This window comes from Balearica regulorum, chromosome 4 (assembly GCF_011004875.1).
Source record: "Balearica regulorum gibbericeps isolate bBalReg1 chromosome 4, bBalReg1.pri, whole genome shotgun sequence".
In the NCBI taxonomy this organism is placed as follows: domain Eukaryota; kingdom Metazoa; phylum Chordata; class Aves; order Gruiformes; family Gruidae; genus Balearica; species Balearica regulorum.
Genome location: NC_046187.1, coordinates 81,877,805 through 81,928,340, shown reverse-complemented (window position 1 = coordinate 81,928,340; position 50,536 = coordinate 81,877,805). Strand labels below are relative to the sequence as shown.

General features: G+C 66.2%; 3 protein-coding genes across 4 annotated transcripts; 2 read left to right on the top strand and 1 right to left on the bottom strand.

Moving 5' to 3' along the window:
• The first annotated feature begins 2,499 nt into the window (after positions 1 to 2,499).
• ATP6V1B1 (ATPase H+ transporting V1 subunit B1) lies at positions 2,500 to 22,747 on the top strand. Its single transcript, XM_075752948.1, has 14 exons — positions 2,500 to 2,615; positions 11,710 to 11,765; positions 13,723 to 13,821; positions 15,221 to 15,314; positions 17,570 to 17,647; positions 18,022 to 18,161; positions 19,061 to 19,162; positions 19,353 to 19,450; positions 20,269 to 20,392; positions 20,574 to 20,724; positions 21,181 to 21,263; positions 21,476 to 21,580; positions 22,138 to 22,267; positions 22,379 to 22,747. Exons 1-14 carry the CDS (start codon positions 2,516 to 2,518, stop codon positions 22,543 to 22,545), a joined length of 1,527 nt encoding a protein of 508 aa, XP_075609063.1. The 5' UTR covers positions 2,500 to 2,515; the 3' UTR covers positions 22,546 to 22,747.
• Positions 22,748 to 23,269: 522 nt separating this feature from the next.
• On the top strand, positions 23,270 to 30,811 carry LOC142601832 (shootin-1-like). 2 transcript variants are annotated; one of them, XM_075752945.1, is made up of 16 exons: positions 23,270 to 23,367; positions 24,771 to 24,850; positions 25,144 to 25,204; positions 25,498 to 25,592; positions 25,767 to 25,893; positions 26,619 to 26,716; positions 26,990 to 27,071; positions 27,368 to 27,462; positions 27,766 to 27,912; positions 28,356 to 28,509; positions 28,644 to 28,767; positions 29,164 to 29,213; positions 29,610 to 29,719; positions 29,875 to 29,934; positions 30,128 to 30,320; positions 30,516 to 30,811. In XM_075752945.1, exons 1-16 carry the CDS (start codon positions 23,331 to 23,333, stop codon positions 30,659 to 30,661), a joined length of 1,659 nt encoding a protein of 552 aa, XP_075609060.1. In that variant the 5' UTR covers positions 23,270 to 23,330; the 3' UTR covers positions 30,662 to 30,811. The 2 variants fall into 2 exon arrangements, with proteins under 2 accessions (XP_075609060.1, XP_075609059.1); XM_075752944.1 differs by having other exon boundaries at positions 25,141 to 25,204.
• A 4,066-nt stretch (positions 30,812 to 34,877) lies between these two features.
• On the bottom strand, positions 34,878 to 41,079 carry TEX261 (testis expressed 261). Its single transcript, XM_075752878.1, has 6 exons — positions 40,919 to 41,079; positions 40,069 to 40,148; positions 39,409 to 39,562; positions 37,788 to 37,855; positions 36,601 to 36,703; positions 34,878 to 36,208 (listed from the first exon to the last, which is right to left on the bottom strand). Exons 1-6 carry the CDS (start codon positions 40,986 to 40,988, stop codon positions 36,093 to 36,095), a joined length of 591 nt encoding a protein of 196 aa, XP_075608993.1. The 5' UTR covers positions 40,989 to 41,079; the 3' UTR covers positions 34,878 to 36,092.
• Positions 41,080 to 50,536: the final 9,457 nt, after the last annotated feature.

The window sequence follows — 50,536 nt, the reverse complement described above, 5'->3', positions numbered from 1 at the left end:
AGGTGATTTTTATTTTTCCTTTAAATCGAGTGTTTCTATGAAATAGCATTTATTGGTCACCTCACATCTGGAGCACTTTACGGGAGCGAGCCCTTAGGTCTCGTGCTGCTCTGCGAGCTCAGGAGGGGTCGGTCCTCCCCAGCTGCAGGTAGGGAAACTGAGGCAGGGTTTGCCCAGGGATGCAGACAGCAGGGACAGAGTTCGGTTCACGGTGACGAGCTCCCCTCTCCCATCCCGGCTCAGACCACAGCTCGCTGCCAACACCTCCGTACCTCTCCCTACACGTGGTATTTGCCGGATCCTCCTGGTGCCCTGGGGTGCTCAAACCCCAACACCCCGATGACGTGTTTGACTGAGGCTTTGGATCTTGACAGGACAAAGACCTTCTCCCTTCCCCTCGTCACTTAATTTATATTTATATTGCCGTTCTTCATCCTCCCCCGGTCTGCAAACGTGGTATTTAAAGACATCGAGCCGAGGCGGGCAGAGCGGGCAGCGGGGAAGCCGAGATGGGGGATCCTGCCTGCAAACCTCCCCCGGGACTTGTTCTGCTTCGGTTTTTCCCTCTTCCCCCCGGGAGCGGCTGAACCGTGGGAATTTTCCGAGGTTATCGGACCCCGGTTCCTCCCATGCTGGGCTCACTGGGAGGAACCTTGGTCCGGTTTAACGGAAAAGTGACCTCCTTGCACCTTCACGGGTAGAGGAGGTTTTGGGGTGTTTCAGAGAAAGCAAGATCCAGTTGCATTTTCAAAAAAGGCCCCAAAGCCTGAGAGTTTTGGGGTGTCCCCAGTGTGTTTGCCCAGCTCGGGGCATCTACACGGGTCTCCTGCGTCCTCCTCCCGCTGCCGGAGGGGAGAGGTGGGAAGCGAGGCAGGGAGGCCAGGGGCTGCCCTGCAATGAAACGGCAAGCCTCCTCTGCAAATTTAAACCTCAATGCTGCTTTCACAAATCTGATCCAAAGCTGCTGCTTCTCCAAAGTCTCTTCTCCCAAAGCAAATATCCCCAGCGAAGCTGTCCCGGGGGGTTGAGAAGGTCCCGCGGGGAAGCCAGCTCGCCCCCAGCCCGCCCCGCTCTGCTCGCCTCCAGCAGCTCCTCCTGACCTGTGCAATTGGGGAAAAAAAAAAAAAAAAAAGTGGAAAAAAAAAAAAGTACTGGATGTAAAACTTTAACGAATAATGTGATTTCTTATGGTTTCTAATGGTTAATAAAAGTTACGTCCTGCCTCCTGCCTGCCTCCTCCTCCATTGCCTTCGGGGGCTGTGGCTGAGCCGCTCCCCAGTACCAGCAACCTTTAGTGGGTGGCGTTGCAGGGAGGTGGTGGGAAGCCCGGCCTTGCCTGCTCTTCCGACCCCTGTGCATCGCCAGAGCCCCCTCCGCGCGTGCACACTTGGGGATATCGCCACTACACCCCAGCAGCCCCCCATGCCCCCCCTTCCCCAGCAGGCACAGGGCCGCCCTGTGCACAGGCCCCATCCCAGATGCCGCAAAACCACCCATCGCACCCGACACCCCCCCGCCCTGATCCCAGCCCTGCTCTGCCTCTGCACCCACACCCAGAGCCTGCAGTGGGGGGGGTGCAGACCCCTCACCCCTACCTGTCCCCATAACCCCAGCCTTACCCCAGCCCTCCCCCCAACACATCCCCACCCTTATCCCTGCTCCTAATGCTGCCCCAAACGCCACCTTTATCCAATCTCCATCCCTATCCCATCCCCATCCCCATCCCCATCCCATCCCCATCCCCATCCCCATCTCATCCCATCCCCATCCCATCCCATCCCCATCCCACCCCACCCCATTCCCATTCCATCCCATCCCCACCCCACCCCATCCCCATCCCATCCCATCCCCATCCCCATCCCCATCCCATCCCTGTCCCATTCCCATCCCCATCCCTATCCCATCCCCATCGCATCCCCATCGCATCCCCGTCCCATCCCCATCCCATTCTATTCCCATCCCATCCCTATCCCATTCCCCTCCCCATCCCATCCCATCCCATCCCATCCCATCCCATCCCATCCCCATCCCCATCCCATTCCCATCCCCATTCCATCCCATCCCCATCCCCATCCCCATCCCACCCCATCCCATCCCCATCCCCATCCCCATCCCTATCCCATCCCCACCCCATCCCCATCCCCATCCCATCCCACCCTATCCCATCCCATCCCATCCCATCCCCATCCCATCCCCATCCCCATCCCCATCCCCATCCCCATCCCCATCCCCATTCCCACCCCCCCCGTCCCCTTCCCGCTCACCCCCCCCCGTACCCCCGTACCCGGCTCCGCCGCCCGGCTGAGGGGCTGGGGGGGGGGGGGGGGTGCCGGGGGGGCCGCTCCCGCCGCTCCCTCACGCTGTTTACAGCCAACACGGCGCTGGGGCGGCTCCCGGGGCTGTCGGTGCTGCGGGCGGGGCGGCCCCGGCGGGACGGGACCGGCTCGGGCCGGTGCGGGGGGGTACAAAGCCCGGGGCGCTTCGCCCGGCCCCAGCCCCGGTTCCAGCCCCGGCCATGGCCGCCACGAAGGTGCAGGCAGCGGCGGCGGCCCTGCCCGCCGCCCGGGAGCACGCCCTGGCCGTCACCCGCGACTACAGCAGCAGCCCCAGGCTGAGTGAGTGCCGGGGGACACGGGGGGGGACACACGGAACGGCACGGCCCCCCCTCTGCCTCCGGGCCGGGGGGTACGATGGGTGCGGGATCCATCCTGCCCTGCTCCCTGCCCGCACGCAGGGGTCCTGCCTTCGCTGCCGAGACCCTGGGAGGGGCTGAGTGGGTCTCTCGGGGGGGGGCACGGGGACTGTCGTGGGTCTGGGGGTCTGTCACCCCCTCCTGGGGTCTGCAGCTGCAGGGGCTGCCAAAGGTGTCACGGTCCCCCGGGGCCCCCCAGGGCCGTGGGGTGCGCGCTGGGCTGCGGCCGATCCTGCAGCGGTGCTGGGCTGCACCGGGTGCCCTCCAGGCGATGGAGCCCCTGCTGACCCGCCATGGGGGGCAAATGGCGTTGACAGTGCTGAGACCCGGCAGCGAGAGACCGCCCGCCCCCGTGGCGGCTCCGAGTCCTCTCTGGGGGTCCACGTCCCCAGTGTGACCCTCTCCCCCGCCCCGAAAGGGTGCAGCGCTCCTGCGTGCGGGCGCAGGCCCTACCAGGGTGCCCCTGGGGTCAGCCATGCGTGGGGGGAGCTGCGGGCGCAGCCTGGGCACGCGGCCGTGCAGGAGGCACCGCGTCCCACCTGGAGCCCCTGAGGATGGCCGCGGCCATCGAGGGGACGTCTGTGTGTCCGTACCACCAGGACTGTGCGCTGCGCCGTGCAGGTCTCCCCTGCGCTGCACCCATGGGTGCCGGCAGCTCTCTCCATCCCCGTGCGCCCCGCTCACAGCAGCCCGCGGGTCCTGCGGCTGCTGGCTCAACGCTGGCACCCTCAGCCCCCCCACCCCAGGCTGCACCCCCATCCCCCCCTGCCCTCAGGGAGCCGGGCGTCACACCAGCCCCACATCGAGGGGTCACCCGCGGCACCCGCGGCACGGCAGGCACTGAGGCGTCAAGGACGTTTGTGCGACCTTTGTGCCTTCGCTCTGGGTCAGGAGGGCCGGAGGGAGCTTTGTTGTCACCTCCCTCGTCCCCGAGCCGGGTGGCTCCGGGCTGGCACGGTCCCGGCTGCACCTTCCCGGCACAGCCGAGCGCGGCCGGCTCTGCCCAGCCGCCCGCCCGTGTTTGCTGTCAACACGGAGCAGGGAGCAGCCACCCACGGGTGACTTCTGCCCGGCTCACGCTGGGTGACAGCCAGTCCTTGGCCCCAGGGGGGGCACTGGGTGGGCAGGGAGGGGGCCGCAGGGAGCCCGGGCTGTTTCTCGTGGCGTTAGGGACAGGTCCTACCCTCCCGCTGGGCTCCCTGGCCGGATCCTGCAGGCACAGGCTCTGGCCGCTGCGGCCGCTTCTTTGTGCACCCATGGGAGACAGTTTGCTGGGCTGGGAGAGCAGCCGCCCCCGTCGCCTGCCTGGAGGGTCCCGGCCTGGCGCGGTGCCCGCAGCCCCCAACCAGCCTCTGCGCAGCCGCTCTGCCCCAGCCCGGAGGGGACAGGGCAGGGACCGAGGGCTGGCGCGGCAGGCTCCGGCGGGCACCCGTGGGGTGCTGGGTCGTCCTCCCCCGGTGCGGCGTGGGGCCGAGCTCCCACGGGGTGTCTGTGGGCTCTCCCCTCCCTGGAGCTCAGCTGGACCCCTCTCGCTCCAACATCCTGGCTCGGGGCTCCGGGGCTCTTCCTGGCTTTTCAAGGCAAACCCGCTTGTTTCCAAGTTTCTTCCTGCCCGCCGTGACCGCAGCCAAGTACTTTTATTTTAGAGGAAGCCGTGGTTTGCCCCCGCATCGCTTGGCCCCGGGAGCTGCACGGGCAGTCCCAGCTTTGCCAGGCTGGCTCTGCAAAGCCAGACGCTCCGGCAGCCACATCCAGGCTGGGACAAAGTCCTGCCCTGGGTGTCCTGTCGCCACTGTAGGTCAGAGGGAGTTGGGAGAGGTGCACAGGACCGGAACCCAGGGCAGCTGAGTGGCTGGATGGTACCACGCCACGTGGGTGCAGCGTGGCAGGTCTGGGTGGGACGGGTGGCTGCACGCCGTGGGTATCGCCCGGGATGCCAGGCCCCTGTGCCAGGGAGGTCTCTGGCGTGTGCCACCGCGCCGGCTTCCCACCCTGCGTGCCCCACGGCGATGCCACAGCCTGGCCCTAGCCCCACGGCTGGGTGCCCGCCTGCACGGGGTGCCCGGGGTCCCGGCAGCGTGGGATCCCAGCTGCACAGGAGCAGCTACGTGATCCCCAACTACAGCCTGGCACCCCGACCCCGGCCCAGCACCCGGAGCTGGGGGAAGCCGGGGGGGCCGAGCAGGACCACGGGCAAGCAGGGCTGGCTGGCAGGAGCAGGCAGAGAGCTGCCTGCACTGCTCTGCTGGGGCCGGCTCTCCTGAGAGGCGGGAGAGGTATTAGCAGCTGCTTCCCAGCGCTGCGAATCCATTAGCACAAGTGAGTAGAAGAAGCACTTATCACCTCCTGGCCTTTGGCTTGACCCATCTTTACGAAAAACAGCGCAGCGAACCATGCCGCTGCCCGCACGTGGGCTCGGCGGCTGCTTGCGCAGAGTGGGGTGCCCCACGCCCTGCCCCACAGCGTGCTTTAAACTCAGCGAGCTTGGTGGGACACATCCCATCTCCTCTGCGGCGTCCCGACAGCCCCCTTAGCCATGACGCTCATCTCCTGCTGGGACTCGGCGCTGGGTCTGGGCACGGTGGCAGCGCTGGGCCGGCCGCAGACTGAGGACGGTGCCTTTGGGAGCTGTGGCCGGTGGGGTTTGGAACGTGGCATTGCCCGCTGGGGACGTGGGAAGCAGGAGGAGAGGGACCAGGGAGATCCCCGAGTCCTGGGCACCCCGACACATCTCTCCTTGGGTGCTGCTGCTGGGCAGGAGCTGGGTGCTGAGCCTCGTGGGGTCCCATCAGGCTGTGCCCTCAGCCTGGGTCCCCCCAGCCTCCGGGGAGGAGCGAGGGGCTCGCGGGGCTCAGCAGGACAGAGGAGCATTGAATTGTCTGGTCTCTTTGGTTTCTCTGCCCCTGCTGTTCCCTGCCTTGCCCGGCAACGTGGATTCAGTTCCAGACCTGAGATTGCTCCCTGGGGTTGCGACCCTGAGTCGCAGCTCGGCAGAGCCTCGGTGGAGGAGTCCAAATTTAGCTCCCCGAGAGCCTTGTGAAGGGTTTCCCGGACCCCGTGGGCTGCGGCAGAGCCTGGGGCTGCGCGGTGGGGACCGGGGAGGGAGGGGATGGTGGCATCGCAGGGCGGCACCACACAGAAATTGGATTTTTCTGTGTATACACACACACGTCCCTGGGCAGAGGGAGGTTCCTGGTGATGGAGAGCTCGCTGCTCCCGTGGCCCTCTTCCCATCTCATCGCTAACCGGCTCCACCGGCATCTCGCCCCCTCCCCGGCGCTGCCGCCGCAGCATCCCAGCGGTGCAGACGGGCAGGTCCTGGATGACCTGGAGAAGACGCCAGGATCCCCTTGCCCTCTGCGCCGGAGCTGCCGGGCCACTCGGAAGCGGAGCTGGGCAGATGTCCTTGGCGTGGCTGCGGGAGGTGGCAGCTGCCATGGGTTTGCGGGGGTGGCCAAGGGGCTGGCGGGTTCCTGGGGGCTGCGGCCCACATCCTACCGCTGGCCCAGCCTGGGGAGGATGGCTGGGTCTGTTCCCTGTGCTCCAGCCCTGGCTGCAGGAGCTGTGCATCCTCCCCCCACCCACCCACCCCAGCACCCCACGGTCCATCCTGCCGGGGTGGGATCCCCCAGCCCCCCTCTCCATCACTTCTCCTGTCCCCTTGGGGCCATCTCCTCCCCGCAGCCTCTCCAAACTCCTCAGCCCAGCCGGTGCCTGCATCGCCCGCCCGGGGCCGGGGTCCGGCAGCCCCGCTCCTCGCTGCCTGCCCCCCCTCCCCATCCCTGTTTTGTCTGATAGAAAATGCGACAGCAAGCCCAGCAATTTATTTTTTTTTCTTTTTTTTTTCTTTTTTCCCTTGGGTTGGCTTGTTTGGTTCACGCTCGGCTGGTCCTGCCATTCTTTGCCTTTCCTCACATGACGTGCAGGTGTGTATGGGAACCCTCGGCCGCCGGGCCCTAATTAGTGGCATAGAGTGTGACCCCCCGCTGCGCCTTTCACCGGCTCCGCCGGGCTGGGACAGGCCGGTGGGTTTGACAGCGGCACAAAGTGACACATGGCACAATGGGCAGGTTGCGGAGGGGGAGAGCGGTCACTTAGGGACTATCCGAAAAGTCCCAGGACGGCCCCGGGATTCTGCGTTTGCCACCCGGTGCAGGATGAGGCCGCCGGGCGATGTCGGCTCCTGCCGTGCCCCGGCGGGGACCGGTCACCACCACGGCTCCGGGGACGGGGACGGGGAGCGCCGAGCGGGGTTTTGAGCTCAAAGTTGCCATCGGGGCCGGATTCCTGCCCCGTGCCGGGAGCTGGGCTGCGGCACCTCAAGTGTCGGCACGGCCCAGCGTTTTGGTTAAAACCCAGGTAACGCACGTGATGAAACGGTGCGTGGCATCTAGGGGGATGCAGGATGCATCCGGACCGGTCCGGAGCAGCCCAGGGCCACCCAGACCCCTCTGCCCCACGGGGTGTCTGCTGCCCGTTGGGGACCCCCACCCACGTGTGAGCTGGGGGATGCCCGAGACCCGTCCCGGTGCCGTGGGGTGGCTCAGGACCGGCTCAGGACCTCCTGAGCCGCCCGGGCTGGAGAGGAGAGGTTTGGGTTTCCAGTCTGTGCTGCAGCCCGGTTCCCCTTCGGCCCCTGCGCGGAGCCGGAGACGGGAAAGGGTGTCGGAGGCTCCGACGGCGGCGTGCAAACCCCGGGCCTGTAATTTGGGGCGGGGGGACGTACGAAGCATCGCCCCTTGCACACCCTGACCTAGAAGCCGAGGTGACCGTCCCCGAGCAGGCGCCAAATTTCTCCAAGATCAACCCGGGAGAAGGCGCTGGCCTCGGCCGGGGCCGTGTCCGTCCCCCCGGGGCCGTGTCCCGGGCCCCCCCGGCGCACTTTGGAGCCGAGCCCTAAGGCGGGTGTGGGGCAGGGGGAGCCGGCGGCCCTGGCCGGGCAGGGGCAGGGGGCTGGGGAGGGCAGGGCGGCGGAGGGGCAGCAATTAGCGGCGGGTGTAGCGGGGTCGGGTCCCCTTTGTCACCGGGTCCCCCCGCCCGGCCGATGCGGTGGTTAGTAGTGCGTGAGTGTCAGGGCTAACGGAGATCGCATCTGACAGGAGCTGTGAATTTGGGGCTGGGGGGGGGGGCAGGGACCAGGTTGAAAGGCTTTTCTTTCCTCCCGGCCCCTCTTCCCCCCCCCCCCCCGGCCCACCCACCCCGCCGCCCCCCCCCCCTCTTCTTCATAACAGCTCAACGCCTTAATTATCCGAATTAGTGCTTTCCGGTAGCAGGGGCTCCCCCTCCTCCGCCCCGTCCCTCTCCTCCTCCTCCTCCTCCTCCTCCTCCTCCTCCTCCTCCTCCTCCTCCTCCTCGGTCTCCCCACCCCCGCGCCCATTTGGTGGGCTGTCACTCGGCGTTACTGTCGTGATTTCCTTCTCTGTCGCGATAGAGCCCTTTGCACGGCAGAGATGGGGACGGAGCAGCGCAAGGAGTGCTGCTGGCCCCGGCGTGGCCGGGTTTGGGGCAGGCAGGGGCTGGGGGGGCGAAGCCCCGGGGCTCCCCCGTTTGTGAAGCCGGGAGCTGCGAGTTGCTTTGTAGAAAATGAGAATTTTCTGCAGAAAATTCCGTTGCGTGAGATGAATGTTTTCATGGTATCGGCTGGGGCGCTGCCCTGCCTGGGCAGGGAGAGGGAAGCCCCCCAGGATGGCTGGCCGGGCGAAGCCCCCTGAGGTTTGTGAGGGGCTTTTCGGTGGAAGTGGCGAGGAGCAGAGAGGGCCGTGGATGTCACCTCCCTGTTCCTTTCTCCACGAGCGAGTCTGGATGGCCGTCTGTCCGTCCTCCGGAGGCCCAATCTCCAGAAAGCCTTTGCTCGGTGGGAAGGTGGCCGAGCACCGGACCCTCTGTCTCTGGAGATCTTCAAACCCACCCTGGGAGCAGCTCCGGGTGCCCCTGCGTGAGCAGGGCTTGGACCAGAAGATCTCCAGAGGTCCCTGCCCACCCCCACCATGCCGTGACTCCGAGCCCGGATTGTTGTCACCGGAGTTAGAGGTGACGTTGCAGGGCTGCGTGGCCAAGCCCAGACCTTTGGGTTACGTTTCTCCCTCCGTGCTGGAGATGCCGATGGTGTTGCCACCACCCCACGACCCACCCCAAAGCGAAGTCGCGAAGGGGGAGGTGAGGGGATCTGGGGACAGCAGCGGGCAGCTCCTTTGCAAACAGCCTGGTGCGGTCAGAGAGGAGCATGTGGGAAAGCCAGCGCTGAGCCCCTGCGCTGCCGGGGACCCCCGCGAGTCTGGACTGGGGAGCCTTCCCTGCCTCAGTTTCCCCATGAGGAAATGGGAGGAAGAGTGCTTCCCTCCCTGAGTGATGGCTGGAGGGCAAATACCTGTATATGCGTTATTTAAAGATGGCTGGATGGATGCATGGCTGGATGGATGGAGGGAAGGATGCGTGGAGGGAAGGATGCATGGAGGGATGGATGGATGGATGGAGGGAAGGATGGATGGAGGGATGGATGTAGAGCTGGATAGATAGATGGAGGGATGGAGGGATGGATGGATGGAAGGATGGATGGATGGATGCAGAGCTGGCTGGCTGGATGCATGCACACATGCATGCAGAGCTGGCTGGCTGGCTGGAAGGATGGAAGGATGGATGGATGGAAGGATGGATGGAAGGATGGATGGATGGATAGAAGGATGGATGGATGGATAGGCAGAGAGCTTGCCCAGTGACCCAGTGTCACAGCCACAGAGCACAAGCAGTGCTGCCAGAGGATCCAATGCCCTCCATGGGAGAAGACAGCCTGGTGCACTGGGAGGGAAACCAGGAGGGTCCCGAGGGGCCTGGCAGCCATCGGGGTTGGGCTGGAGACCACCGTGCTCAGGGGAGAGGGACAAGCCCCATGGCCCTGTCCCACGTGGGTGGCTCCCCAACAGCTGGGGCTGCGGAGGAGACTTGGGGAGGGAAGAAAAGAGCCCAACAAAACCTCCCGGGGGAAGGGAAGCAGGCGAGGCGGCAGCAGATATTTGTGAAGGAGTTGGAAGGGGAAATAAAAGGCAGAATGGTCACTTTGGGAATAAAGGAGACAAAAGGCGGGGAGGTTGGTGGCGGAGAGCCGGCTCCTGGTGTGCCAGCCCCCCAGGCTGCTGAATGGGCGACCAGCAGGAACCGGGCGTAATTGGGTAACGGGGAGAAGGCTAATTGCAAAAATGGCAGGGATTACCGGCACCGGCAGCGTCCGCACCGGGGTACGGGCTGGGCGAGGGAAGGGGGACGCTGGGGACCTGGTTGTGCTGCGGGGGGGTGACCCCGCGCTGGGCTCTGGGGTGGCCAGGGATGGACGCTCCCTCTCGTGGGATGTGGCCGGCGAGGGGCAAACGAGACCCGTCCCCCAGAAATGAAGTTCCCGGGGCTGGGCTGGTCGGGCTGCTGAGCACGCGTGCGGGGCCAGCTCCTGCACCCAGGGAGCTGCGCCGGTGCCGGCATCGCCAGAAGGGCGACCGGGATGCTGCGGTGTGGGGACCCGCATCCCGCTGCCGTGACGTGGACCACCCATCCCCGCAGCCGGCGGGAAGGAGGCCGGCGAGCTCGCCAGCTGGCCCGGCCTCTCCAATCCTATTAGGATCATGAGTAAATCAGAGAACCGGGTGCGAGGAGAGAGGGCAGAGGGATGAAAGGGCCCGGCGGGGTCAGCGAAGCCAGGCCCTGCCATGGCAGGCGTTACGGCGTTTGACACATCGGTAAAATGATCAAGGAGCGGCTTAGAGCCGGATCAGTTCCCCAGCACCTGCACTCGCCTGGGAAGCCGCTCCCGACCCAGGCTCTGCCCGGCCCCGGGGACCTGCCTCCTCTCGCCGCGCTCGTACACCGGTTCATCCCCGTTTGTCATCCCTGCGCTTCACGTCCCAGGTGCCTCCCTGCCCCGCGGTTGTCCCCGGGGTCTTTGTAGCCACTTTGCAGAAATGACATCCCCAGCACCCTCGTTTCCTGGCCCAAATGCAGCGCTGTGCAAGCCCCCCGTGCCCTGAGGTCTCATCCTGAACCTCGGGGTCCTGAGCCAGCACCCCATAGCAGCTGGGCAGTGCCACGCAGCGGGCAGGACCAAGCAGGGTGCTCGGACCTCACCTTGGCACTGGTGGCCCCAAAAGCTTGTCCCCCTGCTCAGCAGCATCCAGCTGGGGTTGTCCACCCCGGGGGTCTCCCCTGGGGACAAGGAGTGACCTGGCGAGACGGGACCTGCTGGGAGGGGAGCTGGGACCTGCAGGAGCTACCGGAGCAGCCGACGGGTCACCGGGCTGAGGTGCCACCTCACTTGGGCAGCTGTGCCACCGGGATGGGGCTGCCCAAGGCCGGGAAGCAATCCTGGTGCTGCTCGGGGCGGGGGGGGATGAGCCAGGGAAGAGCTGAGGATGGGGGGACATCATTGCTCATCTTGGGTCCAAAACCTGCCGGTCTGGGGGGGAACTGTCCCCCGCTTCTGCACTGCCCACCGAGCCCGTCTCTGGGTGGGATGTGGCTCTTGTGACTTGGTAAAATCTTTTTTTCCACGAAAAGGTTTTTGGTTTTGGTTGTTGGTTTGTTTTTGTGGTTTTTTTTTTAAAAAAAAGTGAAATCTTGGTGTAATGAAAACCCGCGCTTGGAAAGGGTTTGCAGCAATACGGCCTTGCAGCAAACCTTTCAGCTGGCTAGCTGGGGCAGGCTGCTGCCGCCGCCGTACTTCTGGCTTTAAATGTCCTTCCTTTCTGCACGGTTTTTCTCTTTAAATGTTTTATATGAACTGCAATGAAACTAATGTAGGTAAAGAGACGTTTCCTGCAGGATGGAGGTTCTGGGTCTCCAGTTTAGCAGCCGCCAGTCGCTTGGTCCGTAGCTAGGATAAGGAACGGGATAGCGGGACCCGATGGCACTGGGGTGGGACGGATCCTGCCCTGCCGAGGGTGCGGACCCCCGGCGCCCGCCATTTGGGGGTGCGGGAAGCGGCGTGGGAGCATCCCCAGCTCCGAGGGCTCACAGCGTGTCCTCTCCCCCCCCAGCCTACAGGACGGTGTGCGGTGTCAACGGGCCCTTGGTGGTGCTGGACAACGTGAAGGTAGGAGCCCGTCTGCCGCCGGGTGACGCGGAGACCCCTCGACGGTGTCACTGTGGGCTGTGCGGGGACCACCGTGCTGTCCCTGCCTGGGCCTGGCTGCCAGCCCCTGTCCCGGGGCAGGGAGGGAGCAATGGGGAGCGTGTCCCCTGTCCCCTGGGCTGTCCCCTCCTCTCCGGGGTCCGTCAGCCAGCTCCGAGCTCCCTCCTCTGGACACGGCCGGCAGCAGAGCCCGGGTGCCAGCCTGCACACGCGTGTGGGCGTGCAAGTGTGCGTGCTTGCGTGTGTGCATAGGCAGTGGGGTCGCGTGTGCGCTCTGCCTGGCGCCTGCAGGTACCCTGCGCTCGCCCCGTGTCCCCCTGCACCCAGGCACCTGCTGGCCCCCGTCCCCTGTGCCCCTGTCCCTCGTCCCCCGTGCCCCCATCCCCTGTGCCCCTGTGCCCCCATCCCCTCGTCCCCTGTGCCCCCATCTCCTGTGCCCCTGTCCCCCATGCCCCTGTCCCCCGTGCCCCCGTCCCCTGTGTCCCTGACCCCTGTGCCCCCGTCCCCCATGCCCCCCGTCCCCTCATCCCCTGTGCCCCCGTCCCCTGTGCTCCCATCCCCTGTGCCCCCGTCCCCGTGCCCCCGTCCCCTCGTCCCCTGTGCCCCTGTGCCCCCGTCCCCTGCGCCCCTACCCCTGTTCGGCTCCATCCAGGTCTGAGCGAGGCCACGTCACGAACCCCAGCTCAGCCCGTTCCCCGCCCCCCCAGCACCGGGTGACACCCCCAGCACCCTGCCCGTCCCTGGAGCAGGCGCTGGGTTCACTTGGGTGGGCGCCGGGTGTCTCGGCATCCCTGCGTGGCCTGGCCAGCTGGGACCCTCCAAGGGCCTTTGTTGGCCGGTGGCTCGTTTCTATGGCCCCTTTCACACCGAGCCCGGCAGGATGGAAATTAATAAGCTCAATTAAAGAGCCAGACCGTGGCGGGTGTTTCCTTCGCTTTGTTGTCCTTTATGCAAAGGTCTTTATAGAAGATTTAAAGTCCAAAGTTCACAGTGCCAGAGCCAGCCCCGGTGGCTGAGAGCGAGGAGGAGGAGGAGGAGGAGGAGGAGGAGGAGGAGGAGAGCACAGGGCATGCAGGGCAGGCAGGGCTGGGCAGGCGTGCTCATGGAGTGACCCCCCCCCCCGACGCTGTCTCTCAGCCCAAAAGTCCCCTCCATCACCCCAGGGGTCCCGGCTGGGTGGGGGGACCGGTGAGGTTGGTCGGTGTCCCTGGGGGGCTGTGGCCCTCGCCCCCCCCGGGTGCTGGGTCCCGCTCGCCCCTCTGGCCCATGCGAGGTGGTGGCAGCATGTTCCCCACCTTAACCTTTCCCGGCTCGGGGGGATTGCGGGGTCTGGAGCAGCACGGGCAGCCCGTGCTGGGGACTGGCAGTGGGGGGGCCCCGAGGGGTGCCACCAGCTCCGGGGGGTTTAGCCGGGGCTGCAGGTGGGCTTTGGGAGGCTCTCAGAGACGCTGCTTTATGGAGGGGATGGCTCTGTCTGCTTCTGGTGGGACAGGGCTTTGCATCCATCGGTCGTCGGGCTCTGGGGAGCCCGCTGTGTCTGCGAGCACCTTTGGGGGAAGGGGGGCACCCTGCAATGTTGGGGAAACTGAGGCACGGAGCAGTGCCACAGCTGGAGCGTGCTCCAGGGATGGGGCAGGCAGCACCTTTGCCCCCCCCCCCCCCCTTCCTGCCTGTGCCTGCCCGGCATGGTGGGTGCTGCCCGGGTGCTCGCAGCAGCTGCTGAATGCCCCCCCGGTGTTCGGTGCTGTGGGGAGCAGGAACCCCCCCACCACAGGAGGGGAAACTGAGGCAGCACTGGTGGACAGCCCCGTGCAGGCAGGGTTGCAGGCAGGGTTGGCAGGCAGGGGCTGCAAGGGGCGGTCTGAGGTGGGGGGAGAGGAGCCCCCCCCGCCATCTCACCCTGCCCGTGTCCCTGCAGTTTGCCCAGTATGCCGAGATCGTGAACTTCATGCTGCCCAACGGCACCAGCCGCAGCGGGCAGGTCCTGGAGGTGATGGGCTCCAAAGCCATCGTCCAGGTGAGCCCGGTGTGGCGGGGCCACGGGGGGACAGGGCACGCGTGGGTGCTGCGTGGCCCGGGGCTCAGGCCCGGGGCTCTGGCCCCCCTCCAGCGGTGGCCGCCGCAGCCGGCAGGACCCTGCCGGACTCTTGTCCCAGCTGTCCCGGCGTGGCAGGCTGCAGGGCCGGTGTCCGGGCACGGGCAGTGTCCTGCGGTGCGGCTCTCCTTCGGCTGGAGCACGGCCCGGTGGAGCAGCACCGGCGGGGATGGAGCTGGTCCCTGTGCCAGCGGCTCGGGGCAGGAGCGTCTGGGTGCCACAGCTAAACGACGACGTCGGCACGGTTTCAGCAGAACGCAGGGGCCAGGCGTGGGCATGGCTCCGTGCCGGGTCTCCGTCCCGCTGTGCCCGTCCTCCCCTCGCCTGAGGTGCCCACCCAGGTCCCCTTGCCCCCCGCGTCCCCGTCTGGGCGATGCCGCGTGCTCCTCGGAACCCCCATCCCTCATCCCCGCGTCCTTCCCGCCGGTCTCCCAGGGCTGCCTCCCCTTCCATCCCAGCAGGAAAACTTAGGACCCTCCTGCCATCACCCCACGGCCACCAGCCCTCTGCGGGACCAGGACCGGGGGGGTTCCTGGGGTGCCCCCCCCCCCCAGAGCGGGCCAGCCAAGCAGCGGGGTTTCACCGCGAGCGCCGGGGCCGTTCGGGGCTGTCCTGCCCAATTAGTCCGGGTCCCCTCCGCCCGGGTCCCCCTCTAATCCGGGCCGGGTCCTGGCTGGCGAGCTGCCCAACCTCGCTCCTCTAATGCCGCCCGGACCTCTGCAGCGCCCTTTTAATCCTATTAGGGAGTCAGCCTCGGGAGGGAAAAAAAACAGGGGGGAAAAAAGGAAAAGAAAAGAAAAAAAAAAAAAAAAAAAAAGCTGCTTTTTTGCAGGAGCAGCTTTGCCGGGGGCTGACCTGCGTGCACCTGCGCTGCGGCCATCACCTGCCCTCGTGCCTGCCGGCATCCCCGCCAGCCGGGTGCCCCCGGATTTCCCAAGCTGGCCCTTCTCCCAGGGGCCGCACGGCTCTAATTAAAGCAGTGGTCTGGAGGTTAATTAATACAAATGGTGTCAAATATTATACCGATCAAAATGCCTTTGGTTTCGCTGCCCTGCCCGAGGCCCTTCTGCTGCGCTCGTTGCATTAACGAGAGCGTGGTCATCCCCCCCCCCCCCGAGCCGAAGCCCCTCAGAAGGGAGTTTTCTTAACCTTGGGGTCCCTCCCCCTCTTTTATCACCTCTCCCTAACGAGTTTTTCGGGTGAACGCGGATCCCGTCACCTCCCTGCGGAGACCCTGGCCGCCCCTGAACCCCCGGCCCTCTGCGCCCGCTAATCCCCACTAATTGCCACCCACCCGCCTCTTGCCCCGGGGTCTCCGCAGGTGTTTGAAGGAACATCTGGGATCGACGCCAAGCAGACCTCCTGCGAGTTTACGGGGGACATCCTCCGGACCCCGGTTTCTGAGGACATGCTGGGTAAGGCCAGCCCGCTGCTGAGCCCCGACACACCTCGGTGCACGGATGGTGGGGTAACCCAGGTGCCTGGCTGGGGCACAGATATTTGGGGGTGTTGGGTTTAGCTCTGCTGCTGCCTGGGGGCTGAGCACATCCCTGTGCACGCTCTCTGGTTCCTGGAGTCACATCCAGCATGGAGAGGGGTGACGGTCACCTTCACACGGGGCTGAAACACCCCCCTGGGCCCACTCTGCCCAGTTATCCCAGGAGAAAAAGCTTGGGCTGGACTGGGAGAAGGTTTCAGCCCGTGGTCCTGCCATTGGCACTCTCATTACCTCGAGCTCGGGAGAGCTGGGGGCTGCCCAACATCCTCCCCGTCCACGCCGAGCCCTGAGACGTGGCCAGGCGTGAGGACGCGTGGGGGGGCCCATGGGCCACCCCACGGGGACACCTGCCCAGCCAGAGCTGGGTGCTGGCAGACCCCCGTGCCCCGTGCAGCCTCCCCCAGCGCCGTTCAAGCTCAATCCCGGCCCCTTGCCCCCCCTCCCCGGCCATGTTAGAGGCTCCTGAGGGTCCTACAGCCCCCAGAGCAGCCCGGGGGCTCGCAGGGGTCGCAGCCGGTGACGGCGGTCACTCGGGGTCCCGACGGAGGGCCCCTCGGCTGATGCACGGTCTCGCTCCGCGCTCGGGGGCCGAATGTCTCCTGCCATCTCCTTCCCATCTCTGCCGGCAGCGCGAAGCCCGGCCAGAGCCCTGCCTGCAAAGGGCAGCGGGAAAGGGCAGCCTGTCGGGGGGGGGGGGCCGGTGTCGAGCGCGGTACGGCGGCGTGCGGTGACGGCCCGGTGGGTCCCGGCTCCCCGGCAGCAGCGGGGGGAGCCCCCCGCTCCTTTTGCAGGCAGGGTCCCCCTGTCCCCAGGCCGGGCCCAGCCGTGAGCCCCCCGGCCGGGGGCAGGGGTGCGCAGAGTCCGTCCCGGGCTGTCCCCGCTGCCCCCCAAGCCACCCACCCCCAGCTCAGGGCGGAGGTTCCCCTTCCTTCCCCCCACCCCGCACACCAGGCCGGGGTCCCCTGGGTGCTGGGCTTCATCGCCCCTTCCCTCCCCTCCGCCGCTCTTTGTGCCGCGACGCTGAACTAAGCGGCTGCGTGCCGGCGAGACGCGGGTGCCCGGCGAGCGCCAAGGTTACTGACCTTTCATGCTCCGTGCTCCCGCGCCCCGGCCCTGCCGTCAGCTTGATCTGCTCTGACAAGGGCGATGCTTCCCCGGCCCCGACGGGGACCAGGGGAGAGTCCCATGGGGGCAGCAGCGGCACGCGGGGGTGCCGGGGGGGGGTGACGTGGCCGGCACGCCAACTTCGTGGCTATCGATCCCGCGGCTCGGAGCCGGTCGATGAGGGTGAGCGTGAATGCCGATGCAGCGGCTCTCCGGGAGCCTTGTACCCCCCCGCCCCCCCGCCGGGGACAGTATGGGGGGGGTGTTGGTGTCACCCCACCTACACGGAGCTGGGGACCCCACGGGGGAGGTGATGGTGGGGGCTCGGATGGCGGGGGGGGGGTTCTCTGGGGACCTGGCCCCGCGCGCTGCCGTCTGCCTGCCCCGGGGGCTGCGGTGTCCCCCCGCCCTTGGGTGCCATGCTCCTTGCCCTCCCCGTGCACTGACATGGGAACAGCTCGTCCCCCGTCCTGGGGGGGGCTGAGGGATGCAAAGTCCTCTGCTCCTCACCCGCAGACACCCGGCGTGGGTACCCGCCTCCCCTGTGGGACAGCTGGGGCAGCTGAGATGGCCTGTGGCACCTATGGGTGCTCTCCGTTTGCCCACGGCCGGGGCGTACTCCGGAGGAAGCTGTTTCCCGAGGGGCAGGACAGCCCCCGGGTGCCCCCACACCCGGTGTCTGGGAGCAGGAGGTGAAATGTTTCGTGCTAAAAACGTCCTGACGAGGGTTTAGACCGACCGTGCCGCTGGGTGCCAGGGACCAGGGTGCTGCTTTCGGTGCTCCGCAGCCAGCGCAGCTCCCCAGACCCCTCCGCTGCCCACCCCGGGTGCCCAGACCCCCCCGTCCAGCCCTAGCACGGGGCTCGGCCGGACCCGTCCCCTCCTGCCCTCGGGGGCTGGCAGCGAGCCCTGCTGCCCATCCCTGCCCTGCCTGCGCCCGGGATGGAAACCCTGCCCCACAGGCACGGGGCAGGCAGCTGCCTGCTCGCAGGGCTCTGCACCAGGCTGCCTCATCCTCCTCGCCCGGCTGGCGCGGTCAGCAGGGGCCAAGCAGCTCTGTCCTTGCAGGTCGGGTCTTCAACGGTTCTGCCAAGCCCATCGACAGCGGTCCCCCGGTGATGGCCGAGGATTTCCTGGACATTAACGGTGACGGCTCTGGGCATGGCGTTGCTTTCCCGGCTCCTTTCGCCAGCCACGGGCGATGCGGGAGGGTCTCGGGGACAGTCTGGCATCCGGGCATCACGCTGTGCCCTGATGGCCAGAGCAGCCCTGGGGTGCTACCCCCAGCCCAGCTCCTGGGGGGGGCCCATCCATCCCCGCTGGGGTGCCCTGGGTGGGGGTACGGGTGCAGGGGTGGTGCCTGCTGATCCCAGGGCCGGTGGGGGTGGCTGCACTGGTTGCATGGCAGATCGTGCTTCTTCCTTAGCTCCAGAAGCTCTTGCCTAATTTTTGGCACCAGCCGGGGCGATTCCTCCGTTTCGGGGTGCCCTGCGGGTGCCTCATTCCCTTTCCTGCCCCAGGCCAGCCCATCAACCCCCACGGCCGCATCTACCCCGAGGAGATGATCCAGACCGGGATCTCGCCCATCGACGTGATGAACAGCATCGCCCGGGGCCAGAAGATCCCCATCTTCTCCGCTGCCGGTCTCCCCCACAACGAGGTGGGTCCCCACGGGGTGCCGAGGTCCCGGTGCAGCCCCGGCAGCAGGCAGAGGAGGAGGAGGCGGAGGATGGAGGAGGCAGTGCGGGGGGATTGGAGAGGGCTGGCGCCTGCCTCCTGCATCTCTCCTCCTCTCCCCGCTGTGCTCTGGCTCCTTGTTCGGCTCTGCTCACCGTGACGGGCCAGATCCACCTTTTGGGGTGGCTGTTGTGTTCCCTGACCCCCCCCCCAGCCCCGTGCAGAAGAAAGGAAGCGCACGTCACCTCGTGCCTCAGTTTCCCCATCTGCACAGCGAGGGGTAAAGCAAACCCTGCTATGCCAAGAGCTGCGCTGCAGGAGGGAGAGGTGATCTGGGCTTGTCCAACGTGGGGTCCCCAAGCCTGTGGGGGGGTGTGGGGGGCCACAGGTCACCCCATGGCACTGCGAGCGCAGCCGTGCCGGGCGCTGGAAATACCAACCTGATCCACGGGCGCACCGGTGCGGTGGATGGGCAGCGCCGCCCCGGCCCCCCCGGCACAGACGGTGATGCGATGGGATGGAAAACCGGCCCTGACAGATCGGGAGCGACAGAGGAGGGTGACCACGGTCAAGTCGGGTGCCGTGCCATGGCGAGGGGACATGGCTGGCTGCGGGGGAGAAGCCCCTGCTCCCCCCCCCGGGACCCACAGGGCTGGGCACCCACCTGCGGGCTGGGTGGGCGGCTGGGGGTGCCGGTGCCTGTCCCAGGTCGCTCTCTCCTCTGCTGGTTCCTGTTCATCCTGTCTCCATCCCCGGCACCCCCTGCCCCTTGCTGCCGTGGGGGCCCTATCCTGGTCCCAGGGGGGGACTGTGGCCCCTCTGGGGGGGACCTGGCCACGGGCGCTGGCCCCACGCTGCCCGCCTGTCCCTGTCCCGCTGCAGATCGCCGCACAGATCTGCCGGCAGGCTGGCCTGGTGAAGAAGTCCAAGGACGTGGTGGACTACCACGAGGACAACTTCGCCATCGTCTTCGCTGCCATGGGGGTGAGTCGGTCCCGGGACAGGACAGCCCAGCCACCCTCAGCAAATCCTGCCGGCGGGGAGCCTGAATTGCACAGGACGTGTAGGCAGCCTTGCTGCCACCTCCCTGCACCGCCTCGTCCCTCTCCTGCCTCAGTTTCCCCATGCGTGAAGCCGCCCCGCTCCTGCTGACTGGCTTCTCCCGCGTGGGCAGGTGAACATGGAGACGGCTCGCTTCTTCAAGTCGGACTTCGAGGAGAACGGCTCCATGGAGAACGTGTGCCTCTTCCTCAACCTGGCCAATGACCCCACGTGAGTCAGCACCGTGGCTCTGGCATGTGGCACTCCTCCTCCTCCTCTTCCTCCTCCTCATCCTTGTCCTCATCCTCCTCGTCCTTCTCCTCCTCCTCCTTTGTCCTTGTTCTTCTCCTCCTTTCTCCTCTCCCCCAACTGAGGACCTGATCCATCTCGGGGTACCGAGGTGCAGGGGCTGGTGCTGGGTGCAGCTGGGGGGGTCATGAGGGTCCTGCCGTGCGTGGGAACCCCAAGGCTGCGGGTGCCTCTGCTCCCGGGGGCCAGCCCCGCTCCTGGGCTGAGTGGCAGAGGGGGGCTGCAGCAGCCGGGGGGGGGGGGCATCCTGCATGGTGCTGAGTCCCTCGGGCTCCTCCGCGTGCCCTCCTGGCACCCCCAAACCAGCCTCCAGCGTGGTTCAGTGAGGGGCACCGTGGGCGTGCAGGGGGTGCGTGCAGGCTGGGCTCTGGACTGCCCCACGAGCGCCCTGCCCCACACGCTGCTGGGCGGGGGGACCCCCGGGCTGGGGCAGCCGTCCTGGGCTCTGGGCAGCGGGCAGCCCAGTGGGCAGCGAACGGGCAGGGGAGCCGGCCCCGAACCCCGCCGGCTTGTGGGTCGCCGTCCCTTCCCGCGGCGCTGGGAGCCCGTGCCCTGGGGGGGCAGCGGGTCCCTCCCTCCTCCTCCGCAGCTTGGGGACCCCCAGACCTGGGCTCCCCGGGGGTGCCCGGTCCCCCGTGCTGCAGGGAGGCCGTGCGGCTCAGCGCCAGATGCGGGGCTCCGGGGATGCTCCCCAGGGGGGTAACTGGGATCTGGGGGTGCCCACCCTGTCCCCCTCGCAGGATCGAGCGGATCATAACCCCCCGCCTGGCCCTGACCACCGCCGAGTTCCTCGCCTACCAGTGCGAGAAGCACGTGCTGGTGATCCTGACGGACATGAGCTCCTACGCCGAGGCGCTGCGGGAGGTCAGCGTGTGTCCCCCGCGCCCGCCCTGGTCCCCCGTGTCCTCCCCCAGTAGCGGGGGATGAGGACTGCCCTGTCTGGGTGCTGGGGGTGCCTGCGGTGCTCAGGGTGCCCAGGGTGCCCAGGGTGCTGGGGGTGCTCGACCCCCCTCCAGCACTGACGCCAGCCCCCCCCGTCCCGCAGGTGTCAGCAGCCCGGGAGGAGGTGCCCGGCCGCCGCGGCTTCCCCGGCTACATGTACACCGACCTGGCCACCATCTACGAGCGGGCCGGGCGCGTGGAGGGCAGGAACGGCTCCATCACGCAGATCCCCATCCTGACCATGCCCAACGACGGTCAGCGGCCCCGGGCGGGGGGGCACGGGGGGTCTCCGTGGGGTGTGCGGTGCCACCGCTGTGCCCGCGCCGGGAAACCGCAGGGCTGGGAAATGCCAAATGGTTTTGTTTTAACAGATTTTGGGGGGGGGGGGGGGGGGGACTCGTGGGATCTGTCGGGGTACTGAACCCTGCTGGGATGCTTTAGGGTTATTTCCCCCCCCCCAAGTCGTCCCTCTGGGCCCCCCCAGCCGGAGCAGAGCGCTGGGTTTCAGCCAAAGGACACGGTCTGGGGAGACTCAGACTTGGGGTGCCCGGGGGGTGCCTGCAGGTGTGGGGGTGCCCACGGGTGGGTGCAGGCGCAGGCCGGTCTCTGCCTGCTGATGGGGGGACCTGACCCTCGCTCCCAGCCACAGGCCGGTGCAGCTCCCCGGGGCCGTGCTGCTTTGGGGGCTCACAGCACCCCGCCTCCCCCAGACATCACCCACCCCATCCCCGACCTGACGGGCTTCATCACCGAGGGGCAGATCTACGTCGACCGGCAGCTCCACAACAGGCAGGTTCGTTCCCGCGTCCCTTCCCGGCGCCGTGCAGAGCGGGGATGGATCTGGCACCGCCTGGGGCTGGAAACCGCCCGTGGGCACCGGGCTGGGGGGTGCTGAGGGCGGGGGGAGCCCCGAGTGAGGGCAGCGGTCCCCTTGCCTGCATGGGGGTGCCCGGCAGGGCTGGCAGCGGGTGAACGTGGTGGTGGGGGGTCCCTCTCGCCCCGCAGATCTACCCCCCCATCAACGTGCTGCCCTCCCTCTCCCGCCTGATGAAGTCGGCCATCGGGGAGGGCATGACCAGGAAGGACCACGGGGACGTCTCCAACCAGCTGGTAAGGACGGGCAGGAGGGGGACGATGGTGGGGGGCGATCCTTTGTCCCTTCAGAGCCCTCCTCCCCCTGCCTGGGCCTGGGAGCTCCGTGCTCTTGGCCGCCACGGACTCTTAGTTTCGCCACCTCCTCGACGTGAGGGGGAGTTGGGGTAAGGGGGGGGGGTTGCTTTACCCTGGGAACTGGAAAGTCCAGGGGATGCAAAGCCCCAAGGAGGGGGCAGAGCTGTAGCTGTCCTGCTGCAAGAATCCCAGGCTGACAGCAAGCCACATTTTCTCCACGCAGCACATCTTACTGTCTGTAATACAGTTCTGTAGAACTGGGGATGCTGCAGAGACCAGAGGGCTTTGAAAAGCGCCTGCAAACTGGCCGAGCCCGGGCACGCAGACCCTGCGCGGGGCGGCCCCGGTGACACGACCGGGCAGCAAACGGCCGAGCGGAGGCTGGTGTACCCCAAACCCAGGCAGGGGGGGAGCCGGCGCTGCTGCCCCTGCTCTGCCTGCCCGGCGGGTCGCACGGAGCGTCCGGCTGCCCTGACGGCTGCCCGCCCGTCCCGCAGTACGCCTGCTATGCCATCGGGAAGGACGTGCAGGCCATGAAGGCGGTGGTGGGGGAAGAGGCGCTCTCGCCCGATGACCTGCTCTACCTGGAGTTCCTGCAGAAGTTTGAGAAGCAGTTCATCACCCAGGGTGAGGCGGGCGGCCGGACCCCAGCCCCGCAGCCGGGAGGGGGTTTCGGGCCAGGGCCAGACCCCCGGCATCTCCCCGCTCCTGCACCTCTCTTGCCCGCATCTTTTCCAGGGCCCTACGAGAACCGGAGCATCTTCGAGTCCCTGGACATCGGCTGGCAGCTGCTGCGCATCTTCCCCAAGCAGCTGCTGAAGCGCATCCCCGAGAGCATCCTGGCCGAGTACTACCCACGCGAGGCCAAGGCGCTGGGCCAGGGGTCGGCCAGCACGGCCCTCTAACCCCCCCAGCGCCGGGCTGAGGAGGTCACCTTTGGGGGGGCAGCCTCGCCTCCCCCAAACCTCTATGGAGCGGCCAAAGGTCCCTGCGGCGGGGCTGGTCGGGGTCAGCTGCCGGGAGGGCGCGTACGACTGCGGGTCCTCGGCACCGGCATCCCAAAGTGGCGAGAAACCTCTGCTCCTTCCTCAATAAAACCAAACCCCCCACACCCCCCCGTGCTCTTTCGCTTCCCACTGTGGCTGTTTCCTTCGCACCCCCGGTCCGTTCCCGTCCCTGCCCAGCCCAGGCAGGCAGCCCCGTGCAGGCAGAGCTGCAGGCAGCCCCGTGCAGGCAGAGCTCCCTGCCTGGCAGGCAGAGGTGCGGGAAGCTGCCCAGACTCCCACTGATACGGTCTGAAAGGTCTTTTCTAACCTGAATGGTTCTGCGACTCTGTGCCCTGAGCATCTCCCTGCGCCACAGTGACTCACAGCCGGGGCAGAGCGAGGTTTGGTTCCCGCTGGCTTTTGCACCAGCCCTTCTACCCTGCTATAAAAACCGTCCCGCTCCGCTGGGTCCAGCTTTGCACCCACAGCGAGGGCTCAGCCGCTGCTGCGGCAGCACCGACCCTGCCCAGATCAGGGTGCTCAGCCCCGCCGTAGCTGGTGATGGGGATGCAGCCAACCGAGCCTGCGCGGGGACGATGTGGTTTCACTTCCCCATGGTGGGTGGGGAGGGTGAGGCGAGCGCCGGGGTGGGGGGCCAGCACCCTGCCGAGCTCGGGGTGTCGGGTGCCGCCAGCCCCGCCACCATGGCCTGGGCTGGGGGAGGCGCGGGGCAGCTCTCAGGTAAGGTCCCCCGCGTTCGAGGACACGGTGGGTTCGGTGGGCTCACGGGGCAGGGGGCGGGGGGTGGCTCTGGCTGTCCCTGGTGACCATCACCATGGCCTCTGGGCGCCATGGGCTGAAAGATGGTTTGCCGGGGGCAAAACCAGCCCCGAAACGGGCCTGGAGAGGGATTTTCTCCGCTCAGCCCTGGGTCGCCGAGGGGCGAGTGACTGGTGGGCTGTATTTAGGTGGTCCGGCAGCTCCGGGCGGGGGCCCATCCCAGCTGCCAGCTGCAGTTCAGGGCCCTCGCTGGCATTCGCACGCTCGTGCCCTTCACCTTGCGAAGCCGAGGCCACGGGGAGCAGCACCCTGTGCGCAGCCTGAGCCCCGCGGGGGTCCCGGCACGGGGGTCCCGGAGAAGCTCCTGGGGCCTTTGCTCGGCAGCGCGCCCGTCCTGTGGGTCCCGTGGGGACCCCCGGCCCTTGTGGGTGGTGTAAGGTCCCAGCAGCAGCGGCTGGGTTATACATGGGGGGGGGATTTAGATTCCAGAGCGCATTCCCCACCGGATTAGGTCTGTTATGGGAAGGGTGGGAGGCAGGTGCCGGATTCCTGCCCCGCCGCCCCCTGGGGCTGTGCCGCACCACAGCCCCTCTGGGAGCTGCCCCGGGGGGGGCCGGGTAAGCAGCCCCCCACCCTGGGGTGCCGGGAGGACCCCGGAGCACCTGGGGATGCAGCAGCCCCCGTCCACCCTGGGTGCGTCCCCTGCGGAGCCCCCGGCCCCGACTGCTGGGGACCACCAGCCCCCGCCAGTGACTGTCCCAGGGACACGCTCCCCAGTGCACACCCACGCACACTCACTGGGGTCTCGCACGGGGGTGTCCCCCCCCCCCAGAGCAGTCGGTCACCCCGGGGCTATGGGGCTGGCTCACCACGGTGTCCCCCCACAGCCGCGGGCACCAGCCGAGCCCAGCGAGGACACAGCTCTGCGGCGGCACCGCTTGGGTGGGCTGCGGGCGAGGGCAGCAGGGTGCTCTGGGGCAGCTTCTCCCTCGGCCAGGATCGCTCAGCGGGATTTTTCCCGGCTGTGCTCCCGCCTCCTCGAGCAGCCCCTTTCCTCCGACACTCTCCGCTCCTTCGCTGCCGCCTTCGAAGAGCTCGTTGCTGTCGGGTTGGATTTTTGCAGGCTGTTCCTCCTGCTCCGGGCTGTCCTGCCATACAGATTTCCCCATTTTCCTTAGGACACGGTCCCATTTTCCTTAGCGGCCGCAGAGGCATCGCCAGCCCCCGCAGCCCGCGGTGCCGGGGGTGCTCAGCCCCTGCCCCTTGCAGGCAGCGCGAGGCTGGGAAAAGCCAAGGGCTTGGAACACCTCCCAGGTGTCCACCTGCGCTGCTGACCTCGAGTCGCGCTCTCGGTTCCCCTGCAGCCATCCTGGAGTCAGACAGCAGTGAGGAGGAGGAGGACGAAGAGAAGGAGGAAGAGGGTGAAGAGGCAGCTATGGGGCAGGTATCACTCGCGGGCTCATGTTCTGTTCATTTCCTCCTGCCCGCGTAACTCCCAGGTGATGAAGAGCTGGTTCCCCCATGCCGATGACACCAGGGTGCTGATCACCGGGTGTCACTGTCACAGCGTCCCCAGCACGGCTGGCAGCGTCCGGGTGGCTCGGGGCTCCCCCAGACCTGGTAGCACCGTGCCAGCCCAATGCAGTGCTGGGGGGATGCAGTGCCGGGGGGATGCAGTGCCGGGGGGATGCAGTGCCGGGCGGATGCAGTGCCATACACACCTCTCTCCCCCAGCAGCAGCTGCCCCTTGGGCAGGAGGTGGACGAAGCGGAGGAGCGGCTGGCCGAGCTCGAGCAAGGTGAGCCCCGTCCCACCCCGGTGTCCCATCCCGGCACAGTCCCATACGGGGACTCCGGGGCGGCTTCAGCCCCATCAGCTGCCTCAGCGGCGCCGGCGGTGATGGGGACAGCCCAGGGATGACATCCAGTGGGAAAATCCCTGTGGTGGGGCAGAGCCGGGTGCCGTCCCTGGTTCTGGTCCTGGTGTGGCGGGGGGGGCTGAGGGCAGGGGGGAGGGCAGGGTGCCAGCCAGGACCCCCACTGGGCACCGAGGACCGGGTGGGTGCCTGAATCCGGCCTCTGCCGTGGCCAGCGTCGCAGGCACTGCTGGCCGAGCTCTCGGCGCTGGAGACGGAGTTTGAGATCGAGAGGACGTGCCGGCAGCAAGCCGAAGCCTACGCAGCCCAGGTAGGGGCGGGCAGCGTGTCCCTGCCACCGTCCCCCCCCCTCCAGCACCCCCATGCCCGCAGCCCCTCACTGCGGGTGCCTGGGTGCCGGCGCATCCCCCCGGCGCACCCGGCTGGGTGGTGCAGCAGAAACCCCGATGCTGGGGGTGGGGGGGGGGTCTCCATCCCACCCCAGGTGAAGCAGGAGAACAAGCAACTGAAGCGGCTCAGCCTGGCCCCGACGGCCCCCCTGGCCCTGCCCGAGGAGGAGCCCCCCGAGGAGGACCCCGACCCTGCCCAGCGCTACGGGCAGCAGCTGGAGGGTGAGCCGGGCTGGGGGCTCCTGGCTAAGCCCCAGCCTCAAACAGCGAAGCCCGAGGCAAAGCACCGGCCCCTGCCTGCCTGCCCCGTCCCCGTGTCCCCTAAGCCCGGCTCAGCCCGGCCGTGCGGTTTTGAGATGTGCCTGGGCCTTGTTCTGGTTAAACAGTGAGAAAGCGATACTGAAATCAAACGAAAAAAAGTGAAATGAAAGTGCTCTACCTCTCGCTTCCTCCTTTCCCATCCTGTTTTCCCATGTCAGCAATTTCGGCTGCATTTGCAGCCCGACGCTCCCTCTGCCTGTCAGTGCTGGGGGGCTGGGGGATGCACCCCTGGGCGGGATGGACCCCTCGAGGGATGCACTTCCAGGGGGGGATGCACCCCTCGGGGGACGCCCCGCTCCAGCCAGACCCTCCATATTCAGGTGACGCTGTGACTTGGCCCACGGGCTGACCATGGGGGATGCTCGGGGGCAGCTTCGGGCAGGGAGAAGGGTGCTGAGTACGGCCCCTGGTGTCCCGTGGGGTGCTGTTCCACCCCATTGCCACGTGTCTGTCCCTCTGGGTCACCTCCCAGAACCAGCTTCCAACAGGGTCACTGGTGACACGGCCAGGACGGGGGGCAGCTGGGGAGGGGGTTGCTGTAGCCCCACCAGCCTGGTCCTCAGGGACCTGATGCCGGGAGGGCTGCGCTGCCCTTTCCCACCCCTCGCTCCCCGCTTTGCTCCCAGATCTGCAGGAGAAGATCTCCTGGCTGCTGGCGCAGCGGAAGGACCTCACCATCCAGGTCCAGGAGCTGCAGCGGCAGAACCAGGACCTGCAGGACCAGGTACCTCCTGGGACCCCCTCTGCGATGCTCCGGCCGAGCGGGACCCCCCCTGGGGCAAGGTCCTCCTTCATCACCCTCCATCCCCTCCTTCCCTGGCTCCTGCTTGTCCTTGAAGCTCGTTGCCAAGCTCAGGACAGGTTTTTTGGGAGGAAAGACCTCCCTCTGCAGCCCCTCAACCATCTCCCTGATGTCCTGGGGGCAGGGGGTGGGCTGGGCATGGCGGGACCCCCCCGGGCTGAGCCTGGGGCTGAGCGGGGACTTGTCCGGCTGCAGCTGGAGATGGGGCAGGAGGAGCAGCAGCGCCTGCGGGCAGCCCTGGGCACCAGCCAGCGGGCGCTGAGGTCCTTCAAGAGAGGTGAGTCGGGTGCTGGGTCCCCACAGCCACGTCCCTTCCCCATCCCGCTGCGCCCTGGCGAGCCGGCGACAGAGCAGCTGGCAGCCCCCCAGTGCCACCAGTACCAACCCAGTCCGGTGAACCGGTGAAGCCAAAGGCAACGGTGCAGCGTTGGGGGCTGCAGCCGGGTTGCTGGGACGTGGGTGTCTCCGTCCACGGGGGGTGGCTGTGCCGAGGCCCCGGGGGGGGGGGGGGGGCACGCAGCCCCCCCCCCGTGCTGGCGTCACACCCCCCGGAGCCCCCGGTCTCCCCGGCAGTGTCGCAGATCGTCACCCAGGATTACTGCGAGGCGATGCAGCAGCTGGAGCTGGAGCAGGACCTGCGCCTACACGCCGAAGCCTTCGCCCACGAGGTGCGGCCAGGCCGGGGGTCACCCTGCCTATGGGTGCTGGGGGGGGGAACAGGCACCTACGGGGGGTGGGAGAGCGGGGGGGGCTGCTTGCTCTCAGTGTGCCTTGGTGCAGACACCCCAATACTCAGCCCACGGCCGGCTTAGCACTCCCGAGAGGACGGGGATGCTCCTGGGCACCCGTCGCGGTCCCCCGGGATGAGGTCGGAGAGGTTTTGCTCCCAGCCTCCCCAAAAAGGGTTTTTCTCTCGCTGGGGTGAGCCCGGGGCCTCGGTCCCTCCCTGACCCCCCCGTCCTCGCGGGCAGATGCTGGTGCAAAAGAAGGAGGCGAACAGGCAGAGCTCGATCCTGCTGCAGAGCGCGGGGCCCAGCGCCCAGCTGCTGGCAGCCCTGCAGGAGGTGGGACGCCTGACCCGGGCGCTGGAGGAGGCCAGGCAGGAGCAGCAGCAGCGGGTGAGGAGCCGTCCCTGAGGGGGGGTGACACGGGGTGGGGAGCGGGGCTGGGCTACGGCACGGCTCCAGGGCCGGTGGTGGCTTCTCCTGGGTGCAGGACCCAGCTGCGGTCAGGATCGGGCCCCTCCGTGCCCGTCCCACGCCGTCTCCAAGCCTGGAGAGGTTTTTTTTTCCCCTGGATTTCCACTAGCGCATTTTGAATGCTGGGGAGAGGGTCCCCCCACCGGGCTGCCCCGCGATGGGAACCCCCACACTGGGCTAGCACCCCCCAGCCCCCCGGGCTGCCATCGCCCAGCCGAGAATTGCTCAAAAGTTGGCCTGAAGTTCCTTGTAACCGGCCAATTTGTGGAGCTGTGGAGCATCCCCGTCCCTGGCAGTGGTGGCACCGGGGGTCCCCAGCTCCTGGGCTGTACCCAGCTGCCCCCGTCCCCCCGCTCCCGCAGGTGAAGGAGCTGGAGGAGCAGCTGGGGAGGCGGCCGGAGCCGGAGGAGCTGGATCTGGCCCGAGCCGCTCTGGCCGAGGCGGAGGACGAGAAGCTGCAGCTGAGGAAGCGGCTGCGGGAGGCTGAGAGGCGGCTGGCGGGGCTGGAGGAGGAAGGTGGGTGGTTTACCCTGCGTGTCGCGGGCAGGAGCCGGAGGGATGCCCGCGGCACCGGCTGCCCGTGGCCGGGGTGGGCTCAGGCTGCGAGGGGCACCGACCCCCCGCACAGCCCCAACCGCACCCCGCTGCAGTGGGGTCGCTGCAGAAGAAGCTGGCGCAGGACCCGCTGCCGCAGAACCAGACCCCCGAGCCGGTTGCGCCCGCGCCACCGCCGCCGCCACCGCTGCCACCACCCGCACCCGCCGTCCCCGTGGAGTAAGTGACACCGCCGGACAGCCCGGTCACCTCCTGCGGAAAGCAGCTCCGGCGGCCCACGGGCCTCCAGCTGGCTCTGTCGTAGCACATGAGCCGGGCTGGGGGCAAACCCTGCTCCCCCCCGCCCCGACCCCCCCGCTCTCGCCCGCCGTGCCAGGCTGGCTCTGCGCCGTGCCCGGGCATCGGGCCTGGCAGGAGGTGCAGGCCTGGGGGGGGGGTCAGAGCTGGCCGCAGGGGCCAGACCCCCTCAGGGTGTTGGGGAGGGTGAGGTGGGCACGGGGGGGGGGGCCAGGCGGCTCCGAGCCGAGAGGCGGTGGGTGCGCTGGGCATCGCACCCGGCTTTTTGTGGGCGAGGGGCGCAGCTCGTCGGGCTCTCACCTCCCCTCTCCCTTGCAGCCCGCTCTCGGCGATCCGGCAGAGGAAGGGGCTGGCAAACACCCGGTGCAGTAAGTCCCCCCACGCTGCCCCGCTGCACCCCGGGGGGGCTCCCAACACCGGGGGGGGCTCCCCTGGCAGCGCCGCAGGGACGGGGTTTCTCCGCGACAGAGGTTTGCCAATGCCGCGCTGGCTCAGGCATCTCCCACCCCAAGCTCCCGTTGTGGGGACACCCTGCCAGCCCCCCGCTCTCCAAAGGAGGGTGCTCGGGCCCCAGCACCCCTGTTCTGCCCGGCACGGGTGGGAGATGAGCCCTGGCAGGGTGGTACCCGGCCCTGGGTCGTGGCCGGGTTTGGGGAAGGACCCCGGGCACGGGGGGGCTGCAGGGAGGTGGCAGGTCCCCACCCCAGCAGGGACTGAGCCCTGTCATGAGTGCGTGGGGTCTCAGCGTGGCGCTCCCTGCACAGGCAAGCCAGAAACGGACGATGCTAAAGCCCGCGCCGTGCAGGAGATGATGGAGCGGATAAAGAACGGGGTGGTCCTGAGGCCCGCAAAGGAGCGGGTGCCCCTGGACCAGGTATGCAGGGACCTGGGCTCGGCCGCTGCCACACACCCCCGTCTGTGGGGGAATGTCCCCGGGGAGCCCTGGGACGAGTTTGGGCACCGTTAGCAGCCCCGGGGAGCTGAGGGGATGGCAGGATGCGGCCACATCTCCTCCCTCCCCTCCCGCAGGGTCCGGCAGCGGCGGCCGGCAAGCGGAGGAGCGCGGCTCTGGAGCTGCAGGGCATCCTGGTGAGCAGCCCCGTCCCAAAGGGGGGGTCACGCCACGCCATCGCGTGGGGACCCGGGTGCCACTGTCCCCAGCTGCAGCCGTCCTGCGTGGGGCTCCGTCAGGGCTGCCCTGGCTGGCTGGGAGCGGGGTCCCGGGGGTCCCGGCACCTGGACGTGATCCCTCAGCGTCTGGGCTCCGTGCGGTGTTCCCCAGGGTGCCATGAGGAGGGCGAGCAGGAGGCCCAGCGGGCGGCAGAGCAGCCTGAAGGGCAGGGACAGGCAGCTGGAGTCCATCCTGCAGCGGCGGCGCCGGGCCGTGGATGCCTCCCTGCCCGCCCCGCCGCCTGCCCCCGGTCCCCCGCAGCAGGACCACGAGGATGCCGGGGCTGCGGGAAGGACGGAGCCTGGTACGGGGACGGGCATGGCGGGGAGGGGATGCGGGGGCCTGGCCTGGATGACCCCCCCTGGAGCGAGAACGTCCCCAGGGACCAGTACAGAGGTGACACCCACACGTGTCCCCGTGCTGCCGGACGCTGCCGCGGGTCCCACGGGCTCTGCTCTCGCTCTCACCCCGCTCCACATGTCCGTCTGTCTCTCCCCAGGGGACAAGGACATCGGCACGGCTCCACCTGGGCGCTCGCCGGAGAGCGGTGGGGACGGGGTCCCGTTCAGAGCCCGGGTGGTCAGCGGCCTCCCCAGGACCCGGCCCCTCGCCTGCCTGGCCAGGGACAGGGGGGAGCCGGGGTAGAGGCAGCTGCCCACCGCGCTGCCGGAGCCACACGGCCACGGCGGGGCCAGGAGGGGGCACGGCCACTTGGACGGCTGCTGCGAGCTTTCGCCCTTGTTTTCGGGCAGCTCGCATCCTCTTGTGCTTTCATTAAACTGGGTCCCCACACGCCACGTTGTCACCAGAGAGGGACGTCTGCCGGGTGAGGGGGTGGCAGCGGGATGGGGCTGGGGCTGCTGCAAACAGGTCCTGGCAAGAGACCTCGTGGGACCGGAGGGGGGGCACCCACCCCCCTGCCACCCAGGGGTGCTGGGCAGCTGGGCAGGACACAGCTAGCACGGCACTTACCTGCTGCGAGGACATTATTTGTGTCCCCGCTCACCTTTGCGGCCTGAAGTCTCCCTGTTTAAGGAGGGAAATGGCACCCAGACCCCGAAACAAAGGGACTCTGGGGAGCGAGACCCAGACCTCCTGCTTCTGGGGGGGACGGGACACCCCCAGAGCCTTGAAGGCCTCTGGTTTCCCCTGTGGAGGCGGCTGCACTGTTACAGTTCCCCCCAGCTCCCCCCGACCCCGCAGGCAGCCCCCGCTGGGGGAGCCCCATCTCTGCAGCTCCAGCCCTGGGGGGGCTTGTGGGGCTCTGGGGGGGGCCACGCTCTGCACCCATCTCGATGGGGGGGGGTGTTCAGGTTCAGACCGGCCGTTCCTGGGATCCCCGGGATCCCGGTACCCCCACATCAGGCAGCGCCTGCGATCCAGCTCCCAGGCTTCACCCAGCGGCAGCTCGGGGTGACGGGTCCCCCCAGGGTCCCCCCAGGGCCGGCAGACCCCTGGATCCTCTCAGGAACGACGCCCTTGAGCCCACGCTTGTTTCCAAGCGTTGGGGTCCACAGGAGCTGGGGTTCCCTCGAGCTGCCGGCTCTAAGGCCGTTCCCAGCGAAGGGAAAGGTGTCCCTGCACCCTGCCCTGCCGTCCCCCCGTCCCGTCCCCAACACTGGAACGTACTGGGAGGCGGCGGGGGTTTAAGGGCTGGTTCCAGTGGCAGCAGCTCCCAAACCTTGCCGTACCCCTCCCTCGGTCCCAAGGAGCTTTCAAGCCACAGCTTTTCCTTTTAAATCCAAAGAACAAGGGCATTAAATTAATTGTGGTTTCTCCAGGAGATGCGGGGCAGGGGAAAGCAAGCGAGGGCACCCTCAGCCCTCGACCCAGACGCTCAATCAGCCGGGGCAAGTCCCTTCCTCCTCTCTGGGCTGGTTTTATTGCAGAAGAATCGCACAGGTCAGGTCCTGATCTTGTGGCAGGGAGGACGGGCTGGGTCAGCGCTAAAACCCGGGAGAAAACGGAGCTCCCGGCGGCGGCTCGGCCATCGGCACCCCCCCCCGGAGAGTGGTTTTGGGGGGAAGCTGGGTGCCGGGGGAGGCCGGTGGGTCCTCAACCCTCCCTTCCCTGGGTGCAGGGGCCACCGAGGATGCCAGGGCAGGTTTGTGCTGCCGGTCACTTGTGGGGGCTCGGGCCCCTGTAGCAGCAGGCACACACGTCTGGCAGCGCCTGTGGACGGGGGACAGGCAGGATGCGGGCAGGACCCCTTCTTTCTTTTCTACAGAGTTGATTCAGTTGTGAATGAGCGCAGTCAGGGGTGGCCGGGACTGCGGCTGCTCCCCAGGGTCCCCCTTCCGTGTTACACTTCCTTCCAGGAGTTAATTATTCTCCCCGTTAAAAATGCACGCCTTCGCTGTAGTCTGCATTTATGTACCTTCCAGCCAGCGACCTCGTGGTGCCTGTTTGCAATAATTAAAGAGCTGTCCGGGATCAGACTGAACGGCCCAAAGCAATAAGGACGTGCCAGGAAACCCGCTCCGCTGGCCACGGTGGCATCGGAGAAGGGGCGAGGGGACGGGTCCCTTCCCGGGGGACCCACGGCAGCCGCCGTCCCCATTTCCCAAGGACGGCCAGGACAGGCTGCTGTCTTACAGCACTCCATCTCTGCTTTGTGGTTGTTTTTTTTTTTTAAAAATACATTTTCTTTCTCCTTCTCGAAGGCATAGACAACTTGAACTGAAATATTTAAGGCAAGGAGGTTATCTTTCTAATTACTGAGCGTTTCTCATCCTGCCCTTTCGATTCTCCAGACACCTGAGGGCTGCCATGTGGAAAGCAGACAAGGAAAGGCTGCTCCCGAGCCCTACGAGCTCACCAGACTGAAGGATGAACGGCAGTCTGTTGAACAGACCCTCTTACCCGAGAAGGCGGCAAGAGCCGCAGGGACCAGAGCGCTGGGACCAGTTTGACCAGTTTGGAGAGCCTGGGGAGCTCCCCCCTGTCCCTGGCCCAAGCTGAATGTCTCCAAATGCAGCTTTTTGGGCAATTCCCATCACGGGGGACCCAGCACCGCCCGGCTCTCGCGTTTCGATCCCCGCTGAATTGGGCCTCCCCCACGCACCCGCTCGGCGCCGTCGAGGGAAATGTCGCGGCCCGAGTGCGGTTACTCATCGGCAGCCTGCCCTTTCCCACCGCCGCGCTGCCTGCGCTCTGCCCGCTCCGTATCGAGTGAATTCCTCTCCCCTGATTACACCCTCCAAACATCCATGAAAATCAATGCCGGCTCCGCTCCCGCGGGACGGGAAAGCCGTGTCCCGCCGGCTACACCGGCCCCAAGTCGCTGGAGCCACCACAGCCAGGGGAGAGCTGCCGAGCAGAGACGCTTCAGAGGGCAGCTGCGTATTAATATACATGACTTCTAAATACTTCATCAAAGTGGTAATTCACACTTCTTTTTAGAGCTGGAGCTTCTCGCAAACCCTCTGCGGGTGAACCCTGGAGCATCCTTGCCTCCCCCCTTTGAATAACGTGACATTTTTCTCCCCGAGTCACCAGATTTCCCGGGGTCCCCAGGGCAGGGAATGGGGTGCTCTGATGGAGAGGGTGCGTTTTCAGGAGCCAGCCCCAAAGCTTTACAGCAGGAGCCGAGCGCGGTCCCCACAGCCCCTGTGGCCTTACGTTCTCCCCACACAGCCGGAGTCTTCGAGGGGGCTTTTTCTGATGCTCGCTTTTTAAATATTTATAGGGTTTCGCTCGCTATTACCCGGTTATGCGACTTTATGTGGTTCAGCTCAAAGAAATGCGTGTCATTAACATCTCAAACACTCCACAATCGCAAGCAGTAGTCAGGAAAAATGGACTTGTCATCTGGAAAAAGACAAAGTGATCTACCCTCACTTTCTGGCTAAGGGAATGGGAAAAGAAGGATAAAAAAAACTCGGTAGAAGGGACATTAAAGCTACTGATCTTCCCCATTTACATCCTATCTGCTGACTCAGCAGCAGGAGTCCTGGGGCACTGCCCTGCCCTCCCTGCCGTGGCAGTGACAGCTCCCGAGGAGTTTTCCATCCCTCCTGCATCCTGTTCAGGGATAAAACTAAATTTAAAACCCGACCTGAGGCTGGCAAGAGCCACGGCGCTTGCCCTGCCATCCTCGGCCCTGCATGTCATGCAGCCGCAGCCCGGGGGGTTTGCCTTGCCTGCCGCCCCGGGCCAGTGAATCTCGCCTGCCCTGGCCCATCTGGCTGCGCCCGAGGGGCTGGAAACTGTTAAACACAGCTCGGAGCAGAGCTGTGAACCCACGTCCAGGAGCTTCCCCCCTCCCCGCGCCACCCCCAGCGCTGCCGGCGTCCACATCCCTCCTCCACCACTGGAAAGTTATTTTTCAAGCCTAAATTTGGTCAAACCTGTCCATCAGGGAAGGGAGCAAAAGCGCCTGACTTGTCCCGCTGCTCGCCCAGGTGGCAGCGAGCCGGGGCAGGGGACAGAGCACGGGCCCAGCGTCCCCCACCCTGTGGCCTTGAAGCAAAATTACAGCACGAAGCAGCTTTTCCGGGAGCTTCCCAGCGCTAAGGGCACGGCCAATGGGTCTCTCCCACCCCTGCCCTCGAGTGCTTTGCCTGCGACTGATCACTCTGCTTTGCTTTCAGTGCTTTTACCTTCATTTATCTCACTCCCCAATAACAAAGAGCTCTGTACCAAAAACACACACCTCCTGCTGACCCCTCTCGGGGCTTAGGGCCTCTGCAACGGGCCTTCTGCAGCCCTCGGGTGCTCTCGAGAGCTCTCTCGTCCTCCGCTATTTCGCAAATGAAATAAAAAATAAGCAGCAGGCACAGAGGACGGTTTTCCCATGTGACACCGACTCAACACAGGAGCCAAATGTTTGTGAGCCGGAGGGACAACACCGTACCGATCCTCTCCGATACAGCGAGCTTCACCTATAGCCTTTATTAGACGAGCAGCTCTCAAACAGAAACCACACTTCTACTAAATCAGCATCAAAACACGCCAGTGTTAGTGGGCCCTGAACAAACTCGGGGGCAGGGAGGGGTGCGGCAGGACTCAGCGCCTCACCTTCGTCTTCTGGCCACAATATGAGCCATTTTCCACAGAAACTCCTCAAAAAGCTTTCCCGAACCGTGAAACTGCGCTGCCAGAGCCGGGGCGTTCCTGCGCTACAGGCACACACGGCTCCTGGCTGGCACGGGGAGATCTAGTTCTGGCACAGGCCGAAGGTGACCAAAAACAAAGCAAAAAAGGGGGGAAAAAAGGGGGTTTTTTATGATTACAAGGAACAAGAACAAAGGGTTCACCTCCTTCTCAGTACGATCGTCTACGACGGCCAAGGGGAGCCGAGGCCACTCGCTCGCCGTCTCGCTCCCCTCGCGTGGAGGGAGAATCGCTCTCGGTGGAACAGCTTCCCGGGGCTCGCCCTGCTGGCCAGCACTGCCGCAGCATCCTGGCCGCTCAGGGAGCCTTCCGGCAAAACCAGAGAAGAGTGGGTATTTCTAACATGAAAATCAAAGAAAAAAAACGACATCGAGTCCTTCCAGGTCACCTCCCCGCAGCTGTGGAGAGGGGACGCCAGCATCCTCCAGCGCTGGCAGGCTCCCAGCGGGAATACGTGGGAGTTTGACAGTTTGGTTACTTTATTCTTTTTTTTTTGTTTTTTTTTGTTTAATTAATGGCTCTGTGTAAACCTCAGTTAAATGTCAAGCGCGTTCTGCCTCCACACCGAGGGAACGGTTCCCCACAGCCAAACTACACCACGTGCAAACTCCTGGCTTTAAACCCCTGCAGATGACAACGATTTCCAGGTCCCCGAGCGGGGTGGGCAGCGCTGGGGAAAACGGACCCTCCTCACGCTCAGCTGGAGCCAAACATCCTTCTTGCACGCAGTCCCGGGGATCAGCAGAGCTCTATAAAAAGGCGCCAGCCCTCCCCGTGCATCTGTCCAGCGCTGCTGGCACCTCCAGCCATCACCCGGTTTATACGTTTGTAGTAAAATCCCTTCGAGAGACATCGAGGAGGGTTGGAGCGAGGGCTGGGGACGGCGCTGCCTCGCAGCCCTCTGCACAGTTTGGGTCTGCCCTGCTCCTTCACCGCGGCCGACACCGGCTGCGTCCGGGGCTCAGTAAATCTTCTGTCGGCTGGGCAGGATGGCCTCCTTGATGAAAGAGAAGATGAGGAGGATACCGGAGCGCTTGCCCCTCTTTCCCTTGGTGAAGTAGTTGGAGACCACGTCGTCTGCGGAGAGAAGGGAACAATCAAACACAAACGCGCCGACAGCTGCGGGAGCCCCGGGATGGGTCGACTCATTTCAGGGAGACACACGAGTCGCCTTCAAAGCCCCGAAGTTTCTGGTTCGCTCACATCCAGCCTACCTGGGTGCTTCCGTAAGCCACGGAGCCCAGGTCCTGAGCTCCCCTTTTCTTATGCTGTAGGGAGAGTCCAGGGAAAGCGACCCGGCCCCAGGACTGGAGAGACGCAGGATGTAAAGCCGGAACAGAAGCCCCCCTCTTTTCCTGCCTCAGCTTTTGGAAGGGTTTACCCGACCCGCTGCCCCTTTCCCCGCTCTGTGGGGGGGCTGTTGAGCGCAGCCCCTGTCAAAAACCAGCGGGCGCCTGCCCGGGCCTCACCTCCAGGCTGCACTGTGGAAGGCAGGACGTTCTCTCCGGCCGACAGAGAGACGAAAAAAGCGACAGGAATTAACCACAGGCAGAAGGTGAAGTAGGCGAGAACCTGCGGGAAGAGCAAGAGAGGCAGTGAGAGCCGAGTGGCGGCACACGCAGTGGCCTTTCACACGCTGACTCCTGTCCGGGCTGATGCCTCAGCCCCAGCAGAACGTCCCTATGGTACACCCCAAATTTCTGCCCGAACCCCTTGAAAGAAAGGGCACTGAAGGGGCAGAACCGCCACTCAACCTCTCCTGAGTCTCTCAGGTGCTGATAAGGGGATAAAATTTACCCAGCAACTTCCACAGAAGGACAGGGTGTGCAGGGAAAGCCCTTGCTCCTGTCCAGGCGCCTGGAAACCTTTACTGCCCCAGAAACCAGAATTTTAAAGAGCACAAATAAACAGGCAGGAAATTGGCGGGGTCGTTATGACTAATTAAATCCTCTTCACACCTCCCAGGGACTAAAAGGAAGAGTCAAGACCTGGGCTTGTTCCTCCTGCCCCGGGGTGGGTGGGGTGCTGCCATAGCCCGAGGAGTTGGCACTTGGGGGAGCAGCCGCTGGGGTCTGGGGAGAGCTGAGCTGCCGCACCAGCACAAACGCTGGAGAAGCGTTTAACTTCAAATAAAACAACACGCTTTTTATATTTTGGTGAAGGTTTTTGTTTGCTTTTAAAATTTGCACTAGCCAGCAGCTACTGTTGGGCCCAAACGAACCCCTCTGTGAATTCAGACATTTGTCTTGGCAGGTCTGAGGGCAGCGAGACAGAAGAGTCAGTGTGGCAGAGACATAAAAACAACGAGAAGTAATAATTCCGAAGGGGAAGTGATTTGTGGTTAGCTTGTAAAAAAAATTAAAAATAGTATTATTTTCTATTTTTCCTAGTTTTTAGCATTTCAGAACAAAACTCTGCAGTTAAGATTCAGTATTTCTTCTGCCCTTCAGCTGGCTGAGAAAGCCCCAAGTCCACACCCAAGAAAAGAAACTGTGGCTTCCCTGGAACTGGGAACAGGAACAGAGGAACCCCCCAGGGAAGGTCCGCAAAAAGTATCCTCAGTGTGTCTTACTGCATTTCCCTCTTTTCCCCCTCCCAGCAGCAGCTCCACACTGGCTGGAAGAACACAGATCAACTCCTTCCCAAAGTCTCTCACCTCGGAGAAGAGGTAATACTCCTCAGCGAAGTACTGGAACGCTAAGTAGTGATTGAATATAACCAGCACTGCCGAAGGAAAACACAAAGTCAGTCTCCAGCCCAGAAGCAATACTGTCGGTTATTGCAAGGCCCCCGGAGGACATCCACCTCCAACAGCTCCTCCCCGCTGCCCGTCCCCTTCCCCGCAGCCCCCGTGCACCTGGAATCCTACTGTGGCTAAAACATTTTCACACATCTAGTGAGAAATGGTGAGAGCAGCCAGAGTCCTCCCTCCCAGCCCCGTTCCGTTACTCTGTGGAGCCCTGGGCGAGTCCCTTGTCCCTCTGGTACTTTATTCTTTGTGTCCCAGAGGGCACCCTGGAGAGCCCAGGTCTGCCAAAAACACAGCTCTGAGCTACGCACCACGGGAGAGCTACACTCATTTGCAAGTAGCGGATAAAATCCTGCCTACGTGATCGCTTTGAGGAGCAAAGGTGTTTTAGTCGTACACAGACAGCGCCCTGAAATATGCATAAGGATCCAGAAAGTCATGCTGGAAGAAATCTTGCCCGTTCCCTACTTGAGGTGTCACTACAAATCACTCAGAGAAGTCAGATCTGTGCACAGGACACCAAAACACTCGGGAGACTTGGCAGCTCGGTGGAAGGAAACCATCTGACCTACCCAAGCAGCCAAAACCCAGTGTAACCAGCAGAGCTACCGGCCCACCACCCCAGACCCAGCGGCGGACCTGCTCCCCGGTTCAGCCTACGACACGGCTCTGGCTGTGCATCGCCCGAGCGCGGCAAACGAACGACTAAGCTGCCCGCTTCGGCCACGACATTGGTGCCGCGAAGGGAAGCCCTTGCCCGACCCCGCGCTGCAGCCCTGCGCCCGCCGCTCAGAGGAGAGGGGAGACCCTCGTGCCCGTCTCGCACCAGGGCTTGCCCAGCTGGGGACAGAGCCACGATGGCCGCAGACACGGGCTCGGCAAATACCACGGGAAAGGTGCGAACGTGAAGAACAAAAATCCCCGATTTAAGCTCGGCAACGCACTTTTCGAACAGGACTTTCTCCTGATGAATTTCTGCATTAATTGTGGATATCTGTCTCAAAGCTTTTCTTTCTCGGAACATCAGCTCCTTATGACGACACACACGCGCCGTCCCGCACAGCCCAGCGCGACGCCAGGCTGTAGTTACACACGCCGGGTTTTTTAGTTTGCTTCAAAACTCTCCTGCTCTTTATCAGGACTCAGGACAGGAGGTCTGCAGGGAGGACGCCGAGCTTTGGGCCAGTCGGGATGTCATTTTCCTAGCGCTGCTGCCCGAGTTTGGAGCGGAGCTGTGCGGAGGGCGAAGCAGAAGGTGCCCTCGGAAATCCTGGCCAGCCGGGGCACAAAACCGAAGGCGCTTCCCACACCACCAGGCCCAGCCCACAATTATCACAGCCACATCACAAAGCGCAATTAAAAAGCACCGCATAAAGATCAAAGTCCTTGTAGAGGCCATGGGGGGAGGGGGGCTGCAACAGCAAACCCCAAACCTTTGCTGCCACCCAGAGCCTGCTCAGCAACGGGGGTGACGAGGTTTCCTCCGCCCAGGCGCCCACTCCCCCGGGAAGGTGATGGCCCCACTCACCGCAGGACAGTATGAAATTGGAGGACGTCAGGACGATGAAGGGGAAGGTCTGCAGCAAACCAAAGTAGACTAGGTTGGTGAAGAGCCCCACGCCCACCAGGAAACCGGGAAAGTGTTCGAAGAGGTAGAGGCCGACCAGCACGGCCGAGGAGAACTGGAAGAGAGAACGGGGGTTGCTGGGGTAAACGCAGGGTGCTGGCAGCAGGACGGTGGGCAGCCGCACAGGCAGGAATCCTGTCGCAATCAGGGTGATTTTTAGCGCGTTCTGACGGCACCACATCTCCCCACGCACCTTCCACTCGGCACCGGCCCCGTGGGAAAGGTCCAAACGGGAATCCCACCTTGCTGCTGCGGCTCGTGGGAGGACACACCACGCTGGGCCTCAGTTTCCCCAGGCAGCGGGGAGAGGTGGTGCCCAGGAGGGGCTAGGCAGGATCACCGCCTCCCGGTGCGGCGAGGTGCCGATTGAAGCAGCCTCTGCCAACCTCCCTCCTCGGGAGCCAGAGCCGGCTTGGGGGCAGAGGAACCCGGAGGTTCCTGACTCTCGTCCCCTCCGCCCAGAGCTGACGCCCCAGACCACAACGGCTCTGCCAGCCCCGCTGCTGCCCCAGGGATGATTTTGGCAAGGAGCCGCCCGTTCCCGCAGGTGCAGGGACTTACCCAGATCATGTATTTGATTATCCTCCTGGTGACAACCGTGTACTCCTCGATCAGCTCCGCCAGGTAGTACAGCCCAGCAGCTGCGGAAGAAACGCCTGGCTCAGCCCCACGGGCCGGGGGGCACCTTCAGCCGGGGGGGACCATGCTCACCCGGTCCGGGGGGGCCTGAAGGGCAGGGGTGCCCCCTCCTCCCCGCAACTCTCTGGGGCACCCAGGGAACCTCGGGGGCACCCCCAAACTCTGGGGCTTCCACAGCACCTCAGGAGCACTCAGGGGCCTCAGGGGCACCCAGGGGACCCCCCCCAAATCTGTGGGGGGATCCACAGGACCTCAGGGGCACCCAGGGGACCCCCCCCCAATCTGTGGGGGACCCACAGGACCTCAGGGGCACCCAGGGGACCCCCCCCAATCTGTGGGGGATCCACAAGACCTCAGGGGCACCCAGAGACACCCCCCCCAAATCTGTGGGGGACCCACAGGACCTCAGGGGCACCCAGGGGACCCCCCCCAAATCTGTGGGGGATCCACAGGACCTCAGGGGCACCCAGGGGACCCCCCCCCAATCTGTGGGGGGATCCACAGGACCTCAGGGGCACCCAGGGGACCCCCAATCTCCGGAGCACCCAGGGGGCCTCGGGACACCCCGGCCCACGGGAGGTGCTGGCGCGGCAGCCCCGAACCCGGTCCCAGCAGAAACCCAGGCTGCCTCCTCCCCGGAGCCACCCCCCTGCCGAGAAACACACGACATATCGCGACAGGTCCCGGGAGGAGCCCGCGGCCGGGCCCAGACCCCGCAGGGCGGCACCCCCGAGGGTCCCGGCCCCCGGCAGACCCCCGGCGGCGGGCTCACCGATCGCCAGGGTGACGAAGGCCACCTGGATGAGCAGGGACAGCCAGCTCAGCGCGTAGATGAACCACATGGCGGTACGGGCCGGGCCGGGCCCCGCCGCTGCCGGTTCCTGCTCCCGCTGTGGCGGCGGCGCGCGGCGCTGACCACGCGGCGCCGGAACAAGCGAGACCTGCCCGGCCCGGCCCGGCCCGGCCGCCGCCACCGCCCGGCCCTACAGCGACCCCTGCCGGCGGGGAGGGCTCCCGCCCAGCTGCTGGGGAACCCCGAACTGCGGGGGGTCCCCGAAACGTCCAGGGACCCCGAAACTGTACAGGGACCCCCAGACTGTACAGGGACCCCGAAACTGTACGGGGACCCCCAAACTGTACAGGGACCCCAAAACTGTACAGGGACCCCGAAACGTACAGGGACCCCGAAACCGTACAGGGACCCCGAAACTGCACAGGGATCCCGAAACGTTCAGGGACCCCCAAACTGTACAGGGACCCTGAAACGTCCAGGGACCCCGAAACTGCACAGGGACCCCGAAACTGTACAGGGATCCCGAAACGTACAGGGACTCCCAAACTGTACAGGGACCCCAAAACTGTACAGGGACCCCAAAACTGTACAGGGACCCCCAGACTGTACAGGGACCCCGAAACTGCACAGGGACCCCGAAACTGTACAGGGACCCCAAACTGGGGGGGGACCCCAAAACGTCCAGGGACCCCCAAACTGTACAGGGACCCCCAAACTGTACAGGGACCCCCAGACTGTACAAGGACCCCGAGCTGTGGGAGGACCCCAAAACGTACAGGGACCCCCAAACCATACAGGGACTCCTAGATGGTACTGCGACCCCGAACTATACAGGGATCCCCCCCATGCTGCATAGGGACCCTGACCCACACAGGGACCCCCCCAACTGCATAGTGATGCCCTAAATATGGACAGGGTCCCCAAACCACACAGGGCCCCCCCAAACTGTACAGGCATGCCCCCAAAATGCACAGGGACCTCTGCAAACCATATAGGAACCCCAAACCATATTGGGGACCCACAGAAACCATTCAGGGACCCCCAAACCACACAAGGACCCCTCTAAACCATACAGGGACCCCAAACTGCATGTGGACCCCCCAAACTGTACAGGGAACCCCCCTAAACTTGGGTACAGGGACTCCCCCGAAGCCCCCCCTGCACCCCTATCGACCCCCTGCACCCTTCTGGGACCCCCTGCAGCCACACTGAGATCCCCCTTCGTGTGTCCAGGGACCTCTCCTGCAGCTCTGTAGGGGTCCCTGCACCTAAATAGGGACCCCCTGCCCATACAGGGTCCCCCCCCACCATAGGGACCCCCTCTGTACCTGCGCAGGGACCCCTGACCTCTACAGGGCCCCCTGCGCCCATCCAGGGACCCCCCTGCAACTCACACAGGGACCCCAGCACCCGTATAGGGACCCCAGCACCCATATAGGGACCCCAGCACCCATATAGAGTCCCTTCACCTGTATAGGTACCCCTTCACCCGTATAGGTACCCCTTCACCCATATAGGGACCCCAGCACCCATATAGGGACCCCACAACCTGTATGGGGACCCAGCACCCATGTAGGTACCCCTGTATCCCTACAGAGACTCTGGGTGCCCATATAGGGACCCTACACCTACCTAGGGCCCCTGGGCTGGGACCCCAGCACCTATACAGGGCCCCTTCACCTATATGAGGACCCTCCGCATCCATATAGGGACTCCCTGCACCCATACAGAGATCCTTGCACCCACACGGGCACCCCAGGCCGGCACCCCCTCACCCACGTAGGGACCTCGTGGGGACCCCCACCCCAGCACCCTCACACCGGGCCAGATCCTGACCCACCCCAAAGCTCGGGGACCCCCGGGGGACCCTCAGCCTCTTCCCTCCCCTGCAGCTGTGGTGGGGCTGCACTGGGCTGTACTGGGTGTCACTGGGCTGCATGGGGATACAACTGGGCTGCGCTGGGCTGTACTGGGCTGTACTGGGCTGTACTGGGCTGCATGGGGATACATTGGGCTGGTGCTGGGCTGCACGGGGTGCTACTGGGTCGCACTGGGCTGTACTGGGCTGCGCTGGGCTGCTTGGGGATACACTGAGCTGCACTGGGTGGCACTGGGCTGTACTGGGCTGTACTGGACTGTGTATCCAGGCCAAGCCTCTCACTGGTGACATCCCCTCCTTCCCCCGCCCCCGGGGGGTGCCTGGGACCCCCCCCCAGCCCTGCCAGGGCCCCCAGCAGCCCCCCCCCCCCGGATGCATCCCTGGGAGAACCACCACCGCGGGGAGGATTTTGGGGTGCTGGTGTGGAGGTCCTCACTGCTGGGTGCTGGGGTCCTCGCTGGGGCGCTCGCTGCAGGGGGCTGGGGTCCTTGCTGCGGGGCGGGGGGGCTTAACGTCCCCAGGACCTGTCACGCGTGCACCTATTTCTGCGCACGCACCCACGCACGGGCACCCACGCGTGCACCTCTCCACCCCTGCGCGGCCCCGGGGACAGAGCTGGTGTCCCCCACTGGGAGCCGCTGGTTGTCCCCCCCTCCCCGGGGCTGGGGGGGGGGCAGCGAGGGGGCTCAGACGAGCTCCTTGCACCCGCGTTTTGCCACCCTGTGCCTGGCACGGGCCGGTTCACGCTCACCTCCGTGGGTCTGCAGCTTTGGGGCACGCTTAGTACGCTCCTGGCAGCACCCCGCGTCCCCCTGCCTTCCCCTTGCACCCCCCCTGCACCCCTCTGCACCCTCCTGCACCCCCCTGCATCCTCCTGCACCCTCCTGCACCCCTCTGCACCCCCCTGCATCCCTCTGCACCCCTCTGCATCCTCCTGCACCCCTCTGCACCCCCTGCACCCCTCTGCATCCTCCTGCACCCTCCTGCACCCCCCTGCACCCCCCTGCATCCTCCTGCACCCCTCTGCATCCCCCTGCACCCCCCTGCATCCCTCTGCACCCCCCCTCATCCTCCTGCACCCCCTGCACCCCTCTGCACCCCTCTGCATCTCTCCTGCCTCCCCCTGCATCCCCCACACCCCCCCACACCCCCCTGCACCCCCCATCTCCCCCCTGCACCCCCCTGCCCCCCCCCCCTCCCCCATCTCCCACCTCCCCCGGCCCGTAGCGGTCGGTGCCCGGAGCACCCAGGGGACAGCGGGGTGCAGCTCAGCCCCCCCACTCCGCTGGGCAGGAGCAGGGAAATCCCGGGGGGGTGGGGGGGGGGGCAGAGCAGGCAGAGGGGGCGATGGAGGGGACCGCGCGCCCCGTTATTGCAGGGTTGTGCGGGCAGCGAGCTGCGTACCCCGCCTGTTATTGTAGGGTTGCAAGAGAAAACGGGCTGTTTACCCGCGGGGTGGTGGGAGCAGCAGGGTGTACCCCTGGGCTGTTATTGTAGGGTTGCACGAGCAGCGCGCTGTGTACGTGACCCGTTTGTTATTGTAGGGTTGCACGAGCGCCGGACTGTGCACCTGAGCCGTTACCGTGGGGGTGCCCCGTGCCGTGCCCCCCCAGCGGGGCACCCACCCGAGGGTGGCGCGGGCAGCACCCGCTGCTCGGGGCAGGGCTGAGCGGGGCGCGGGGCTGGCAGGATCGGGCCTCGGTTCAGGCCTCCCCCCCTGGGCTCCCACTGCCGCCGCCGCTGCGTCCCCGCCGGCACCTCGGGGTGGGTGACCGTCCCTGTCCCCCGCCGAGCTCGGGGTGCCCCGTGGGGTGACAGGGAGCCAACGCGCTGGGTTTGCCCCGAAAGCACTCGGGGTGCAGCAGTGTGCTCCCACCCACCCACCGCCAGCTCCCAGCCCGGGTGTGTGCACGGGGGGTGTGTGCAGGGGGTGTGTGTGCATGGGGTGTGTGTGCACGGGGTGTGTGTGCACGGGGGGTGTGTGCACGGGGTGTGTGTGCACGGGGGGTGTGTGCAGGGGGTGTGTGTGCACGGGGATGTGTGTGCACGGGGTGTGTGTGCACGGGGGGTGTGTGCACGGGGGGTGTGTGTGCACGGGGGGTGTGTGCACGGGGGGTGTGTGTGCACAGGGAGGTGTGTGTGCACAGGGTGTGTGTGCACGGGGGGTGTGTGCACGGGGGGTGTGTGCACGGGGGGTGTGTGTGTGCACGGGGTGTGTGTGCACGGGGGGTGTGTGTGCATGGGGGGTGTGTGCACGGGGGGGGTGTGCACAGGGAGGTGTGTGCACGGGGGGTGTGTGCACGGGGGGTGTGTGCACGGGGGGGTGTGTGTGCACGGGGGGTGTGTGCACGGGGGGGTGTGTGTGCACGGGGGGTGTGTGTGCATGGGGGGTGTGTGCACAGGGTGTGTGTGCACGGGGGGGTGTGTGTGCACGGGGGGTGTGTGCAGGGGGTGTGTGTGCAGGGGGTGTACGTACACGGGGTGTGTGTGCATGGGGGGTGTGTGCACGGGGGGGGTGTGCACAGGGAGGTGTGTGCACGGGGGGGTGTGTGTGCATGGGGGGTGTGTGCACAGGGTGTGTGTGCACGGGGGGGTGTGTGTGCACGGGGGGTGTGTGTGCACAGGGAGGTGTGTGCATGGGGTGTGTGTGCAGGGGGTGTACATACACGAGGTGTGTGTGCACGGGGTGTACGTGCACGGGGGTGTGCCCGTGGGGGGGGCCAGGCCCCCGGTCCCCGTGCGGCCGTGGCGGGGGCAGCCGGGTGCTAATGCACCCTGGCACGTCTGGCAGCGGCTGCCGGTGCCGGCGCTGACCCCGGGGGCTCGGTGACCGAGCGCTGACCCCCGCGTGGGGGCTCCAGCCCGGCCCCCCCACCCCGGCCCCGGGGCCACCCCAGGCACCCGCGAGAGGGCAAGGGGCTGCGGGGCTGGTGCTCGGCCCCTGTGGGTGCTGGTGTGGGTGCTGGTGTGGGTGGGTGCTGCCATGTCCCCTGGGAAGCCCCTCCTGCACCTCTTCTCCCGTTCCTGCCCCGTGGGGTGCAGAGCATCCCTGCGCTCCCAGGAGCATCCTTGGCCAAACCCCTTGCCTGGCTCCTGCCTGCCGTGCTGCCTGCCATGCTGCCCGCCATGCTCCTGCCATGCTCCTGCCATGCTCCTGCCTGCCTGCCGTGCTGCCTGCCATGCTCCTGCCGTGCTCCTGCCTGCCATGCTGCCTGCCATGCTGCCTGCCGTGCTCCTGCCTGCCGTGCTGCCTGCCATGCTCCTGCCATGCTCCTGCCTGCCGTGCTCCTGCCTGCCATGCTCCTGCCTGCCTGCCATGCTGCCCGCTGTGCTCCTGCCATGCTCCTGCCATGCTCCTGCCTGCCTGCTGTGCTGCCTGCCATGCTGCCTACCATGCTCTTGCCTGCCGTGCTGCCTGCCGTGCTGCCTGCTGTGCTCCTGCCATGCTCCTGCCTGCCTGCTGTGCTGCCTGCCATGCTGCCCATTGTGCTCCTGCCCGCTGTGCTGCCCATCGTGCTCCTGCCTGCCCGCCATGCTGCCCGCCGTGCTCCTGCCATGCTCCTGCCTGCCGTGCTGCCTGCCGTGCTGCCTGCCATGCTCCTGCCTGCCGTGCTGCCTGCCATGCTGCCCATCGTGCTCCTGCCCGCCATGCTGCCCGCCGTGCTCCTGCCATGCTCCTGCCTGCCGTGCTGCCCGCCATGCAGCCCATCGTGCTCCTGCCTGTTGCGTTCCTGCCCGCCGTGCTGCCCGTTGCCGTGCTCCTGCCCGCCGTGCCCGTACAGCAGCGGCACTGACCGCGGGGCTCAGCTGCTGGGCTGTGGCGGGGTGTAACCGCCAACCCAGGGATGGGGGCGTGAGGCACCCGACCCCCCCCAAAGCAGCCGAAACGCCGAGCCTTTCCCGTTGCAAAATACGGGTTTTTCTCAAGCCGGAGCGCGGCGCCCGGGGTTTGCTGGGAAGGGCAGGTTTTCACCCCGGTTCCGGAAAGGGCTGATGGCGCCCGAAAGGTGCTGGAAGCTCTTTGGAGAGACGACGACCCCCACTTAGGGGGCCGCGCGCCGGGCGCGGTGGTCTGCAGAGCCGGCGGTGCCCGGCCATCCTGGGCCGTTGCCCTCTCGCCGTGTCCCCCCACGCCGAGGTTTCCCGTTTTCCCTGCCACCCCCCTTTCCTCCCGCCACGGGGAGCTGCCGTTGCTGCGGGGTCTGCCCGCGCGCTCCCCCTGCCCCTGCCCCTGCCCCTGCCCCTGCCCCTGCCCCTGCCCGCTCCCGGGAGAGGCTCCGCCTGGAGCGGGGGGCCCCAAAATCAGGCTGGAAGCAGCAGCGGGCGTGGGGAGGGGGGCATGGGGGGGGGGGGTGCGGTGGCGGGGGGACAGTTTTGCCTTTTGCACCCCGATGTGCAACCACAGCAGCACCCTTTGCCGCTGCCTGGATGACAGGCACCCCGAGAAACCTGGGCACCCCAGGCACCCCGGGTACCCCAAGCACCCTGAGCACCCCAAACACCCCAGGGCACCCTGAGCACCCTGAGTACCTCAAGCATCCCAAGCACCCCGGGCACCCTGAGCACCCCAAACACCCTGGGGACTCCAGGCATCCCAGGTAGCCCAAGAACCCCAAGAACCCTGAGCACCCTGAGCACCCTGAGCACCCCAAGAACCCTGGGCACCCTGAGCACCCTGAGCACCCTGAGCACCCTGGGCACCCTGAGCACCCCAAGAACCCTGGGCACCCCGGGCACCCTGGGCACCCTGAGCACCCTGAGCACCCCGAGCACCCCGGGCACCCTGAGCACCCTGGGCACCCCGGGCACCCTGGGCACCCTGAGCACCCCGGGCACCCTGGGCACCCTGAGCACCCCGAGCACCCTGGGCACCCTGAGCACCCTGAGCACCCCGGGCACCCTGGGCACCCTGAGCACCCCGGGCACCCTGGGCACCCTGAGCACCCTGAGCACCCCGAGCACCCCGGGCACCCTGAGCACCCTGGGCACCCTGGGCACCCTGAGAACCCTGAGCACCCCAAGAACCCTGGGCACCCTGAGCACCCTGGGCACCCTGGGCACCCTGAGCACCCTGAGCACCCTGAGCACCCCGGGCACCCTGAGCACCCTGGGCACCCCGGCACCCGAACAGGGCAGTCCTCATGCCCCGCAGCCCCCACACCAGCTCTGCCCGGGGGAGGCAGGCTGCAGCACCCGAGCAAAGCACCCACGTCACCCCACTCCCCATCCCACTTGCACCAGCGTCCCCAGAGCCACCGTGTCCCCGTCCCAGAGCCTCGGGGGACGCCTGCACAGCGACGCTCAGGCTCCGTGCTGGGGACCACAGGGTGCAGGATCCGGCCTGGAGGGGCCCTGGGGATCCCGCCTGGCCCCAGCGAGGGGGTTTGGGACGGGCAGCGGGTGGGTGGGCATGGCCCCACGCCGTCTGTGGGGCTGGGCAGCGCGGGGGCTATTTTTGGAGATTTCCCCCCCCCCTTTTTTTTTTTTCCTAGTTCAACCCAACAACAAAATGGCCGTGAAGTTCATCTCGCGCCCCGCTGGGAGCTGCCTTCCCTGCCCGCGCTGCCGGGGCACCCAGGCACGACTAATGTGCGAGAGCACCCCGGGAGGAGGTGCGACCGGCTTTTTCCCTTCTCTTTTCGAGCTCTTTATGTATTTGACAGAGCTTTTTGCTGCTTCCCCCCCACCCCCCCGACTCTTTCTCTGCCCCCCCACTCCCTGCCCGCGTGGCGCGGGGCACCCCGACTCCTGCTCCCCGGCCCCCCGACATCCCCGGCATCCCCAGGTATCCGGGTTTCTCCCTCCGCCTCCAGCCCCGCTGCATCCTCGTGGACCGGGGTGGGGGGGAAGGGACCCCCCCCGATCCTACCTGCCATCTCCCAGCCCTGCTCATCCCCACGGACAGGATGTTGCCCCCCCAAACCCCGAGCATCCCCCCAGATGGGATTTCCCCCCACCCAAACTCCCCCCCATCCCCACGGATAGCGCTTTCTCAGCCCCGCCACCCCCCCGCCTCAGGATGCCTCCCCCACCCCACGCATCCCCCCCCACCCTCGGGCTCTGGGGGCGGAGGGGGTGCAGCGGGGCCGAGCCCCATTCCTTATGCATCCCTGCCCTGATGCAGCCTGACAGGCCGGTTGCGTTGGGTACGTCGCGCGGCCGCGGCCGGAGCTGCCTGCTATTTTGGTTGATGCTAATTTGCTCCGTGTTGGGCGGCGGGTCGCGCTCCGGTCAGCCTTGCCTGATACTATAGTTTGTTCCAGTAAAGGTTTTTCTGTCAGCTCCCCTTAGCTTTGACGTGCTCCCCGAACTGTGAATGCAACGCAGTTGGGGACCGGGCCATGTGAGCCTGTCGGCTCTGCTCCGCTCAGCGACCGGCACCGGGGGCACCCCGGGGTGGGGGGCACCCCTATCGCCTCGTCCCCCCGACCGCCACGTCTCGGGGAGGGGAGAGGGGATGGGGTGAGAGAGGAGTGGCGTCAGGACCCCCAGTGGGGAGGTATAGGAGCCGTAGGTACCAGTGTGATGTACCACCCCCACGGCCACCCGTGAACCTGCTCCCCTGCCCCAGCATCACCCCAGTGCACCCCAGCTGGACCCAGCACGGGGGTTCTGGGGGAGCCCCGCATGTCCCCATGGGGTGGTAGGAGACCCCAGCACATCTCCATGGGGTTCTGGGGGAGCCCAGCACATCTCCATGGGGTGGTAGGAGACCCCAGCACATCTCCATGGGGTTCTGGGGGAACCCAACACGTCCCCATGGGGTGGTAGGAGACCCCAGCACATCTCCATGGGGTTCTGGGGGAACCCAACACGTCCTCATGGGGTGGTAGGAGACCCCAGCACATCTCCATGGGGTTCTGGGGGAACCCAACACGTCCTCATGGGGTGGTAGGAGACCCCAGCACATCTCCATGGGGTTCTGGGGGAACCCAACACATCTCCATGGGGTGGTAGGAGACCCCAGCACATCTCCATGGGGTTCTGGGGGAACCCAACACGTCCCCATGGGGTGGTAGGAGACCCCAGCACATCTCCATGGGGTTCTGGGGGAGCCCTGCATGTCCCCATGGGGTGGTAGGAGACCCCAGCACATCTCCATGGGGTTCTGGGGGAACCCAACACATCTCCATGGGGTTCTAGGGGAGCCCAGCACATCTCCATGGGGTGGTACAAGAGCCCCCCGCCGTGCCCCTGCCCCACACTGGTCCCATGCAGTGCCACCAAGGTCCCCAGCCCATGGAGGCTCCTCCTGGAGGTGTCTGGGGGGGGCAGAGGAGGTGGCCAAAGGCCTGGCAGGGCTGGTGAGATGCCCCAGGGCCCCCCACCCTGGCTGTGTGCTGTGGGGTGCTGGGCCCCAGGGAACCCCAGCGGGGGAGCTCAGCTGCCCGTTGGGGGGTGCAAGGGGCCCCCACCATGGCCCAGCTCCCCAGCGGTGAAAACATCTGTGGCTTCAGGTGCTCCCCTGCCCTTGGGGTGCCCACCTGCATTTGGGGTGCTTCCCTGAATGTAGGGTACTCACTTGGCCTTGGGGGAGGTCTTGGGGTGCTCTCCTGGCCCTGAGGTTCCCACAGGGATTTGGGGTGCTCCCCTGGCCCTGGGGTGCTCCCCATCCCTCACAGCTTGCTCTCTCTTTGCTCCATCTCCTGCCCCTCTCCCTGCCACTCACGGGGTGTCCATGCCACCCCTCTTGCCCTCGGTGCGGTTTGGGGGTCCCA

Excerpts from the sequence above, each read along its gene's own strand:
- ATP6V1B1 (XM_075752948.1), top strand. The coding sequence starts at position 2,516 with ATGGCCGCCACGAAGGTGCAGGCAGCGGCGGCGGCCCTGCCCGCCGCC. Across the intron at positions 21,264-21,475 it reads GGCAGCTCCACAACAGGCAG|ATCTACCCCCCCATCAACGT; the intron begins GTTCGTTCCCGC and ends CTCGCCCCGCAG. Across the intron at positions 22,268-22,378 it reads GAAGCAGTTCATCACCCAGG|GGCCCTACGAGAACCGGAGC; the intron begins GTGAGGCGGGCG and ends CATCTTTTCCAG.
- LOC142601832 (XM_075752944.1), top strand. The coding sequence starts at position 23,331 with ATGGCCTGGGCTGGGGGAGGCGCGGGGCAGCTCTCAG. Across the intron at positions 29,720-29,874 it reads AGCGGGTGCCCCTGGACCAG|GGTCCGGCAGCGGCGGCCGG; the intron begins GTATGCAGGGAC and ends CCCCTCCCGCAG. Across the intron at positions 29,935-30,127 it reads TGGAGCTGCAGGGCATCCTG|GGTGCCATGAGGAGGGCGAG; the intron begins GTGAGCAGCCCC and ends GGTGTTCCCCAG.
- TEX261 (XM_075752878.1), bottom strand. The coding sequence starts at position 40,988 with ATGTGGTTCATCTACGCGCTGAGCTGGCTGTCCCTGCTCATCCAGGTG. Across the intron at positions 40,149-40,918 it reads CTTCGTCACCCTGGCGATCG|CTGCTGGGCTGTACTACCTG; the intron begins GTGAGCCCGCCG and ends TTTCTTCCGCAG. Across the intron at positions 36,209-36,600 it reads TTCCACAGTGCAGCCTGGAG|ACGACGTGGTCTCCAACTAC; the intron begins GTGAGGCCCGGG and ends TTCTCTCCGCAG.